The 72,089-nt window shown below is 42.5% G+C and overlaps 2 protein-coding genes across 3 annotated transcripts; both read left to right on the forward strand.

Annotated features, from left to right (window-relative positions):
* The first annotated feature begins 18,429 nt into the window (after nucleotides 1–18,429).
* Nucleotides 18,430–33,040, forward strand: LOC143788331 (defense protein l(2)34Fc-like). Of its 2 annotated transcripts, none has more exons than XM_077277921.1 (6): nucleotides 18,430–18,527; nucleotides 25,418–25,626; nucleotides 26,281–26,414; nucleotides 27,199–27,299; nucleotides 29,099–29,186; nucleotides 32,802–33,040. In XM_077277921.1, the coding sequence occupies exons 1-6, from the start codon at nucleotides 18,502–18,504 to the stop codon at nucleotides 32,865–32,867; spliced, it is 624 nt and encodes a 207-aa protein (XP_077134036.1). In that variant the 5' UTR covers nucleotides 18,430–18,501; the 3' UTR covers nucleotides 32,868–33,040. The 2 variants fall into 2 exon arrangements, with proteins under 2 accessions (XP_077134036.1, XP_077134038.1); XM_077277923.1 differs by lacking the exon at nucleotides 18,430–18,527 and adding an exon at nucleotides 20,770–20,812.
* Nucleotides 33,041–52,090: 19,050 nt separating this feature from the next.
* On the forward strand, nucleotides 52,091–68,930 carry LOC143788474 (putative ferric-chelate reductase 1). Its single transcript, XM_077278168.1, has 6 exons — nucleotides 52,091–52,216; nucleotides 56,393–56,588; nucleotides 58,067–58,206; nucleotides 64,565–64,656; nucleotides 64,744–64,834; nucleotides 67,294–68,930. Exons 2-6 carry the CDS (start codon nucleotides 56,393–56,395, stop codon nucleotides 67,360–67,362), a joined length of 588 nt encoding a protein of 195 aa, XP_077134283.1. The 5' UTR covers nucleotides 52,091–52,216; the 3' UTR covers nucleotides 67,363–68,930.
* Nucleotides 68,931–72,089: the final 3,159 nt, after the last annotated feature.

A 72,089-nucleotide genomic window follows, 5' to 3' on the forward strand; every position in this document is an offset into this window, starting at 1 on the left:
AGTTCTGAACTTTATTCAACGACCAGCGATATCACAGCAGGATCCAGATCGCTGCTGCGTGTCAAACACAACGATATCGCTATCCAGGACGCTGCAACGTCACGGATCGTTGTCGTTCTCGTTGTAAAGTCGTTTCGTGTGAAGGTACCTTAAGGGTTTCTGCATCCTGACATGAAACCTGTGCCACTGCTTTACTAAGAAGAAAACGCTTAACAATTGTTGATTCACTTGGACTGGACCTGTTGGATCCACTTCTGGCTCTAGGTCTCTAGATCAAAATGCATAATTTGTGAAAAAGAAAAAAGTGGCACTCGCCGTCTCTTAAAATGTCATTTTATTCAAAAAAAGGTTAAAACATAGTGGCAGAAATGAATGGAACTTGGTGTGGACCATGGCCGTTTCGCACTACATTTCTCTTCAATGGGTCTTGTATTAACAGGATCCATTGAATCGCAGTGTAGCACAAAACGGCCGTCGTCCACACTGAGTTCCACTGCCACTGTGTTTTAACCTTTTTTTTAAATATAAGGACATTTTAAGGGGTTGTGGAGTGACACTTTTTGCCCTCTCACAAATTATGCATTTTTACTATTTTGAGTGGCACTTGAGATCCCCGTTGATTCAAAGTTTTCTCCCATTGAATATAGCTGGGAAATCAAGGCAAGCACATGGCACCGTATCTCCTCACCTGGATCTTCTAGATCCAAAACTGCATAGTTTCCAGTCTAAGGATATGTGCACACAGTGTCTTTTTCAGGCAGAATCCGTTTTGAAAACCCCCTGAAAAGTGCTCAAAACTCTCCACATGCATCTCTATGTAAAAATGACTTGCTGATCATATGTTCTGGCTTTTGAGCATCTTTTAGCCGCTTCTGGTTTCCAAAGATGCTAAGCAGTGAAAAGAAGTGAGCAGAGAATTCTTCATGCTTTTTCTGCTCTGAAGATGCTCCATGCTTGCAATACTAGTAAATGGGAAGGCTTAGAAGACGTCCATGTGTCCTTTTGAGTGATTTGTCTGTGTTTTTGCTTGAAAAACCACTAATGGTTTCTACATTGTTGAACGGGGTTATAAAAACTTTCAGAAAATGCTGGCAAAAAGACACTGGAAAAATGTTGGAAAAACAATTTTTAAAAAATGTCTGCAGTTCAAAATGTAACAAATAGCACTCAGGAAGTAACCAAAAATGCTAAAAAAAAGATGCTTCATTAAAAAAAGAATTTCTTAAAGTATTTTTTGTTTTTCTTACCTGAAAAAGACGTCATGTGTACATTTTCATTAGTTTTTTTACCTTGAGTAAGGTGCCGGTTTAGCGCTGAAATGTGTTGGTACTGATAAAAACCTTTCATCTTTTATATAATGTACTCAAAATATTTTTTTATAACTTTTCTTTATTTCCTTTTAGTCCACATAGAGACTTGAACCTGTGATTGTAAGACCATTTGTATTAGATCTTGCAATATCGCAGTACATAGTGGAAATCGTGGTCACATATGAAGCCCAGGTTCAGCAAGTGCCTAGCTTCTATGGACATTATTGCAGGAAGGTGTCCAGGATAGGGGGACAGTATTACAGGACAGGGGTTATTATTACAGGAGGGGGTCAGTATGGGGGACATTGTGACCAGATAGGAACAGGATTGGGGACATTATTAGAGGAAGGAGCGAGGACAAGGGGCATTATTACAAATAGGGGCCAGGTTTAGGGATACTATTATTACAAGATAGTAGACAGGACAAAGGAAATCATTATAGAAAGGGAAAAGGTGAGAGAAATTATTACAGGAAGGGGCCAGGACAGGGGACATTATTACAGGAAGGGGCCCAAGATGCAAACATGCCAAGTAGGGGACACAGCTAGCATGTGGAAGAAGGTGTTATGATCAGATGAGGCCAAAGTAGAACTTTTTGGGCTAAATAAAAAATGCTATCATCAGCCTGAAAACACCATCCCCACCATCAAACATGGTGGTGACAACATCATTCTGTTGAGATGTTTTTCTTTAGCAGGGACAGGGAAGCTGGTCAGAGTTGATAAGAAGATGGATGAAGCTAAATACAGGGCAATCCCAGTGGAAAACCCACTGAAGGCTGCAAATGACTTGAGGCTGCAGTGCATGTTCACCTTCCAGCAGGACAATGACCCTAAACATGCTGCCAAAGCTACAATGAATGGTTTAGATCAAAATCTATTCATGTGTGTCAATGGCCCAATCACAGTCCAGACCTAAATCCCATTGAGAATCTGTGGCAAGACTAGAAAATTGCTGTTTACAGAGGCCTCGGTCCAATCTCACTGAGCTTAGAGCAAGTGTGCAAAGAAAAATGGCCAAAAATTTCAGTCTTTAAGTGTGTAAAGCCCCAAAAGATGTGTAGCTGTAACTGCAGCAAAAAGTGGTCCTACAAAGTATTGACTCGGGGGGGCTGAATAAAAATATAGATCACAATTTTCAGATTTATATATTTTTTTGAAAATAGAAAACCAAGTATCATTTCCTTTACACTTCACAAATATTTGCTACTTAGTGTTGGTAAATCACATAAAATCCCAATAAAATACAAGTTCGTGGGTGTAACTTGAAAAAATGTGGAAGAGTTCATGGAGTATGAATGCAAGGAAGTGTATTCAGCAATAGAGTGACACAGAACAAAATGGAAAAGTACAGCAGAATCGGGGGAGCTTAGAGATTTTTGCAAGGTATTTAACTGACTTTTTCGAGGAAGCCACAGGTCCTTTTTAAATCATTGCAGTTATTGAGACCAAGTGTTCCCAATGCCTCTGTTAACAGTATGAATTCTGCCTCCTTCTTAAGTAATGCATGACTTTTGGATATAGGACGGACCCCACACCATCTTAAAACAACCATAACTACAGTAAACCTAGACCCTGGAATAAATACACAAAACACATTATTTTGGTTGTCAAAATGACCACAGCTTTATTTAAATCACAGGAATAAAACGATCCCAGTAGGAGTCAGTTGAAGTGCTAGTACATTGGGATTCTAGTGATGAGCAAATTTATTAGGAACACAATCGCCAAATATAAATTCGGCATGAATAAGGCACATTCAGATTCATGATCGGAAAGACGCGCAAAATTTTATAAAATTGGAAAAATTGTTAACATTCGGTAAAAAGCGCGGGAAAATATTTGCGTTGACACAAAAGTATTTTCAGCACTTTAGCAATGATAATGGTGGTGTATCTTGAGCGTTTGCCACATGTTTGATGAGGGGAGGGGGTTTTCAGAGCTCAGATGCGCGGAGTTTTTGTAAACAGTAATTTCTTTTCCCTAGCTTTATGTGTGCGCATTGCTGCTAGCCAATCAGGGCGCAGGAAACATCCACAATGTCCTGACACAATGGCTTGTGTCATTGGCTGCTGAAATCACATGTCCCTCTCCACATAAAGAGCGGACATCTTGTTTTACCGTCATTTTGACACTGTAACAGCGCACAAAGGCTGCTCCTGATGCTGGCACTGTTAGCAGCAAGATTTTAGCTAGTTAGGTTGTATATCAGTCAGAAACAGCTAGATAGTGTCCAGTGTGGCTGTTAAATTTACCTTCCAGAATTTTTTTTTTTGTCATCACTGAGGTCCACAGTCAAAGCCGACAGGGCACATGTCCTACAAGTGTGTTGTCCACTGCTTCTATTGTGCTCCATGCACGAGTATAGCATTCTAAATAATATTTTTTCACTAGCTAAATGTGAAAAAGCCTGCTGTATCCCACGTTGTCATTTTGTGGCGGTGATATGAAACTGTCTGCAGACCTAAGGCACATTAACCCCTTCAAGACCTTGCCCTTTTTCGGTTTTGCGTTTTTCGCTCCCCTCCTTCCCAGAGCCATAACTTTTTTAATTTTTCAGTCAATATGGCCATGTGAGGGCTTGTTTTTTTGCAGGACAAGTTGTACTTTTGAACGACATCATTGGTTTTAGCATGTCGTGTACTAGAAACCGCGAAAAAATTCCAAGTGCGGTGAAATTTTTAAAAAAGTGCAATCCCACGCTTGTTTTTTGTTTGGCTTTTTTGCTAGGTTCACTAAATGCTAAAACTGACCTGTCATTTTGATTCTCCAGGTCATTATGAGTTCATAGACACCAAACACGTCTAGGTTATGTTTTATCTAAGTGGTGAGGGCTTATTTTTTGCATGCCGAGCTGACGTTTTTAATGATACCATTTTGGTGCAGATACGTTCTTTTGATCGCCCGTTATTACATTTTAATGCAATGTCATGGCGACCAAAAAACCATAATTCTGGCTTTTCAAATTTTTTTCTCACTACGCTGTTTAGCGATCAGGTTAACCCTTTTTTTTATTGATAGATCGGGCGATTCTGAACGTGGCGATACCAAATATGTGTAGGTTTGATTTTTTAAATTGTTTTATTTTGAATGGGGTGAATGGAGGGTGATTTAAACTTTTATATATATACAGTTATATGAAAAAGTTTGGGCACCCCTATTAAACTTAAGCTTAATGTTTTATAAATATTGTTTTTTTTTGCAACAGCTATTTCAGTTTCATATATCTAATAACTGTTGGACACAGTAATGTTTCTGCCTTGAAATGAGGTTTATTGTACTAACAGAAAATGTGCAATCTGCATTCAAACAAAATTTGACAGGTGCATAAGTATGGGCACCCTTATCATTTTCTTGTTTTAAATACTCCTACCTACTTTTTACTGACTTACTAAAGCACTTTTTGGGGTTTTTTAACCTCATTGAGCTTTGAACTTCATAGCCAGGTGTATGCAATCATGAGAAAAGCTACTTAAAGTGGCCACTTGCAAGTTGTTCTCCTGTTTGAATCTCCTCTGAAGAGTGGCATCATGGGCTCCTCAAAACAACTGTCAAATGATCTGAAAACAATGATTATTCACCATAGGTGTTCAGGGGAAGGATACAAAAAGCTGTCTCAGAGATTTAACCTGTAAATTTCCACTGTGAGGAACATAGTAAGGAAATGGAAGAACACAGGTACAGTTCTTGTTAAGGCCAGAAGTGGCAGGCCAAGAAAAACATCAGAAAGGCAGAGAAGAATGGCGAGATCAGTCAAGGTCAATCCTCAGACCACCTCCAGAGAGCTGCAGCATCAACTTGCTGCAGATGGTGTCACTGTGCATCGGTCAACTATACAACGCACTTTGCACAAGGAGAGGCTGTATGGGAGAGTGATGCGAAAGAAGCCGTTTCTGCAAGCACGCCACAAACAGAGTCGGCTGAGGTATGCAAAAGCACATTTGGAGAAGCCAATTTCTTTTTGGAAAAAGGTCCTGTGGACTGATGAAACCAAGATTGAATTGTTTGGTCATACAAAAAGGCGTTATGCATGGCGGCAAAAAAACACAGCATTCCAAGAAAAACACTTGCTACCCACAGTAAAATTTGGTGGAGGTTCCATCATGCTTTGGGGCTGTGTGGCCAATGCCGGCACCGGGAATCTTGTTAAAGTTGAGGGACGCATGGATTCCTCTCAGTATCAGCAGATTCTTGACAATAATGTTCATGAATCAGTGACAAAGTTGAAGTTACGCAGGGGATGGATCTTTCAACAAGACAATGATCCAAAACACCGCTCCAAATCTACTCAGGCATTCATGCAGAGGAACAATTACACTGTTCTGGAATGGCCTTCCCAGTCCCCAGACCTGAATATCATTGAACATCTGTGGGATCATTTGAAGAGGGCTGTCCATGCTCGGCGACCATCAAACTTAACTGAACTGGAATTGTTTTGTAAAGAGGAATGGTCAAAAATACCTTCATCCAGCATCCAGGAACTCATTAAAAGCTACAGGAAGCGACTAGAGGCTGTTATTTTTGCAAAAGGAGGATCTACTAAATATTAATGTCACTTTTTTGGTGAGGTGCCCATACTTATGCACCTGTCAAATTTTGTTTGAATGCAGATTGCACATTTTCTATTAGTACAATAAACCTCATTTCAAGGCAGAAACATTACTGTGTCCAACAGTTATTAGATATATAAATCTGAAATAGCTGTTGCAAAAAAAACAATTTTTATAAAACAATAAGCTTAATAATAATAATAATCATCTTCAAGCTTAAGGTTAATAGGGGTGCCCAAACTTTTTCATATAACTGTATATATATATATTTATTTTTTTTTCATATTTTTTAAAACATATTTTTTTTACTTTTGCCATGCTTCAATAGCCTCCATGGCTAGAGGCTAGAAGCTGGCACAACTCGATCGGCTCTGCTACATAGGAGCGATCCCCAGATCGCTCCTATGTAGTAGATTTACTGCATTGCTATGAGCGCTGACCACAGGGTGGCTCTCATAGCAATCCGGCACCAACAACCATAGAGGTGTCAAGGAGACCTCTGGTTGTTATGCCGACACATCGCTGACCCCGATCATGTGACGGGGGTCGGCGATGTGCTCATTTCCGGCCCGATGGCCGGAAGCGGTAGTTAAATGCCGCTGTCAGCGTTTGACAGCGGCATTTAACTAGTTAATAGCGGCGGGTGAATAGCGATTCCACCCGCCGCTATTGCGGGCACATGTCAGCTGTTCAAAAATGTTACTGCTTCTGAAAGCACTAGTGAACCACTAACGTGACGTCCTATCCAAGATCAACTGACAACGTCTGTTACTGGATGTTGTAGTTTTTAGTGTGCTGTATTGTTCTCGCGTAATTGCAGTCTCTGATATCTTTAGTGGGGCTTATGTGCCTGCTGTTGCAGCTGCTGCTGGACATGTTAACACTAATTTGTGGAAATGTTAACAGTCCTGCTTGGGTGTTGATCTGCTGGGTTGGTGTAGTGGAAGACCTGTGGGTCCCTTTTATAATATTTGTACTGTGTTAAAATTGATGCCATTTTGTTGGCGTCTGCCACTATTTCTGGTTCGGTGTTCATCTGCTGGGTTGGGTGTAGTGGAAGACCTGTCGGTCCCTATTAGACTATTTCTACTGTGGTAAAATTGATGTTACTTTGTTGGTGTGTGCAAATAAATTTTTTAAATGTGTAGATTCCGCGTTTGGTCTCCTTCATGTGTCTTACCTGTAGCAGTAGGTCTCCAACACTGGCACTCCTCCACTGTCTTTGAGTCAACTAGCCGTGTTACTATCATTACATTTTTCTGACAATAGTAATCTACAAAACTGATATGTGTGCCACATGAGTGTGGCTGAGCATCACTTTCAATTTTTCAGGGGGTTTTATCACTTATAAAGCGCCAATAATTCAACATTCCCTTTACAGACATTTACAGACATTACTGGCACTGTCACCATTGGGACTCACAATCTAAATTTACTATCTGTATGTCTTTGTAGCGTGGGTAGAAAAATAATAACTGGGAGTAAACCCTCACACACACGGGTAGAACATACAAACTCTGCAAAGGCTGCTGTTTTTGTATTGACAACTGAACGTTTCTGTGGTTGGAAGGTTAACACTGCAATGCAAAATGTGTGCCTCACAGCTGAGTTGGGGAAAACCACTGTCAAGATTGTCTTCCGGCATGTTTTGATACTGCAGCATGGACGTGTCCCTTTACAGGGGGTAAGCAATTGGCAAAATTTACTTTTGTATTGTGGATAGAACACACTGGCAACCCAATAGTCAGCACTATTTGGAATCATAACTATACGGGTAACAATCATGTTGCAGATAGTGCTGCAAGCAGGAGCTCATGGGTCGGTCTCTTTCATGAGGTCCAACTCCACAGTGTGTTGGTGGTAGTATAACACTCAAGCTTTCTTCCCCATCCCCTCCTGACAATGGACAACATAGAGGGAATCATTATCGTCTTAATCTCCTAACTGTTGCACGTCCATAATGCAAGTGTGAATTGCACCACATCCATACTTCGTTGTGCCAGGCTATGAAAAATGTCATACTGCACCAGATCTCGTGACTGCTCCCAGAGTCGCTGCCTCATGTGCAGAGTTTAATTCCATGGTGTGGTCATATCGCATATCAACTGGTTAGCCGGTAGTCCGAAAGATCTCTATACCAACTGAAGTGGAATGGTGGAAATCAGCATGACAGTGGTTCCTGCTGAAGTGCATCCAGGCTGGGACAGTGGGGGAGGAATTGCTGTACCATCAAGTTGAGGATGTGAGCCATGCAAGGCACTTGTGTAAGGTTGGCCCGCTGTAGGACTGCCACCAGGTTTGCACCATTATCATACACGGCCTTCCCTGGCTCCAGGTTGAGTGTAGACAGCCATTTCTCATTCTCGGCATGGATAGCTGTCCACAACTGTTGATCTGTATGACTGTGATCTCCAAGGAATATTAATGTAAACACTGCCTGATTTTGGTGAGCCCTGGCTGCGCAGTATGGAGGGGTGGGAGGGATTCTCTCTGCAGTGTTGGAACGTGTGTTTAATTAAGGCAGAGTTTGAGGGTGCAGGTGGAGGCTCTAGAGGAGGTGGAGGAGGCAGAAGCATTGCAGGAACTGTTACATACAGAGGTTTGTTCCGCAGGCCCTGGGCATTCCAAGACTTGGTGTCTAGTTCTCCATCCCCTGGTGTGTACTAGTTTAGTTCTCCAACCCAAGCAGTTTAGTAGATTAGTTCTCCAATCCCTGTTGTCTATTAATTTAGTTCTCCTTATTCTGATGTCAATTTGTTTAGATCTTCAATCATAGCTGTTTAGTAGTTTAGTTGTCCAACCCTTGTTGTCTATTAGTTTAGTTATCCATCGTATGGTGTGTAGTAGTTTAGCTCTACAACTCTAGCCGTTTAATAGTTTAGTTCTCCAACCCCTGCTGTCTAGTAGTTTAGTTATCCAACTTATGGTGTGTAGTGGTTTATTTCTCCATCCACAAGCGCCCTGCAAGCCTTGGGGATTGCAAGACTTGTGGAGCAGCCCCTTCCCCAACTACCCCTACAGCCCCGAGAGTCACCCAGTTCCCAGTCATCTAGATGTAACTTCCCAGTCCATGCTTGCTTGTCCAGGTGTTATTGTTGAAATGCACCCTGTCAGACATAGAATTTTTCAGGAAACGGGTGATGTTGTCTGCAACTTGTTGCTGTAGCGCAGACACATCTTTCTTAGATAAGTAATGGTGACTGGGCAACTGGTACTGGGGGGACTGCGACGGCCATCAGCTTTCGGAAACCATCTGTATCCATAAGATGGAAAGGCTGCATTTCCGTGGCCAACAGATAGCAGTGGCCATGCAATAATCAGAGAGATCACAGGCCATGAGTCATACAGAAACAAGCGCTGTGATCTTTGTAGCGAATAGCTCTCAGCTGGACCCTATCATCCAGACAATGGCAGGATTGGGCGATGAATCATCCAAGGAGGCCAAAGGCTGTTCACAATAATTAGTTCTCAGAATAGTAATAGTGAGCGTACGGCTTATCCATGTCCAGATTAGGCTAGGTTCACATTGCGTTAGGGCAATCCGTTTAGCGCTAGCGCTAGCGGATTGCGCTAACGCAATGTATTTTTATGGATCGCGTTTGGGGGTCGCGTTAACGTCCCCACTCTCGCAGATCCCCGATCTGCGAGAGCGGGGAACGGACCTCGGGCGCGCCGCGGACGATGCAAGCAGCGTCCGAGGCGCGTCACAGAAGAACGGCACATCACTAGCGCGAGCCGAAAAAGGCACGCGCTAGTGATGCGCTGCTGGCGAAATTAACATTGCTGTCAATGGGTGCGCTAACGGACCCGTTGCATGGCGTTAATTGCGACATTTTCGCCGTGCAACGCTGTCCGCTAGCGATCACCCATTAACGCAATGTGAACCCAGCCTTAGAACACATGGAATATGTGTACTGTATATCCCGCCGTACGATCACTGCTAACGCCACGATAACCCTACACTGGGTTAAAAACAATCTGTGTCTTTAACCCAATACATAAATACAGGCCAATTGGACGCCATTCTTCTTTTGATATCAATAAATCTGACCGTCACATCCAAACATAAATCAGGTCTGAAGAAGTGCATACCTAGAGTCATTCTTCTTTTGAGGTTCACACCATCTGGGTGTTCCATCCCCTCTCCCTCAGAGTAGCAGTCATATACCGGCCCCCAGGCTCACCCACCTACTTCCTTGACCACTTTTATGCGTTGCTGCCACACTTCATGTCCTCAAAATTGACAACCCTTATCCCGGGACACTTCAACAGCTCCACCTCCCCAACTGCATCCCAGCTTCTATCTCTAGCCAATTCTCATGGCCTCTCACAACTTTCAAAATCTGAGACACACAAAGACGGTAACACCCCTGATCTGGACTTTGTCCAGCTCAGTTTAATCTCCTACCTAGATGACTCACCTCTTACCCTTTGTCCCCAATTAAATTAGGAGTATCACCACAACTTAGACATTTTTAGGTGCTCCCTAAAAATACATCTGTTTATGGTGGACTATCACGTTCCCTAATCAAAGTCCTTTTCATTTATATAGCTTATTTTCTACTTCTCTGAACATAATTCGCCATCAAACTCAACCGTACCCAAAAGACTCATGCAGCTGCCTTTATCTACCGCCCATTTCCTCAAGATGGTTGTACCATCATTGTAAATAATCATCTGTAATTTGTGTTACCCACATTTCATTGTAGATTGTAAGCTCTGAAGAGCAGGGTCGTCATTTTTTTTGCTTTAATTGTTTGATTATCTTAAACTTGGCAACTTTTGACTGTTTGTGATATAGAAATAAAGGTTATTATTAGTAGATTGAAGATGGTGAAGTTCAAGCTGTTAGCTTTGCCATGTGTGGGGGAAAGAACCTTTTACGTGAGCACTAGTGTTGAGCGATACCGTCCGATACTTGAAAGTATCGGTATCGGAAAGTATCGGCCGATACCGGCAAAGTATCGGATCTAATCCGATACCGATACCCGATACCAATACAAGTCAATGGGACTCAAGTATCGGACGGTATCCCTGATGGTTCCCAGGGTCTGAAGGAGAGGAAACTCTCCTTCAGGCCCTGGGATCCATATTAATGTGTAAAAGAAAGAATTAAAATAAAAAATATTGCTATACTCACCTCTCCGACGCAGCCTGGACCTCACAGAGGGAACCGGCAGCGTTCTTTGCTTAAAATGCGCGCGTTTACTTCCTTCCGTGACGTCACGGCTTGTGATTGGTCGCGTGCCGCCCATGTGGCCGCGATGCGACCAATCACAGCAAGCCGTGACGTAATTTTCAGGTCCTCAATGCCTAATTCTAGGCATTCAGGATTTTAAAATTACGTTCCGGCTTGTGATTGGTCGCGTCGCGGTCACATGGGCGACGCGACCAATCACAAGCCGTGACGTCACGGGAGGCAGGAGACGCGCGCATTTTAAAATTACGTCACGGCTTGTGATTGGTTGCGTGCCGCCCATGTGACCGCGACGCGACCAATCACAGCAAGCCGTGACGTAATTCAGGTCCTGAATGCCTAATTCTGCATTCAGGACCTGAAATTACGTCACGGAAAGTATCGGATCTCGGTATCGGAATTCCGATACCCGCAAGTATCGGCCGATACCCGATACTTGCGGTATCGGAATGCTCAACACTAGTGAGCACAACTGCACAATGTTTGCTGCTGTGCTGACACAGGGTGGAGTAGAGTGAACACGACAAGCTACTGAGCTGTGAGAGAGTTGCAGGCAGAAATGTTACAGTGGATTGAGAAAGATGGGGTGTATACTTGGCATGTATGATCAGTCAAAAACAGCAGGCATGTCCAATTCTGTATGAGCTGACAGGCTCTCAGTCACCCCACCTGTGTGACAACACTTGCCATGGTGAGGGATGAGGAAGAATCAGAAGATGAGGTTGATGGGGTGACGTTGGTTGGCGATGCCTGCTAGTCTGCATTTTAGCACACTGACATTCCCAGATTAACTCATGTTGATCGCACATGTGCCAGTTCATGCATGTAGTACTGAAATTATTTCATTTTTTAATCTAGTAGGTCTTTTTTTAAAAAGTTGAGAGCTAACGTGATTTTTTAGATTTTTGCCTATATGAAAAAAAAGACCCAATATAGGCAACTGCAGAACCGCGAACGCTGCTGTTCACTGCCAAAGTTGGGGCTCAGGATGCATTGGTTGTCGTGGTTGCATAACTCTGTGTCTATGTAACCTCCTCGTCTTCCTCCTCCACTTCCTCTACTGAGGTACTCAGCTGCATGCCTCTGGGTTTACACCAAGTGTGTTCTACTACTTCATCGTCTGTTGACGAGGGTTTGGTTTATGCTCGGACCTAACTTCAGTACTTTCAATTCTCTCCTGCATCCACCAGCTCCCCCTCCCTCTCATCTCAGCTGAATACTTTGCCTCACCACCTGTGAACTTGACACAATAATGTTCCACCTCATTCCAAACTTTACCACAGTCTTCATCACAATCCTAACCCACCTCTTCTACCTGTCACTAACAACTGGTGTCTTCCATCCTGATTGAAACATACCTCAATCACATTTATCCTCAAAAGCCCACCCTTGACCTATCCTTTGTGTCTACCCATCGCCCCATATCATTTCTCCCCTATGCCTTCAAACTACTGAACATCACGTCCATTTTGATCTGTCCTCCCACCTTTCCTCTTGCTCCCTCTTTGACCGCTTACAATCTGGCGTCAGACTGCACCATTCCACTGAAACTGCCCTAACTAAAGTCACCAACGACCTGCTAACCGCCAAATGAAAGCGACGCAAGTTTGTCCTCCTTCTCCTGGACCTGGCATCTGTCTTTGACACAGTGGACCATTCCCTCTGACTACAGACTTTCTGATCTGTTGACATTACAGACTGGGCCCTCTGTTGGATCTCCTCGTACCTGACAGGAGATTCAGTGTCTCCCATTCACACACCATCTCCTCATCTCGCCCCCTATGTGTCGGTGTCCACCAAGTTTAAGTTATAGGACTGGGAACTATGCTTAGAGGGCGCCCTCCCTCCCTCTTAAAGGGACCGCTTACATCAACCTAAGGTATTTCCAGCCTATAGCTGGGCGACACCTTCTATTTAAGGCTTCTCCTCCAATATGGAGGTGTGTAAGCTGCATTATTAGTTTGCCTTGCATGCTTGCTAGTTGTCAGGTTCCACAGGTCCCCTGCCTGTGCTCTTCTGTCCATCAGCTGGTCCAGATCGCACCAGCCAGTGCCCATCTGTATAACACCCAGTCCAGCCCGCACCTGCCAGTGCTTCTCTGTACCTCAGCTGGTTCCATCTACACCTGTGGTTCCAGAGTCCCTATAGTGCCTGTCTGCATTTTTCATCCCTCCTTCGGGCCGTAGTAGCTTACCCGCTGTAGGAGGTCAGCTGCCACCTTCTGTAGGTCAGCCATAGAGTAACACCTGGTGTCACCTCTTTGTCCCTCTTTGGGTCCCAGTTTTCGCCTGCTGCCACTTGTCCGAGTAGGGATTTGGTAGGCCACCTAGTTACGCCCCCTTTCTGGCTTTCAGGGGATACGGAACAGTGATTCCACCACCTTGCCCATTACAATCTCCATCTGCTGCGTTGGTTGTAGTGGAAGAGGTGTCAGTCCCCGCTATACTAGTTCTACTCTATTGCAATTGATGCCACTTTGTTGGTGTCTGCCACTAATCTTTGCAAATGTGTAGACTCCTGGTTGGGTATCCTTCATGCATGTTGCCTTTAGCAGTAGGCCTCCAAGACCGTCAGGCCTTCACTTCCTTTGAGTCAACTACCTGTGTTACTATCCTTAGATTTTTCAGACAACTGTAGTCTACGAAATTTATATGATACAGTATTTGTGCCACCTGAGTGTGGCTGAGTATGAAAGCAGATTGAGCTGTTGCATGTGGTATCAGGGCTCCCAGCACAGGAGACCTACACCTATCTCTAACCAACCTCATCTTACTGTGACGTTCATTTGAAAGCTGTAAATGTTGTCCCAGACCCCGATACCTCATGCCTGGCTGATTGCCACAGTGCCATGCAACAATTAGTACTGTGGGTGAATTAAGGCCACTTTCCTGGTGTCTGCCCCTAATTTGATGTGTTTTGGCAGCATTTGGGACCATTACAAGGTGTTGTGCATACGTTTGTGTTTGCCTCCCATTGACATGAATGGCGTTTGGCTATGTTTGGTGAATATTCTACGAATTAACAATGCAAATTCGACGATCGCAATCTGAACCGAACATTGAAATATTCGTTCATCTCTTTTCATAAGTACTGTGATATCTCTAGCTGTCTGACAAACAGCACCAGGACAGACAGCCATAAAGGAGAGGCACGCTCTGGCTTGCCATTCAAGCAGAGCCAGTAAACTTTCAGGGCACCAATGACCTTATTATCCCCCTGTGCTTAACTACTGTGCCTGCCCCTTATTGATGTTACCATTACAATGTCCTTGAGGCTGGCCACCGAAGTTGAGTCTGTTCGCCACCATTAAGTTTTACATCCTCTATCAGTTAAACTTGTCTGCAACTTCCACCTGTCTCCTAAACTGCAAAGCTGTGACATGTTATAAATTCCAAGCCACATATGACACTTTTAGCCATTTTTTTCTTTTTTTTTTAGTAAATGAAACACTATTTCACTTTGGTAAACTTATAAAGTAGAAATCCCTGCAAAAGCATTAAGGGGACTAAACTTGGAAAAACCCCAACTCGCAAAGAGTCATCCTACAGTGCTGAGGAGAGGAAAAAATCCCTGTGGAGAAAACCTCTAGGAAACCATGGCTGGAGGATTGCCCTTACCTTGGGCTTAACAGGTTAATGTTAACTTTTTATGGCCGTGATAAAATTGAACCTAGTACAAGATATATAATGGCTAATTAAACAAATGCAATAAAGGATTCATCATTAAATAATTAATGGTTATGTAAAGCATTGTAGAACAGTGATTATAACAGAACGGGAGAACGGGTGATGTTTCCTCCAGTTCTTCTGATGATAGAAAGTAATAAGACAGAGTTAACTCCTCTATTTAAGCCCCAACCTCCTCACAGTAACACACAAGGCACAGACATACTGTGCTCCTTCCTCTTAACCCTTTTCCGACATTGGGTGTAATAATAGGCCCACGTCGGAATCCCTCCCTTTAGGTATGGGCTCCGGTGCTGAGCCCACATGTTTCCCTGCCCATGTCAGCTGTTTTGAACAACTGACATGTGCCTCTAACAGCCGCTGGTGGAATTGTGATCCACACACGGCTCTTAACCTGTTAAATGCCGCTGACAATCTCTGACAACAGCATTAAATGCGCACTTCTGGTAAGTGCACCAGAAATTCCACCCATAGGTGACCCCGTTACATGATCACGGGTCACTGATGGGTTGGCATGACAACCGGAGGTCTCCAGCAGACCTCTATGGTTGTCATAGCCGGATTGCTATGAGCGCTGCCCGGCAGTCGGCGCTCACAGCAATTGAGCATTTCTACTACACACAGGCGATCTGATCATCGCCTGTGTGTAGCAGAGGCGATCAGACAACTGCAGCTTCTAGAATCCCATGGAGACTATTGAAGCATACATATAAGCCCTCACCCAGCCCCAGATCACGAAAAATTTAGACTCTACAGGTCTCGGAAAATAGCTCCTTTTTTTTTTTTACCAAAGTTTGGAAGTTTTTTTACCACTTAAATAAAAAGACACAACACATGTTTGGTATCTTTGAAATCGTAATGACCTGGAGAATCATAATGGCAGGTCAATTTCAGCATTTAGTGAACATGGTAAAAAAAAAAAAACAACTGTGGAATTGCACTTTTTTTTTGCAATTTCAGCGCACTTGAAATATTTTTCCCGTTTTTCAGTTTGCAATATATTCATACCAATTGTATCGTTCAAAAATACAACTCATCCCCCAAAAAACAAGCCGTCACATGGCCATTTTGACTGAAAAATAAAAAATGTATGGCTCTGGGAAGAAGAGGAGCAAAAAACAAAAATGCAAAAACAAAAATACCTCCAGTCATGAAGAGGTTAAAGCAGAATCTCTCTTGCTTAAAGTCTACACAGCTATACAAACAAAGCTGCAGGAGGTCCAACCCTCCCAAAGTCATGTCCCTTTCTGCTTAGTGCTCCAGTTTCTTTATGTTTGTTATTGCTTCTTGGCCATATGCTAACTTGAAAAATATCGGATAAACACACCTCCCGTGTACTTTAATGTACATCCTATATAAGATGTAATAGTAATAGTAGTAGTATAAGTCTTGGTGATAATTTCCCTGTTTTTATTGGTCTTATATGCTCACAATTTCTGCATTCGCCATGTCATTTTTCATAAGTAGTACTGGTCACATTTACATTTACACGTATGTACCACTATCCCCATTCTGCATTAAAAAAATGATTTGTAGGTTGAAGCGGGGTGAAATTCTGACGATAATAATTATTTTTAAAATGACTTAATAATCTTCATCCTCAACAGCCTTATTCGCTACTCTTTAAATCCTATATGCAAATTGCCTCTTCTGAGAAAAAGAGGACTTAACTCTATAGCGCCACCTGTTGGAAGTAGCGATCCAACAAGTCACAATCAACCCTTTAACGAGTTGTGCAATATGACTTAGGATAAAAGCCAAATCAGTATCCCAATTCGCAGACACGGTGTTTCGGGCTGTTGGCCCTCGTCAGTGCGAAGCATGAGAACTGATTTGGCTATGTGAGAGGCTCTGGAGTGGTGTCTAAGGGGTAACGTTTTTCCTCATGGAGAGTGACATACCAGCTGGCTTGTCAAGGTAAGGAGGCTTATTTGCCCTGCCTATGCAGCATCAATAGTAAAACGATATAATGTTAAAAATAATAAAAATATAAAAAATCGTGATATCACCTTCCGGCGTCCCCTGCAGCCTTCCCACTCCTCGCGATGCTCCCTGCAGTTTCCGTTCCCAGTAATGCCTCACAGCAATGACCCCAGATGACGTAGCGGTCTCGCGAGACCGCTACGTCATCACAGGTCATTGCCGCAAACCATCCCTGGGAACGAGAGCATCGCGAGGAGCGGGAAGGCTGTCAGGGACGCCGGAAGGTGTGAATATCATGATTTATTTTTTTACAAGTATATGGTTCCCAGGGCCTGGAGGAGAGTCTCCTCTCCTCCACCCTGGGTACCAACCGCACATGATCCGCTTACTTAGGCTGTGTGCACACGTTCAGGATTTTTTGCATTTTTTCGCGTTTTTTGCTCTAAATTTTTGTGCACATGTTGCGTTTTTTCTGCAGCGGAATCGCATTCTGGAAAAAAAACGCAGCATGTTCATTCTTTGTGCGGAATCGCGGGGATTCCACACACATAGGAGTGCAATGATCCGCTTACTTCCCACATGGGGCTGTGCACACCATGCGGGAAGTAAGCGGATTATGTGCAGTTGGTACCCAGGGTGGAGGAGAGGAGACTCTCCACCAGACCCTGGGAACCATATACCTGTAAAAAAAAGAATTAAAATAAAAAATCGTGATATTCTCCCTTCCAGCGTCCCTGGCAGCCTTCCCGCTCCTCTCGATGCTCTCGTTCCCAGGGATGCTTTGCGCCAATGACCTGTGATGACGTAGCGGTCTCGCGAGACCGCTACGTCATCTGAGGTCATTGCCGCGAGGCATTATTGGGAACGGAAGCTGCCAGGAGCATCGCGAGGAGTGGGAAGGCTGCAGGGGATGCCAGAAGGGGAGAATATCATGATTTTTTATTTTTTTTATTATTTTTAACATTATATCTTTTTACCATTGATGCTGCATAGGCAGCATACTACAGATACTACAGATCGCTTGTAAAACGCTAGCATTCTGCAAGCTAATTACGCTTGTAAAACGCTAGTGTTTAGTGGGAAAATGCATGCCAATTCCGCATGCGTTTTACCTGCGACACAGTTGCGCAATTGCCACGACAATTTCGGACATGTGCATATAGCCTTACAGTTTCCTGTTACAAGATTACAATATATCTGTAAAAATGTATGCGTTACTGCATGGCATCTGATTTATTTGACTGGGTGAGTCCCATCCGACTTACAGAAGAAATTAGTGCAGGCTACGGTTTTTCACACGAAGATTCGGTCATTGAAAAAAATCACTCATCTACACTGCCTCATTGAATAAAATTGGTCCTAGTTCAGTCCATGTTTTAATGGACAGCACTTGAATTGAAAATACAGTAGTGCGAACAAGCCCTTATCGGCAGCACATAGCTTTGCATAACCAGCAGATGTGCTGTTGATAACATGATAATCTCTGCACACACAATGATCAGATTGATGAATGTTTGTCAGACAGTCTGAACAGGCCAGTAAACAACTGCCAATCAGCTTGTACATAGCTGATAGGCATTCATTTAATGGCCTGGACCATTACTTTACATATTTTTACACATCAGTTCACAGGTTAAATATTTATTCGTTATGACAAGTCCGTACTCGGTGATTAATGTTGGGGTGTGAGGTTTATTGTTTTCTGCTTTGTACTTTCCACGTGTTTGGATTTCACAATGTTAGGAAGTTACCAAAAAGTTTCTTGTGAAAGATCTAGAGGGTGGAGAAGAGCAGAAGGGAAATTGCCAAAACTGAATGTACAATCAGTGCAAGTAAATGATTTATACTCTGAGCTCCGGGAGGTGAGTAACTTCCATCAATGGTTAAGTATTAGGCTATGAATGTGATACTATTGTTAAGGAATGATAGTGAACATGTATGCTTATGTGTGGATAAGATGTGGAACCAGCTCACAAGGTAAAGGGGTCTGTTACTGCTAGTGCCGGACTGGGGTGCCAAGGGCCCACCAGTAACATTGGCTCTGGTGGCCCACTGTTCAGATAAATGCAAGTATCACATTACCATCATTCACAAATTTGCCTATGTTCCAATATAATTATAAGTGGGGTAGTAGGTTAAATGAATGTGGAGATGATGCCATTTTCTATACATAGTGAAACAAATGTATAGTGCCAACTACTGATCAAATAGGTGGAGTGGAGAGCCCATTCCTACAAGGGGGCCCACCAGAGGATTTTCCTATTCTCCTGTGCGCCAGTCAAAACTTGGTTACTGCCATAAAACAGCTTTTTACTGTCTCACATTGCACGTTACATATAGTTACATAGTATAACTGAAAACGGTGACATGTTCATCAAGTTCCACCAACGGATGGGAAAGTATGAAGGAAATGGGGTTTAGTTACATCCATAATGCGTGTTCCAATTTGCCCTAACAAGTTAGCTTTACGCTCCTGATCCCAAGTGTCGATCAACATTCAGAACAAGAATTTTACATACATACATAAAATTTGAGTTTTCTTTGTCTAAAAAGATCTAAGCCTTTTTTAAACCATCAGCTGTTCCCATTGTGATCTGCTCCTGCAGTAGACTATTCTGATTAACAGTTTTAAAAGTAATGGAGCCATGTCTTCTCTGGAGATTGAACCTTTCTTTCAATCTTTGTTTCTTTCACAAAAATTGCAGAATGCATTCTAAATGATAGGATGCATAATGTATGCATTTGTAATGAGTTTTTATAGCGTTTTTATCGCGAAAAAACCTGAACGTGTGCACATACCCTAAAGTGACCTTTTAGTATTAAGACTTTAAAATCTGTTATACTGTGTCCAGGTCCAGAGAAATGTTTTCCCACAGGCGTGTCCATTTCATTCCTGATTATGTATCTGTGTAGATTCATCCTAGTTTGTAGTCTTTGCATGGTCTCCCCAATATAGATACTTTCAGGGCACCTCGTACATTGTATCATGTACACCACGTTGGAGTATGTACAGGAGCCTGTGACCTTATACTCATGATTTGTGTTTGGTGCGTGGACTATATTTGTTGGTAATATGTGGGTACAAGTTTTGCATTTTTTATTGTTATAGGGGTGTCATGATCCGTTTATTAGTGTCTGCCCTTTTTGGATGGATCAGTCAAGGGTTAACTTTGATCTGCCTCGTTCTGGGTTCAGGTTGGCTATTTAGCTCCCAGGAATCTTGCTGGTAGTGTCAGCTATAGTTCTGTCTTCGGCTTGTAAACCTGACTCTGGAAACCCTTGGTTTGTCCTGCTGTGAACCCTGACTTGTCCTGTGTTTGTTATCTCCCTCTGTCTGCCCTTTCCCTGCGTTTGTCTGTTCTGCTTGATTCCCCGATTCTGATCTCCTGGCTTGGCTATTGACTCTGTTTGGATTTGTCCCTTTTGTACTGTATTTTGCTTGTCCCGGTTTACTGATCTCTTGCTATGTCCTGACTATCCTTTCTGTTTTACTCCTTTTTGTACTGACGTGTTATCTTGTGCCCTGACTCGGCTTTTTCTGACTACTCTCTTGCCACTAGGTGGCATCTGTTCAGCTGCTCAGTGTGTGCAGTCTCGCTTCCCGATAAAGCTCCCCCTGGTGAAGGTTGTGCTGTACTGCACAGCAGCTGCATGACAGGGGAATGTGCCAGTCACTGATGGTGATGAGAGGACACTTCTGACCAGGAGATTCCTTAAGTTAGGGGGCTGTTTGTAGGCGAGAAGTGTTAGTTCTGGGAATATGTCTTTCAATTTGTGGTCTCTGTGGAATATGGGTTGGAGGTCAGCACCAATTTTCCTTAGGATGCTCATGTGGGGGTTGTATGTGACCACAAGAGGTACCCTGTTGTTATCCTCTCTCAGTTTGTAATCCAGGAGGCTGCTTCTTGGGATCCTTGTAGCCCTGTGGATCTGTTCATCTATTACCAGTGGATGGTATCCTTATTGTAGGAATGTATTCCTCAGTGATCGCAGCTGTAGTTCCCTGTTAAATAATTATTTCATGCAATAAAATGCTAATTAATTATGTAAAATTTATACAATGTGATTTTCTGGATTTTCATTCTTAGATTCTGTCTCTCACAGTTGAAGTGTACCTGCGATAAAAATTACAGACTATTCTTTGCAGGTGGGAAAACTCGTGAAATTGTCAGTGTATCAAATAGTTATTTTTCCCACTGTAGCTAGAAAACCAAAACAGGCGAATCCGATGTAAGGTCAATTGATGGTGTACACAAATACAGATAAGACAAAAATCTATAGTGAAAACATAAGTTGGAGTGCAGCTAAATGATGGAGAATAGGCACATACACAATAAATAAGCATAAAAACAACATAAAAAAAGTTGGATGTACAAAGGAAACCTGTTAGGTACATATATATATGTCTGGGTCAGCCTCCACCGAGCTGGGGCGTAATAGCAGCCAACTATCACAATGGTCTCACCGGCCAGTGAGTCATCCTCAGCAGAATAAAAAGGGGAAAGTTGGGAGCGACTTGGGGAAACCTCTATCACCCGAGGCGAGGTCAAAGGAGAGGAGAGCTATAAGGTCTTGTCAAGGTGGTATAGATGCCCCTCTGCTGTTCTCTCCATGTTTCCAACAACTCCAGATACTTGTTGGAGATGTCTAAAAGAAGAAGGCCACATACGCCCTTATGTGGTGGGCTTGTCCACCCATAAAGAAATTATGGTCTGCAGTTTTTGATCTCTATAACAGATTATCTATCCTCAAGATCCGACCTTCAATGGAGTTAGCTTTATTATCCTTAAGTGATATGACAATATCCAAGTTTAAGAAGGGACTTATTAGACATTTCCTTACTGCTGCCAGGAACTTGATTCCTTGGCTGTGGAAATCACCCTCACGTTCCGAATTCGTTGTGGAATTTAATGACATCTATAGAATGGAACAAATGATAGATCAAGCAATGGGAACCCTGGATAAAATGTACAATACTTGGGCTCCTTGGATCGCATTTAGGGAATCTCTGGAATTAGATACGTGGCTATCTGGACCTTAATTTTCACCGTGACTATAATACACGCCTTCATAGCGCAGCTAAACTAATTTTGATTTGACCTGTCTACATAGAACCAATCAATTAAGATCTTGCTTCCTTTTCTTGCCTGTAGGGAGGTCTGGGTTCTGCTCGATGGAGAGATTCAAATCCTGTTTACCACCCCAGATAATTCCTTCCCTCTTCCCGCCCTTTCTTTTTTTTCTTCTTTTCTCTCTTCTCCCTTTCTTTTTGTCTTACTTCTCTCTCCTTTCCCACCTGAATCTGTATTTTATATATTTTTTCATCCCTGAGTAAGCACAGTTGGGATTGCTGTTGATGTTTCATAAACTTTTTTATTGATTGTAACGACATTAGCAACCAGCTTAGACGGTGTTACAAATCTTGCGGTAATTCTTGTTACTAAACATAAGCTTACTATAAATGGCATGTTATTAGTAATTACATGTACACAATGAAGTTATATTCTTGTCTATTCTTAAGAATGTATTTCTGTATTGTTCTTTCAATAAAGTCGATTTATCCATAAAGGGGAAAGTTGTGGAAGGGATGCAGGATCAGTCCCTCTCGATAAGCAATGTCCAGACCACAGGTGCAACAGAAAGAAAAACTTGCTTTTACTGGAGCAGTTGATGATGATGATTACAGCTATCCACAGTTCCTCTATACGTGGAGCCAACAGCCCCTCACGGTGTGATGAATCCAGCTCTTTTCCGGAAATGTGCATCAGCTCTCTTCACTCCCACTGCTATACATGCACTAAAACGTCTCCTCTCAGTCTGAATTTTGGCATACACGGCATCTCAGGCTTACAGAAAAGTACCTCAGCTCTCTTCCCACCGCTGGCAACAAAGGATTGTATCAAGACATCCCTCATCCCTAACTGATGTCGTCTGGCAGTTGGGGACTTCTTGAACCATGCAGAACACTGTGTCCCATGCGGCTGGACAGATTTCACTGTAGGCTCGACAGCGACCACAGCATAGGCATTGGCTGGCCTCCTTGATCTCTAACATCACACAATCTTAGGAGCTGAGTTTAGTAGTTCTCCTATGGAGGGCTGCTACCCACCAGAGTGCACAATAGCTCTTAAACTAATTACATGTGTGTGTAAAAATGACTGAAGAGCAGGCTTCTAACATCATCATCAGAGCTCACAGACATTTGTGACACCTGACTTTGCAGGATTTCGCATACATACAAGTGTTTCTCACTAAATAAGAATATCATCAAAAAGTTAATTTATTTCAGTTCTTCAATACGAAAAGTGAAACTCATATATTATATAGAGTCACTACAATTATTGATCTATTTCAAGTATTTATTTCTGTTAATGTTGATGATTATGGCTTACAGCTAATGAAAACCCAAAAGTCATTATCTCAATAAATTAGAATAATTAACAAAAAACACCTGCAAAGGCTTCCTAAGCATTTAAAATGGTCCCTTAGTCTGTTTCATTAGGTTCCACAGTCATCGGGAAAACTGAGTTTACAGATGTCTAGAAGGCAGTCAATGACACACTCCACAAGGAGGGTAAGCCACATTGCTAAAGAAGCTGGCTGTTCACAGAGTTCTGTATCCAAGCATATTAATGGAAAGTTGAGTGGAAGGAAAAAGTGTGGCTGAAAAAGGTGCACAAGCAATCGGGATAACTGCAGCCTTGAAAGAATTGTTAAGAAAAGGCCATTAAAAAATTTGGGGAAAATTCACAAAGAGTGGACTGCTGCTGGAGTTATTGCTTCAAGAGCCACCACACACAGACGTATCCAGGACATGGGCTACAACTGTCGCATTCCTTGTGTCAAGCCACTCATAGCCAATAGACAACACCAGAGAGTCTTACCTGGGCCAAGGAGAAAAAGAACTGGACTGTTGCTCGGTGGTCCAAGGTGTTGTTTTCCGATGAAAGTAAATTTTGCATTTTATTTGGAAATCAAGGTCCCCGAGTCTGGAGGAAGAGTGGAGAGGCCACAATCCAAGTTGCTTGAGGTGTAGTGTTAAGTTTCCACAGTCAGTGATGGTTTGGAGAGCCATGTCATCTGCTGGTGTAGGTCCTCTGTGTTTTATCAAGACCAAAATCAGCACAGCTGTCTACCAGGAAATTTTAGAGCACTTCATGCATCCCTCTACCGACAAAAAGCTGTCTCAGAGATTTAACCTGTCAATTTCCACTGTGAGGAACATCGTAAGGAAATGGAAGAACACAGGTACAGTTCTTGTTAAGGCCAGAAGTGGCAAGCCAAGAAAAACATCAGAAAGGCAGAGAAAAAGAATGGTGAGATCAGTCAAGGACAATCCTCAGACCATCTCCAGAGAGCTGCAGCATCAACTTGCTGCAGATGGTGTCACTGTGCATCAGTCAACTATGGTAAGAAAAAACAAAGTCCAGCTCACCACAATCGACATCCTTGAAGACTCGGAGCACGGAACCGCTGTGTCAGGGCGTGAACGAACAGGAAAAGAAGGAAATCCAGCTCAACGATGTAGTGAAAAAAATCCGTAACTTTATTCACTTCAATACATGTGGAGGATAAGACATCAGCAAACAATAGGATAAAAACAAGATCCAAGATCTGTAATTTCGCTAAGGAATTTTCCTCATATTGTATTATTAAGGCAATTAATTTCAAGGAGCAGTCAGATAGAATTGTATTCCATTCCTGGACAAAGGTGTCTGAAAACACAGTACTAGGAATTTTCTTCACTCTCAGCCCTCTTGGAATGACGTTTTTCTCCTTATAATTTTTCAGTGAACTAAGATCCCACCAAAGACGATTTTCTTAAAGCATTAACGATAATGAGTTATCAAGTGATACATCCTTGTTGCTAATCGTTGGCTCGACAGCGACCATAGCATAGGCATTGGCTGGCCTCCTTGATCTCTAACATCACACAATCTTAGGAGCTGAGTTTAGTAGTTCTCGTATGGAGGGCTGCTACCCCCCAAAGTGCACAATAGCTCTTAAACTAATTACATGTGTGTGTAAAAATGGCTGAAGAGCAGGCTTCTAACATCATCAGAGCTCACAGACATTTGTGACACCTGACTTTGCAGGATTTCGCATACATACAAGTGTTTCTCACTAAATAAGAATATCATCAAAAAGTTAATTTATTTCAGTTCTTCAATACGAAAAGTGAAACTCCTTGAGAAAGGCATCTGCCGAAACGCGCGTCGGGGTGGGCGCGGCAGCGTGTGCACAACGACTCATATATTTTTCATCCACGGGTATGTACCATCGCTATATTTATGACTGATTCTGAGATATATGTGACTTATATTATTTGATAGATATGTTTCATCATATGTATGGCACATTGCCCTTAATGTATGTCACTCTGATGTACGCTTGCTGTTGCCCTGTCTATGCGTGGTGAGGCTGGCATGGGGGATCCATTCCTTACCATTTGTTCACCTGTTATTTATAATAAAGATTACTTATTTATTCACACATAATTGGACGTTTCGACTGCTTCTTTTTCTTGTTTGTGTTGCTATTATATTGCAGTTTGTCCATTATAGTCCAGTTCAGTGCTGACATTATACTATTTAGTGTTTACATTTATGATTTTTTGTTATATTTACTGGAATGCTTTCTTTTTGTTGGTTAATATTTGTTACATGAGAGTACATATCAGTTATATGAGAGTACATATTGAAGAACCTGCTTTTTATATGTAGAGTAATATAATTTAAATTTCTATCCACAGGATGGCTGAGATGGGACTTCACGTGAGAATCTTTACCCTACTGTCACTTGTGTTTCTTCCCATGTATTCTGATGGGTTTCCAAGTGGAAAAGTCCAAGCATCTTGCTCATCAATGGTGCCAGTCCATGGTGCCGATCCTCAGACTACCTTCCCTCCATATAGTCTCAACTTTGCTAGTGTCAACTACACAGGAATATTAGGATTCAGAGGTAATGGATCAACATATTTAGGAATGAGCTAGAAGATTTGAGGCATGAGATCAATATTTGACAGTAATGGATTTGTAAACTAATTTATTATCTAATTGTTGACTTCACAATCGATAAGTTACTCCCGGCTATCAGACACTAATTCTGGTGGTGTGGACCCATCATGCTCCAGTGCTGCTCATTTCTATAATCACCAGATGAGCAAACTCATAGAGGAAGATGAAGATCAGAAATTTCAGGAAATGACTGTATTAAATATATAGGTTCCTTGATGTTGTGCACAAAGATCCAGAGGTCAGGAACCTTAAAATACCTTTTGACAGACATTGCTTCAGCTTCAGAGCTAATGTAAAGCAACTAATGATGAAATGCGGAAACACAAACAGGGAACTGCGACGTTCATTTTTCTTACATGTTTCAACGTCTCTGTCTGCTCTCTTTTCCTGGATCTGAACTCAACTAATTAAACATTGTGTTCTTTGTGCACCCGTGCAGCATCCACCACAAACGGGGAGGTGTTGCATACAAGGATTCAGTCCAGGAATTATTTTATGATTCTGATTCCATTCCTGCACCATTGTCCTTACTCAAGTGTTCCTTTGATGGATAATTCCTGAATTTTACTGTATTTACATTTTGTTTCTTATTTTGTAGTCAATCTTATTAAAGCACCTGGTGGGACCGACTTCAAAGGTTTTATGATCCAGGCTCGCTCACCTAGTGGGGATAACCCCCAGGGTACATTCATCAATGGCACGGATTCACAGACCCTGTGTTCTACACCTGAAGTAAGTTCAGTCTAGGTATGCCAAGTCTCTTCTCCATTGTAGGTGCACAGAATTCCTTATTCCTATGAAGACGGCAACAAAAATGTTATAATTCAGCCGTTTCCTTTGGGCATTGCAAGGGTCTTTTTAGTCCCAGAGCAGTTCTATGGATGTCATAAAGCGGCAATATATTAATTGCCACTAATAAATGCCAACATAACTACTAATAAATGCCAATACGGAGGTGCAACAATGTGTCACTAAATTAGTGGCACTAAAGTTTAATGTATATATTTTTTTCAAATAGCATAGCATTTCAGAGAATATTGTACTTGTCGGCGGCCAGACTGTGATTCATGCTGCACGTAATTTGGGCAACGTGAAGCGCCTGATAATTCCCCTTTAAGTTTGAGCTTCATCCTTAGCAAGTAACCAAAGATTATGTGCCCCATTAGTTGTAGATTGTTTTTTCTTTGTACTATATTTATTTTCTATTCCACTCTATAAACACTGAACATAAAGTAAAAATCCATTTCACATTTTTAACTTGGTGGTGATGTTTTCCCATGCCATATCTTTTGTTGGGTGATAACCATTGAACTGCTCATCTTACCCTTGGTTCGGTCGATTTGTATGCCCATAACCATTCCACTCAATGTCTAGCAGTACACGAAGAGCCAATGCACCAGGACAATGGGACAGTGCCGATAGAATATAAAGCATGTTCACATTTTAATGGATTTATATGTTAGAATTATTATCTGATTAATCTTAATTATATTTTATTTGCTTGTATTTCATGAAGTCCCAAAACACAGCAGTAACTCACATAAACGCCGCTATGAAATCAAATATATCAGTAATTTGGCTTCCTCCAAAGAAAGCTTCTACAAATATACAATTCAGGTAATGTTGGGTATGTTTTATGATATTACGGATGTGTCCTATAAATTTTAGATCCAGAGTATCCAATTGTGCATTCTGCTTTAGTAAGATTTACATGCCCACACACATATACACTGCTCAAAAAAATAAAGGGAACACTTAAACAACACAATGTAACTACAACTTAATCACACTTGTGTGAAATACACCTGTCCAGTTATGAAGCAGCACTGATTGTGAATCAATTTCTCCTGCTATTGTGCAAATAGAACAGACAACAGGTAGAAATGATAGGCAAGTAGCTAGACAACCCCTCTAAAGGAGTGGTTCTGCAGGAGGTGACCACAGACCATTTCTCTTTTCTCATTCTTTTTGGCTGTTCTTGTTGTTGGTCACTTTTCATTTTGTCATTGTTCTCATCCCTAGAGGTTCAATAGCATGAGGTGGTGTCTACAGTACAACCCACAGAAATTGCTCAGGTAGTACAGCACATCCAGGATGGCACATCAATGCAAGCTTTGGCAAGAAAGGTAGCTGTGTCTGTCAGTACAGTGTCCAGAGCAAGGAGCAGATACCAGGAGACAGGTCAACACATCAGGAAGCGTGGAGGTGGCCATAGGAGGGCAACGACCCTGCTGCTGAACTGCTACCTTCTCCTCTGTGCAAGGAGGGACAGGAGGAGCAGTGCCAGTGCCTTGCAAAGTGACCTCCAGCATGCCACTAACATCCTTGTGTCTACTCAAACTATCAGAAACAGATTCCATGAGGGTGGTATGAGGTCCCGTCCTCCACAAGTGGATGTTGTGCTTACAGCCCAACACAGCGCAGAGTGATTGACATTTGCCAGAGAACACCAAGATTGGCAGAATTGACATTGGCGCCCTATGAACTTCACGGATGAGAGTAGGTTCACAGTGTGCACATGTCACAGACGTGACAGAGTCTGGAGACACCGTGGAGAATGCTCTGCTGCCTGTAACATCCTTCAGCATGACTGGAGTGGCAGTAGGTCAGTAGTGGTCTGGGGAAGCATTTCTTTGGAGGGCCACACAGCCCTCTATATGCTAGCCAAAGGTACCCTGACTGCCATTAGGTACCGAGATGAGATCCTTAGACCCATTGTAAGACCATATGCAGGTCCAGTGGGCCCTGGGTTCTTTCTGATGCATGAGCATGCTAGGCCTCATATGGCTTAAATGTGTCAGCAGTTCCTGTATGATGAAGGCATTGATGCTTTGGACTGGCCTGACCGTTCCCCAGACCTGAATCCAATTGAGCACATCTGGGACATCATGTCTCTTTCCATCCACCAATGCCACGTTGCACCACAGACTGTCCAGGAGTTGACTGCTGCTTTAATCCAGGTCTGGGAGGAGATGTCTCAGGAGAACATCCACCACCTCATCAGGAGAATGCCCAGACATCGTAGGGAGGTTGTACCGACACGTGGAGGCCACACAAACTACTGAGCCGCAATTCCTTGCCTTGAAGCATTTCCACTGAAGTTGGATCAGCCTGTAATTTGATGTAACACTTTGATTTTGAGTACCATTGCAAATCCAGACCAACATGGGATAGTAATTATGATTTGCATTCATCATTTTTATGTTTTACTGTTCTCAATGCATTCCACTATGTAATGAATAAAGATCTGCAATTGGAATATTTCATTCAGTGATATCTAGGATGTGGTATTTTAGTGTTCCCTTTATTTTTGAGCAGTGTTTTAATCATTGTGGCCATCTAAGTTGATGGTAAGTTTATTGAAGCACATTGTAACAATGCAAGCTGGTAAACATGATTTTTCTTATGTTTTAAAGGGCTACAGTCGTGGAAATGAAGACCAAATTTTGGACAAATGTGCTTAGTGACACCATCCCACTTGCTGGTGAAGGATCTCAACTTTTGGTAATAGAACTGTAAAATATGTTTGTGCTTAACCACTTCCCGACATGTGCCATTTATGTACGTCACTGCGGTAGCTGCATTCCCGCAAATAGCCGTACATATACAGCGCGGCGATCACGGGGGCTCACGCTCTATGTTTGAACTGACAACCTGCAGCAACGCCCACGAACAGTACCGATCACAGGCACTTAGCCCCTCTGATGCCGCTGTCAATAGTGACAGCGACATCGAGGAGACCGCGCAGGGAGTGGGCTCCCTGTGCACTTCCATTAGGACAATGTGATGCAATCACTTTGTCCTGATGGTCCAGAGTAATGAAAAAAAAAAAATAGAGAGTGTGACTTAGGATGAGTTGGAAGTCATGTCAGCTATCATTATCGAATCCGGCATCTTGAATGTCCATGCTACCTCCTGATGAACGTGATAACGGGGAAACCCATCGGGGTGTCTCCAACTCATGCTAAGTCACACTCTCTACTTTTTTTTTTTATTGTGTATCTGTTTACAGGGAAGTTTGGCCAAGTTTATATTTCTACAGGCAAACTATGTTGTGTACTTTGGAAGACTTTGGACATGTTGTTGGTTAACATTTGATATTATTTATGTTGGCTCTACAAACATTCCTGCAGGTAATTTGTACAATATAACTTATCTTTTTTTCATCTCTGCTCTCTTTATTATATTGTTTTCCCACCTATGTTGGTAGGGTCATTATAGGGGAGTGAGGGATAGTCCACGGTGAGTGGGGGTGCCACAAAATCGTTTCTTAGGGTGCCAACCTCCACAGCCAAACAGGGGTGATAATAGGCCTTGTAGGATCTTGGTAGGCAACTATAAGGTCATATATATTTCTGGTATTTTACCAATGATTTCACTGGGCTGGTGTTTTTTAGAATTTGAATATTAAAGGCTATTTTTATAGGGAATTTATGTTCACATATGATTTAGGATTTCTTTTACCTATCTGATTTGGTACAACTGCTTGCTTATATTCCCAAGGGGTTATAATTTCCAAAATGGGTTCACTTGAGTTGGGATTCTGCTTTTTTAACTCTTTATATGGAATCCGCAAACTATTCTTAGAAAATCTGCGCTCCAGGAGGCAAATAGCACTCCATCCCTCCGGAGTCTCTCCGTATGGCTAAGCAGTATCTTACAACCACATGTAGGGTGTTTCTACATTCAGCAGAAATTGTGGGTCAAGTTTTGGTGCCATTTTTATTTTAAAACTTTGGGCTAACACACAATCTTGGTAGTAAAAATGTAAATTATTTTTCATCACTGCCCAATGGTATAAAATTCTGGGGTCTCAAAATAATCACTGCACCCCTAGATGACTTCATCCAGAGGACTAGTTTGTAAAATGGGGTCACTTATGGTTATTCTGCTGTTCTGGCACCTCAGTGGCTCTGCCAATGTAACATGGCACCCTCAAACAAGTGGAGCAAAATCTGCACTATAATATGGCGTTTCTTCCCTTCTGGGCTTTGCCCTGTGCCTCAAAAGTAGAAGAAATGCTAGCACAGGCTTCCAGTATCCATTGTTTCAGATGCTGCACATCTCGTATCTTCACAGCATAGACAATTGCCTTCAGATGACCCCAAAGATAAAAGTCTAAGGGGGTCAGATCGGGAGACCTTGGTGGCCATTCAACTGGCCCACGACAACCAATCCACTTTCCAGGAAACTGTTCATGTAGGAATGCTCGGACCTGACACCCATAATGTGGTGGTTCACCATCTTGCTGGAAAAACTCAGGGAACGTGTCATCTTCAGTGTATACAGTAAAGAGGGCAACACATCATCATGTAGCAATTTCAGATATCCAGTGGCATTGAGGTTTCCATTGATGAAGAATGGCCCCACTATCTTTGTACCACATATACCACACCATACCATGTGCAGCATCTGAAACAACGAATACTGAAAGCCTGTGCTAGCATTTCTACTGCAGTGTTGCTATCAGTGTGCCCAAAGTGGGAGAAGAGGGTTGCATTGACAATCCAACACAATGGGCAGCACTTTGAACACATTTTATAAGTGTTCATAAACTTGTAAATAACTCATGAAAGAATAAAGTTACGTTGAAACCAAGCACACCATTGTTTTTGTTGTGAAATTCTCAATAAGTTTGATGTGTCACATGACCCTCTTCCCATTGGAAAAAATAATGTTGGATCCAAAATGGCCGACTTCAAAATGGCCGCCATGGTCACCACCCATCTTGAAAAGTTTCCCCCCTCCCATATACTAATGTGCCACAAGGAAGTTGATATCACCAACCATTCCCATTTTACTAACGTGTATCCATAAAATGACCCACCCTGTATTTAAAGATTAAATAAATCTATAGGCGAAGAGAAAAACAAGGAATTAAGTGTTTCCTATCTCACCCTTGAAAGTGTCCTCAAATATGTCCCTTTTGTTTTGAACCCCATCTAGGTCATCTTACAACCAGGGTTTTTCGTAAACCCACTGCTACCAATTCCCTTCTTAGTTGGGACAGTTATCATCCTGTCCCACTGAGTAGGGTTTTCCCAAAGGGCAGTACTTGAGAGTGAGGAGGACCTGCTCGGAGGTAAAACCTTCAGAGCGCAGGCTTTTGAGCTTAGAGAGCGGTTTAGACAGAGGGCTAGCCAAACGCGACTCTACATGTGGCATATAGGCATGCACTGAGCAGGGACAGGAAAGATCTTCAACCCCAGAAAGAGAGGCAACAATTTCATCAGACGAGAAAGAAAGAGGATGAAAGAGATACCATCAGAATCATAGGAACATATGATAATCAGGTAAACCAGATTTTTAGTATTCTGAATAGATACTGAGGTATTCTCCAAACCAATAGTGACCTTTCAGGAATTATTGGAGGAAACCCCAGTGTAACATTCAGAAAAGGACAATCTTTAAAAGACTGGGCATGGGCAGCATGCATCAGGTACTGGCTGTATGATTTCAGCCATGTATGTTGTACCCTGAAACGCTGCAACATTTTAGAGAAAAACAAACTTTAAAAGCCAACGGGGTCCAAGCCGCAATGGAGATTATTTGGAAAGGTGGATCTCGGATCTCCAGCGGCTTCTTCCTGTCTGCCCCCAATGGCTGACAGGTCTCTCCCTATACATGCAGGGAGAGACCGGTCACTCAAGGAGAGTGGGTGGGGAGAATCCACCAGGGACCGGTTCTCTCAACTAGTCACCTATGTGTCTCGGCAGCTTTCAAAGTATGTTTTTCTCTGAAACGCTGCGGCATTTCAGCGTCAAATATACCTGGATGAGATCATACAGTCAGTACTTGGAATGGGCAGCATTTATCAGTTGTCAGATTCCCTTTAAATGGATGTAATGTGATAACAGTGATACAGCTCCATGTGAATAATGTCCTATGTACCCAACTTTATCAAAATGTGCAAGTAAATTAAATACTGGAATATATTAAACAAATTGTAATATGACGAAATCATATTATTATTATTATTATTAACTGTTTTGCCAACCCAAATATTGACCGGAACCTCTATAATAAGATATAGTAGTGGAATAAGAGGTTCTGATATGTAAAATGGAAATATGTTAGAAAGTTGTGCCGTTTTGTTACATTCCTTGTTTTGTCTTTCAGGCTCCTGCATTAGGCCAGCTTGTCCTCTGCAGCACTATACTGCTCTGTGCTCTGTTCAGCATCTGACCGGTGGAAACCTAAACTAATGGACAGTATGGAGGGCTTGCCATCAGATGCTATAAGGATGTTCCACTTGCCCTGTGAAGTATGAAAACCTCAAGTATTATTTTCTGCATTTCTATTATGCATTTGTATGTTTACTTTAAGTGTCTTATGAATAAACAAATTTTAAGGTCTAATTTTAGATTCTGTCCAGTTATTATTTCTGTTTTAAAGTGTTTCTCCACTTTCAGAAGAAAAGTGATTATAGTTCAGGACTTTGCAGTATGATCATTTTTCAAATTCACTCTGTAAGAGGATTCTGCTGTGAAACCACATACAAAACTAAACAGTGTCCTGCTTCTGCTGCTAAGCTAGTGTCTTAGGCTGGTTTCACACTTGCGTTTTTTAGCATGCGTTTTGACGCGTTTTCGGCAACGCATGCGTTTTTTGACGCGTGCGTTTAGTAGCAGAAATGCAACCTGTAGTAATTTCTAGCGGCGTTTTTTTGCCGCAAAAAAACGCATGCGTTTATTCGCGGCAAAAAAATGCATTGCTGTCTATGTAAACGCATGCGTTTTTAAGCACATGCGTTTACATGCGTTTTTAAACGCATGCGTTTCTATAGAAAAACACAAGAAAACACAAAAAAAAAACAAGAAAACTCTAACCCTAACCCTTGGGTTACTAGGGATCCTAACCCTAACCCTAACCCTAGGGATCCTAACCCTAACCCTTAGGGTTAGGATCCTAACCCTTAGGGTTAGGATCCTAACCCTTAGGGTTAGGGTTAGGATCCATAGGGTTAGGGTTAGGGTTAGGATCCCTAGTAACCCTAGCCCTAACCCTAACCCTAGGGATCCTAACCCTAACCCTTAGGGTTAGGATCCCTAGGGTTATGGTTAGGGTTAGAGGTAGGGTTAGGGTTAGGATCCCAAGGGTTATGGTTAGGGTTAGGGGTAGGGTTAGGATCCCAAGGGTTATGGTTAGGGGTAGGGTTAGGGGTAGGGTTACAGTTAGAATCCCAAGGGTTATGGTTAGGGTTAGGGGTAGGGTTAGGGTTTGGATCCCTTTATCACCTTGATGGTGGGGGGTGGCTTATCAGTGACCTGGTGACCAGGACATTCTTCTAATAAAAAGCTACCCCTAACCCTAACCCTAGGGATCCTAACCCTAACCCTAACCCTAGCTAATTCTATTAATAGTGGGTTTTCTAGTTGATTTTGATGATTGGCAGCTGTCACACACTTCTCAGCATGCGTTTCAAAAACGCAAATGCAGGAAAAAACGCATGTAAACGCGTCAAAACGCAGCATTTTTTTTCTGCATGCAAAAACGCATGCGTCTAAAAAATGCAGCGTTTGCATGCGTTTACATGCGTTTTTTCAACACCTGCGGTTTTTTTTAAAACGCTGCAGATCAAAACGCAAGTGTGAAACCAGCCTTAATGGGGGTTTCCACATGAAGAAAAGTTCATTTTCATCAATACATCTTGGAATAATAATAATTTACACAATTGGATGTATGTAAATAAAATGTTCCTGTGCTGAGATAATCTTATAAATGTGCCTCTGCTTTGTACTGTGTAATGGCTGTGTCTGACCGTATAAGAGCATGGTCTGATCATACCACATCTCCTGTGCAGGGGAGGAAGGAACAGAAAATACAGACAGGACAGCAGGGGATTGCAGATGGTTTGACCGATGTAATCCTGTTCTGAGAAGATGGAGATCATCAGCGTAGCTTCTTGTTATCTGCAATGTCCTACGCAAGTAATTTCCCACCATCAGCAACTGAAATCTTTATGCCTCGGTCATGTAATGCAGATGAAGAATTCAAGTGTTTCACCTACTACCTATTGAACAAAACCAAGTAAACAAGAGTTTATTTTTCAAATATCTGGCTCATTCTTCATTACAACTAAGGGTACCAACTTGCCCCAAGATATGGCAGCATGCAGTCTAAGAGTGCCTGCAATTCCGACCAACATATGCGCCCACACCCAGAGACACATGTATACGGTGCCTAGGTTTCCCGAAGTACACCTCAGCCAGGAAGTACCCTTACACTACGAAGCCCTAGGAATACAAAGTTGGCCAACAAGGAGGCCTCAGCTAACAATTAAACTGTCTCAATTGGAACTAGTTTTGATCACTTCAGACACAAGTGAATGTCAGCTGTATCACATAACTGGCAATGACCATTGATGGAGCAGGCTCAGCTAATGAGCCTGCTTTATTCACTCGCATATGAGATGTTATGTACATGTCAGAGGGTTAGTATTTGCTTTCAGTAACTAAATCTTGGCAATTGGTGTCACCCCAATGAACCAGTTAGGGTCAAAGAGATCCATAAACAACTGTTTATATTGGAGTGTTACGATACTGGTGGAGCACAGTTGAAATCCAATGGCCGGAGGAGCACGAGGGGTGGACGGCAAATGGTAACATAAGTTCTTGGAAGTAGCACTAAGAAAAGTAGGAACAATCTTGAGAGGAGTCTGGTTAAAAAATTCTCAGGAGCTGGAGACTGGACCTAGACAAAACACTAAACACAATACTCAAGCAATGTTTAAAAGTTCTATGTGACTTTAAGTAGGCCCAAAAAGAGAACAAGATGGCTTCCATAGGTTCAACAGCAGCCATCTTACTAAAGGGTGATTGTAGAAACAAAATAGCAGCCTCTAGCGGTAAGGAGCAGAAATGCATCACAATCTGTCAAAGTGAATAATAGCAGCCAAAAGTGGTGCTCTGTCGGACATTATTTTCTGCTGTATATGTTTATTTGAGGTGGATTCCAAGAAGCAATTGATCACATTTTGGTGCTCGCCTAAAATAGGAATATTTTGATGGAAATAATGTCCAACAGAGCACATTGTGAATTTGTATCATTACAGTTAATGGCCTTGTCAGCGCATGTGCCCCAATCCCATTTTCCAGATGTAAGTCTTGATTCAAATCCCACCAAGGACAATATCTGCAAGCAGTTTGTATGTTCTCCCAATGTTTGCGTGGGTTTCCTCTGGGTTCTTCGGTTTTGGCCGGGGTCACACTTGCGAGTTCAATGTGAGAAACTTGCACGAATCTCTCACATCAAGCCCCGGCACTGGGCTTACATGGAAATACATGCAGCTGCAAACTCTGGTCCCGAGTGCTGGCGGCAGTGCCGGGGCTTGATGCTAGAGATTCGCGCAAGTTTCTCACATTGAACTCGCGAGTAGGGTTGAGCGAAACGGGTCGTTCATTTTCAAAAGTCGCCGACTTTTGGCTAAGTCGGCGTCTCATGAAACCCGATCCGACCCCTGTGCTTGTCGGCCATGCGGTACGCGACTTTCGCGCCAAAGTCGCGTTTCAATGACGCGAAAAGCGCCATTTCTCAGCCAATGAAGGTGAACGCAGAGTGTGGGCAGCGTGATGACATAGGTCCTGGTCCCCACCATCTTAGAGAAGGGCATTGCAGTGATTGGCTTGCTGTCTGCGGCGTCACAGGGGCTATAAAGGGGCGTTCCCGCCGACCGCCATCTCACTGCTGCTGATCTGAGCTTAGGGAGAGGTTGCTGCCGCTTCGTCAGAAGCAGGGATAGCGTTAGGCAGGGTCCACTAACCACCAAACCGCTTGTGCTGCAGCGATTTCCACTGTCCAACACCACCTTCGGTGTGCAGGGACACTGGAAGCTACATTTTTTTTTTTTCCCTCAGCGCTGTAGCTCATTGGGCTGCCCTAGAAGGCTCCGTGATAGCTGTATTGCTGTGTGTACGCCACTGTGCAAACCAACTGCTTTTTTCAAAGCACATATCCTCTTGTTCCTTCCTTTCTGCACAGCTATCTTTTTTGTTTGTCCACACTTTTTATTTAATTTGTGCATCAGTCCACTCCTATTGCTGCCTGCCATACCTGGCTTACATTACTGCAGGGAGATAGTAATTGTAGGACAGTCCCTGTTTTTTTTTTTTTTTTTTTTGTGGAAGATTAAGATTGGCATTTCTGCTACAGTGCCATCCCTGTGTGTGCCATCTCTCACTGAGTGGGCCATAGAAAGCCTATTTATTTTTTTCCTTGATTTGTGTTCTAAAATCTACCTCAACACAAAAACACTACATCAATCAGTGGGAGAAAAATATTGGCCTCAGTCAGGGCTTGTGTGCCACTCCTGTGTGTGCCATCTCTCATTCAGTGGGCCATACAAAGCCTATTTATTTTTTTGTTTTTTTTAATATTATTGGGTTTCTAAAGTCTCCGTGAAAAAAAAAAAAATACATAAAAAAACAGTGGGAGAGTAATATTGCCCTTTCAGCTTGTGTGCCAGTCTTGACTCCTGGGTGTGCCACCTCTCTCTCTCTAATTGTGGGCCATAGGAAGCCTATTTATTTTTTTGCTTTTTTAATATTATTTGGTTTCTAAAGTCTCCCTGAAAAAAAAAAAAAATACATAAAAAAACAGTGGGAGCGTAATATTGCCCTTTCAGCTTGTGTGCCAGTCTTGACTCCTGGGTGTGCCACCTCTCTCTCTCTAATTGTGGGCCATAGAAAGCCTATTTATTTTTTTGCTTTGTTTAATATTATTTGGTTTCTAAAGTCTCCCTGAAAAAAAAAAAATACATAAAAAAACAGTGGGAGAGTAATATTGCCCTTTCAGCTTGTGTGCCAGTCTTGACTCCTGGGTGTGCCACCTCTCTCTCTCTAATTGTGGGCCATAGAAAGCCTATTTATTTTTTTGCTTTTTTTAATATTATTTGGTTTCTAAAGTCTCCCTGAAAAAAAAAAAAACATAAAAAAACAGTGGGAGAGTAATATTGCCCTTTCAGCTTGTGTGCCAGTCTTGACTCCTGGGTGTGCCACCTCTCTCTCTCTAATTGTGGGCCATAGAAAGCCTATTTATTTTTTTGCTTTTTTTAATATTATTTGGTTTCTAAAGTCTCCCTGAAAAAAAAAAATACATAAAAAAACAGTGGGAGAGTAATATTGCCCTTTCAGCTTGTGTGCCAGTCTTGACTCCTGGGTGTGCCACCTCTCTCTCTCTAATTGTGGGCCATAGAAAGCCTATTTATTTTTTTGCTTTTTTTAATATTATTTGGTTTCTAAAGTCTCCCTGAAAAAAAAAATACATAAAAAAACAGTGGGAGAGTAATATTGCCCTTTCAGCTTGTGTGCCAGTCTTGACTCCTGGGTGTGCCACCTCTCTCTCTCTAATTGTGGGCCATAGAAAGCCTATTTATTTTTTTTGCTTTGTTTAATATTATTTGGTTTCTAAAGTCTCCCTGAAAAAAAAAATACATAAAAAAACAGTGGGAGAGTAATATTGCCCTTTCAGCTTGTGTGCCAGTCTTGACTCCTGGGTGTGCCACCTCTCTCTCTCTAATTGTGGGCCATAGAAAGCCTATTTATTTTTTTGCTTTTTTTAATATTATTTGGTTTCTAAAGTCTCCCTGAAAAAAAAAAATACATAAAAAAACAGTGGGAGAGTAATATTGCCCTTTCAGCTTGTGTGCCAGTCTTGACTCCTGGGTGTGCCACCTCTCTCTCTCTAATTGTGGGCCATAGAAAGCCTATTTATTTTTTTGCTTTGTTTAATATTATTTGGTTTCTAAAGTCTCCCTGAAAAAAAAAAAAAATACATAAAAAAACAGTGGGAGAGTAATATTGCCCTTTCAGCTTGTGTGCCAGTCTTGACTCCTGGGTGTGCCACCTCTCTCTCTCTAATTGTGGGCCATAGAAAGGCTATTTTATTTATTTATTTTTTTTATTAGTATTTGGTTTCTAAATTGTCCCTGAAAAAAACATTTTATCTTATTTGGTTTCTAAAGTCTCCCTAAGGGGAAAAAAAAAAAAAAATTAGGTGGGAGAATAATATTGACATTAGTGCTTGAGTGACAGTCCTGCATGTGTGTCATCTCTGTGATTTTGTGCCACAGAAAACAGAGTGTGTAACATTGTGCCTGATTTTCCTTGTGGTCTCACCAACCTGTTAAGGGATATAGAAATCATACTGAAGTTATAGCTCACCGTGTAAGTTGTTTGACAGCAACAAATAAAGTTACTTTGGTTAATTTTTTAAAACAATGAGGAAGTCTGGTGCAAGAGGTCGTGGCCGTGGGCATTCATTGTCAGCTGGTAATGATGGTAGTGGTAGTGGAGCATCAGGTGGTCGTGGGGATAAACATATTCCACCTAAGTCTGGAGCTGTGGAGCCAGTTTCGTCGTCAGGCTACACAAGGCCTCGAACGCTCTCTTTTCTGGGAGTAGGAAAAACGCTTTTAAAGCCGGAGCAGCAACAGCAAGTTTTGGCTTACATTGCAGACTCAGCCTCTAGCTCTTTTGCCTCCTCTTCTGAAACTGGTAAATGTAAAAGCAGCGCGTCGCTTGTGGATGTTCACGGTCAGGGACAAGTCGCTTCCTTGTCCTCCTCAGCAAAAACTACAACAAGAGAGAAGGATGCAGCAGGCGACACAACGGGTCACTCCATGGAGCTCTTTACACATACCGTCCCTGGCTTAGAAAGTGAAACACTTAACAGGCCATGCCCATTACAAGTAGATTCTGACATGGAGTGCACTGATGCACAGCCACAGCCAGAGTACTATGCTGCTCCTTTGACTCAGACCACCACATTGCCCTCTCAGGGTACAGATCCACAATCAGACCCTGATGAGACTATGTTGCCCCGCCACGAACGCTATACCACAGACCGACACAGTGACACAGACGAAGTTGCACACGAGCTCGAAGAGGAGGTAATAGATGACCCGGTTGTTGACCCCGATTGGCAGCCATTGGGGGAACAGGGTGCAGGCAGCAGTAGTTCAGAAGCGGAGGTGGAGGAGGGGCCGCAGCAGGCATCAACATCGCAACAGGTTCCATCTGCCGGGCCCCTATCTGGCCCAAAACGCGTGTCAAAGCCAAAACCTGTTGGAGCACAGCGTTGCCATCCGGTTAAAGCTCAGTCTGCAATCCCTGAAAAGGGATCCGATGCTAGGAAGAGTGCAGTCTGGCATTTTTTTAAACAACATCCAATTGATCAGCGCAAAGTCATCTGTCAAAAATGTTCTACTAGCTTAAGCAGAGGTCAGAATCTGAAAAGTCTCAATACTAGTTGCATGCATAGACACTTAACCACCATGCATTTTCAAGCCTGGACTAACTACCAAACGTCCCTTAAGGTTGTAGCACCCTCGGCCAATGAAGCTAGTCATCAACGCAACATCCCTTCCGTCACTGTAAGGCCACCATTTTCCGCACCACCGGCAGTATCTGTGCAGGTTTCTTTGCCAGCCAAAAGCAGTCAGGGTCAGGGAATCACCAGTTTTGTAGGCGGAAATATTGCATCTAGGGCACCGGCGGAAACAATACCGTCTCCAACCGTCTCTCAGTCTGCCATGTCCACCGGCACACCCGCAAGTTCCACGATCTCCATCTCTCCAGTTCAGCTCACACTACATGAGACTCTGGTTAGAAAAAGGAAGTACTTATCCTCGCATCCGCGTACACAGGGTTTTAATGCCCACATAGCTAGACTAATCTCGTTAGAGATGATGCCCTACCGGTTAGTTGAAAGCGAAGCTTTCAAAGCCCTGATGGAGTACGCTGAACCACGATACGAGCTACCCAGTCGACACTTTTTTTCCAGAAAAGCCATCCCAGCCCTGCACCAGCATGTTAAACAGCGCATCGTCCATGCACTCAGGCAATCTGTGAGTACAAAGGTGCACCTGACTACAGATGCATGGACCAGTAGGCATGGCCAGGGACGTTATGTGTCCATCACGGCACACTGGGTGAATGTGGTGGATGCAGGGTCCACAGGGGACATCAATTTCGGGACAGTTGTGCCTAGCCCACGGTCTAGGAAACAGTTGGCTGTAGGCGTTCGCACCCCCTCCTCCTCCTCCTCCTCGTCCTCCTGCAGAAGCTACAGCTCTTCCACAGACCGCAGTCGGCCAACCACTCCATCGGCAGATGACACTGTTGCACACCAGTTGTCCCATTATGGGCCAGCTACTGGCAAGCGTCAGCAGGCTGTATTGGCTATGAAGTGTTTGGGCGACAACAGACACACCGCGGAAGTTCTGTCCGAGTTCTTGCAACAAGAAACGCAGTCGTGGCTGGGCACAGTAGATCTTGAGGCAGGCAAGGTAGTGAGTGATAACGGAAGGAATTTCATGGCTGCCATCTCCCTTTCCCAACTGAAACACATTCCTTGCCTGGCTCACACCTTAAACCTGGTGGTGCAGTGCTTATTGAAAACTTATCCTGGGTTCTCCGACCTGCTCCTCAAAGTGCGTGGACTTTGCTCACATATCCGACGTTCGCCTGTACACGCCAGCCGTATGCAGACCTATCAGCGGTCTTTGAACCTTCCCCAGCATCGCCTAATCATAGACGTTGCAACAAGGTGGAACTCAACACTGCACATGCTTCAGAGACTGTGCCAACAGAGGCGGGCTGTTATGTTTTTGTAGGAGGATACACATACACGGGCAGGCAGTAGGATGGCAGACATGGAGTTGTCAGGTGTGCAGTGGTCGAAGATACAAGACATGTGTCAAGTCCTTCAGTGTTTTGAGGAATGCACACGGCTGGTTAGTGCAGACAACGCCGTAATAAGCATGAGCATCCCCCTAATGCGTCTGCTGATGCAAAGTTTGACGCACATAAAGGAGCAGGCGTCTGCACCAGAGGAAGAGGAAAGCCTTGATGACAGTCAGCCATTGTCTGGTCAGGGCAGTGTACAGGACGAGGTAGTGGGCGAAGAGGAGGTGGAGGACGAGGAGGATGATGGGGATGAGTATATTTTTAATGCGGAACCTTTCCCGGGGGCACTGGAAATTGGTGGCGTGTCAAGGCCGGGTTCTGGTTTTTTGAGGGACACAAGTGACGTAGATTTGCCTGCAACTGCCCCTCACCCAATCACAACCGGAGATTTGACAACTGGAACTTTGGCCCACATGGCGGATTATGCCTTACGTATCCTAAAAAGGGACACACGCATAACGAAAATGATGAACGATGACGATTACTGGTTGGCCTGCCTCCTTGATCCACGCTATAAAGGCAAATTGCAAAATATTATGCCACATGAGAACTTGGAACTAATATTAGCAACCAAACAATCAACTCTTGTTGACCATTTGCTTCAGGCATTCCCAGCACACAGCGCACGTGATCGTTCTCACACGAGCTCAAGGGGGCAACAGACTAGGAGTGTTAGGGGTGCACACATCAGAAGTGGCGTTGGACAGAGGGGTTTTCTGACCAGGTTGTGGAGTGATTTTGCTATGACCGCAGACAGGACAGGTACTGCTGCATCAATTGAAAGTGACAGGAGACAACATTTGTCCAGTATGGTTACTAACTATTTTTCATCCCTTATCGATGTTCTCCCTCAACCGTCATTCCCATTTGATTACTGGGCATCAAAATTAGACACCTGGCCAGAATTGGCAGAATATGCATTGCAGGAGCTTGCTTGCCCGGCAGCAAGTGTCCTATCAGAAAGAGTATTCAGTGCTGCAGGTTCAATATTAACCGAAAAAAGGACTCGTCTGGCTACCCAAAATGTTGACGATCTAACATTCATTAAAATGAACCACAACTGGATTTCGAAATCTTTTGCCCCACCTTGCCCGGCCGACACCTAGCTTTCCTATGAAAAGCTCTTGCCTGTGGACTACTGTGAATTACTTTTCTAATGTCTAATTTGCTGCAGCTGATTGTCCAGCATACGACATGTTTACACCTCCCTAAATGGCCAAACTCCCCACACGGGGCCGTGGTATCGCGACTTGGCGCAAGCACCCGTGAGACTGCTGTTTGTCTGAAGAGGTGGGTGTACTCGCTTTTGGTCGACGGCATTGCTACTGGGTTCCTCATAGTACAATAAAGTGTCTCTGGCGGTGGTGGTGCGCACCCAACGTCAGACACACTGTTGTAACATGAGGGGCCTTGGGCCTGTAACGCCGGCCACAAGAGAGTTCACCCACCCCCAGGTCAAACATTGCTCTACCACTTCCACAGTTATCTCTCACACTTCCACCAATGTTAAGTCTATGCGCTGACATCCTTCCATACCTGCCACTGACAATACCATTGTGTTGACATGTATGATGGTACTTAACATAGTCAGGGGCAGTGTCCTCTATTTACCACAGTAAATACTTTGCGCAAAATTAGTAGGTCTGAAACAACGCAGAGGATCCCACCCCTGAACCTAATGATTGCACCCTTTAGTGTTTTTGTTTTGTTTTAATGCGAGACATTCACATTTAGTTGTTGTTTTGGACTACTAACTGGCAGACACTCATTACAATCGGCCTCCGTTGACCAGACCACTGCTGCCCGTGTACCCCTTTAACTAATAATAAAGTGCCTACAGCCAGCCCAATTTAATTATGTTAGGCCTTCGAAGCCTGTCTGCGGTCCCTCCTTCCACTAGGCCTCCACTGACCAGACCACTGCTGCCCATGTACCCCTGGAACCAATTATAAAGTGCATAGAGCCTATTTTTTAATTTAATTTAATATTAATAAAGCCAGGATGAACTACGATATACCACGCTATGAGCTACCCAGTTGACAATTCTTTTGCGAGAAAAGCCATCCCACCCCTCCACCTGCATGTTAAAGACCGCATTGTCCTTGCATTCTGTCAATTTGTCAGTCCAAAGGTATACCTGACAACAGACACATGGACCTGTAGGCCTGGCCACGGAAGGTTACGTGTCCTTGGTGGCTCAATGGGTTAATGTATTGGATGCATGGTCCACACAGGGGACAGCCTGCAAAGTCTGTCTGCAGTCCCTAATTCAAGTTGGCCTCAACTGAATAAAGCTGAGCTTCTACCTTCTGGCTCAGATTAACTGCTGTTTTTAAAAAAATTGGCTTTTCCGTCCTTCTAAAGGTGTCTGCCCCTGCCTGGTGTTGTCCTCAACTGAATAAAGCTGAGCTTCAACCTTCAGTTCCAAACATACAACAAAAAACTGGTACAATACAAAAAGTGGCCTCCAGCTACAAAAACTTTCTCCTACAAGTAGTTAACTGACAGTTTTTTTTCCAGTGAAAACACAGATATGGCATCCAACGAGTGTTGTCCTGTCTCGTCTTCTTTATATTATTGCCAAGAAGCTGCAACTGAATAAAGCTGTGCTTCAACCTTCAGTTCCAAATTACCATTTTTAAAAATGCAATTGGCTGTTCCGGCCTACTAAAGGTGTCTGTCTGCCCCTGCCTGGTGTTGTCCTCAACTGAATAAAGCTGAGCTTCAACCTTCAGTTCCAAACATACAACCAAAAACTGGTACAATACAAAAAGTGGCCTCCAGCTACAAAAACTTTCTCCTACAAGTAGTTAAATGACATTTTTTTTTCCAGTGAAAACACAGATATGGCATCCAACGAGTGTTGTCCTGTCTCGTCTTCTTTATATTATTGCCAAGAAGCTGCAACTGAATAAAGCTGTGCTTCAACCTTCAGTTCCAAATTACCATTTTTAAAAATGCAATTGGCTGTTCCGGCCTACTAAAGGTGTCTGTCTGCCCCTGCCTGGTGTTATCCTCAACTGAATAAAGCTGAGCTTCAACCTTCAGTTCCAAATTACCATTTTTAAAAATGCAATTGGCTGTCCCGGCCTACTAAAGGTGTCTGTCTGCCCCTGCCTGGTGTTGTCCTCAACTGAATAAAGCTGAGCTTCAACCTTCAGTTCCAAACATACAACCAAAAACTGGTACAATACAAAAAGTGGCCTCCAGCTACAAAAACTTTCTCCTACAAGTAGTTAAATGACAGTTTTTTTTTCCAGTGAAAACACAGATATGGCATCCAACGAGTGTTGTCCTGTCTCGTCTTCTTTATATTATTGCCAAGAAGCTGCAACTGAATAAAGCTGTGCTTCAACCTTCTGTTCCAAATTACCATTTTTAAAAATGCAATTGGCTGTTCTGGCCTACTAAAGGGGTCTGCCCCTGCCTGGTGTTGTCCTCAACTGAATAAAGCTGAGCTTCAACCTTCAGTTCCAAATTACCATTTTTAAAAATGCAATTGGCTGTTCCGTCCTACTAAAGGTGTCTGTCTGCCCCTGCCTGGTGTTGTCCTCAACTGAATAAAGCTGAGCTTCAACCTTCAGTTCCAAACATACAACCAAAAACTGGTACAATACAAAAAGTGGCCTCCAGCTACAAAAACTTTCTCCTACAAGTAGTTAAATGACATTTTTTTTTCCAGTGAAAACACAGATATGGCATCCAACGAGTGTTGTCCTGTCTCGTCTTCTTTATATTATTGCCAAGAAGCTGCAACTGAATAAAGCTGTGCTTCAACCTTCAGTTCCAAATTACCATTTTTAAAAATGCAATTGGCTGTTCCGGCCTACTAAAGGTGTCTGTCTGCCCCTGCCTGGTGTTGTCCTCAACTGAATAAAGCTGAGCTTCAACCTTCAGTTCCAAATTACCATTTTTAAAAATGCAATTGGCTGTTCCGGCCTACTAAAGGTGAATGTCTGCCCCTGCCTGGTGTTGTCCTCAACTGAATAAAGCTGAGCTTCTACCTTCTGTTCCAAATTACCATTTTTAAAAATGCCATTGGCTGTTCCGGCCTACTAAAGGTGTCTGTCTGCCCCTGCCTGGTGTTGTCCTCAACTGAATAAAGCTGAGCTTCAACCTTCAGTTCCAAATTACCATTTTTAAAAATGCAATTGGCTGTTCCGGCCTACTAAAGGTGTCTGTCTGCCCCTGCCTGGTGTTGTCCTCAACTGAATAAAGCTGAGCTTCAACCTTCAGTTCCAAATTACCATTTTTAAAAATGCAATTGGCTGTTCCGGCCTACTAAAGGTGTCTGCCCCTGCCTGGTGTTGTCCTCAACTTAATAAAGCTGAGCTTCTACCTTCTGCCTCTTACTAACTGCTGTTTTTTAAAAAAAATTGGCTGTTCCGGCCTACTAAAGGTGTCTGTCTGCCCCTGCCTGGTGTTGTCCTCAACTGAATAAAGCTGAGCTTCAACCTTCAGTTCCAAATTACCATTTTTAAAAATGCAATTGGCTGTTCCGGCCTACTAAAGGGGTCTGCCCCTGCCTGGTGTTGTCCTCAACTGAATAAAGCTGAGCTTCTACCTTCTGCCTCTTACTAACTGCTGTTTTTTAAAAAAATTGGCTGTTCCGGCCTACTAAAGGTGTCTGTCTGCCTCTGCCTGGTGTTGTCCTCAACTGAACAAAGCTGAGCTTCCACATTCTGGCTTTCGCTCTATACTATCAGATATTAAACTGCATTTGGCCTACTAGTGTGGTTAGGCCCTTGAAACAGTGTCTGCTGCTCTTGGGTTTGCTACTCCACTGAACAAAGCAATGCCGCCTGTTTAGTCCTGTTACCAATTTTGAACTGCATTTAGCCTACTTTATTCTTTGGCCCTATATCTGTTTCCTCCTCATCCTGCCCATTGCCCAGCCACTGCTAGATGAGTCTGCTGGTACATTGACCTAGACCACTACATTCCCCTTATACTCTACACAGCCAGAATCTGACCCTGCTGAAAGTAAGGTTCCCCTTCCTGCATGTTATACCACCTTACACAGGGACAGAGAGGAAGGTGCAGATGAAAGTGCAGGTTCCTTCATCAGGTGGGGGGGCATACTCGTTGGCGACGTCACTGGCACAGGGCCCCTCAGAGTACGCAAAAGTGTCGCTGCTGGTGGGAGGCGCCCCCGCCATGCAAACACACCGCTGTACTTTGAGGGGCCCTGTGCCAGTGCCAATGCGAACGAGTGGGCCCCCCCTGCTTGCTCAGGATCACAGCACTTGCAACGTTGAAATACTTACCTTTCCCTGCAACACCGCCGTGACGTAGTCCGCATTTCCTGGGCCCACGAAAAACTTGAGCCAGCCCTACTCCCCCCACAACTTTTGCCAAATGACCCCCAATTCCCTATGCCCAACTATTATTATAAAGTTAATTAAGATTGGCAAGCTTCAGAAACAAGAATGGATGTTTTTGGCATTAAAATGGGCACTGTAGGTGTTTTCCTGGCCTCCACTCACTGCCGACTATGCTTCCCCATTGACTTGCATTGGGTTTCGTGTTTCGGCCGATCCCCGACTTTTAGCGATAATCGGCCGACTGCACTCGACTCGACTCTGGACAAAATCGGGTTTCACAAAACCCGACTCGATCTTAAAAAAATGAAAGTCGCTCAACTCTACTCGCGAGTGTGACCCAGGCCTTTCTCTCACACTCCAAAGACATACTGATAGGAAATCTACATTGTGAACACCAATTGGAACTTTGAAAACAATGTCTCTAAAGTGCTGTGGAATTTGATGGAGCTATTTAAGTAATTAAAATAAAATAAAAATATTAGGTTTGATCTGCAGGTGTTGTTGCTCCCATCTTCTACATTTTTACATGTACTGTATATAGGCTTAAACTGGTCAACTTCCTAAGAAGATATACCATGATTAATGTGCAGTTGCCATTCTCTACCCTACAAATATACCAAGTGTCACATCAGTTTTTTTTATTTCCTTCTGTGTGGACTCATTTGCATGTTTTTAATATATGCCTATATACTTTATTATGAAGTATTTGCAGCGCCCCAGAGTCCTGGTCGTTGCAGTAATGTCGCTCTACCACTAAGGGGAGTGATGTTACGTCTGATTGCACTAAAGGAGTTCACCTGACCAGGTATCACACACACACTACACTTCACACTCCGGCCACCAGGGGGAGTGGTTCTATCTAGTAGGCCACTCCTCACGCTCTGGTAAAACTGGGGGTTGGACAGGAAGTGAGAGAGAAAGCAGCCCGGGAGAGTTCGGGAGAGGACCTGTCAGGGGTGGGACCCTGACAGCGGCCTAGCGAAAAGGACAGATCGTTACGGAGCCGTGCTTGAGTGATATAGCGGCAGGCTTCTTAGAAAGGACACGAAGCGAGGTTTATTGTGGAGAAGTGAGAAGCGAGATCACAGTACAAAGGAGAATAGAACCAGTAGGAGTCGTGCCTTAAGATCGTGGCAATATCCTACTGAGGCGCGTAGCCGGTGGCCGGAATGCCGAGGAAGTATTGGGCTCCAAGCATTACTTCAAACAGCGGCAGGGCAGTTGACTTTAGGTTGGCTGTCTCACCTAAATCACCTAAGCAGACATAGGAGGCAATTGTGGGAGAGGGGCGACTCTAGGGTCCCGGAAGAACTCCAGGCCTACCCATCATACGGATGCGTCCTAGCCATATCATCTGGGGGACGGAGAAGAACATCAGAACAGAAACGAGAGTTGTGAGAAAGAACATCAGAAACAGACACAACAGTTGTGAGGACTATCCCGTGGTGCTCAGCAGGGAGGTACTACAACACACAGGCGCTAGAAGGTAGGCACTGATTTCCACCTGCAAAGGGAACTCTGGATGTGCCTTCGGACCGGCCGGTCTCAGCCAGCCCTGTTAGCAGTGCTCTGGATTGCGGACCCTGAAGCCTTCAGTAAAGAGGTAAAGAGACTGCAACCCTGTGTCCTTGTTATTCATTGCGACTTGCACCACCATCACACCTTTCATTGGATGCCCCTTAGCAGGGTCACAGACCGGGTCTAGCCACCGTGACAACCCCAGGACCGAGACAGAGAGGCCCGGTACCGAGTACCCCGCGGCCCTGCGTCTGGGGGCGCTCCATATTAAAGATACACGACATATTTAAAATGCTTTTTTTGCATGGTAAGGTGTTAATCTTTATGGTTCCATGCTCATGGGCATAATGATCACGGTCGCAGGAGGTACAGGAGGTGGGCCTGCCGATACCAGCACCTATTTCAGCTGGATGTGCATTGCGTCTCAGGAACCTACCGGCTCCCTGCACTGCAATGGCCAATCAGAGGTTTCCAGCTGACATTAGCATGCCCTGTAGAGGAATCACCAGGACGTCTGATGGAGGTCTTACAGAAATTGGAGAGGATAGGACATTATTACGATAAGGTGCCAGGATGAGGACATTACTACCTGGAGGGTGATAACGTATACTGTATCTTTATAGGATCAAGATAAGAAAGCAAATAAGGCCCATACATCTGAACAACATGGATGTGGGGGCCCAGGTCCAAATTTTTGCAACGAAGCAGATAGGACTCTAGTCACGCCACTGTTCATGTGTTATGGTCCATTAGTGATGGGAAAATGAATTGGTATAGCATTATATTCAGACATATTCTAATATTATGCTATATACGGTACATCATATTTTCTTACATATGGCTATGACACATTAAATACTTAGGCTGTGTGCACACACAGCAGATTTTTCGCTTTTTTTGCCATAAAAACATGAAAAAAACGCATACATTATGCATCCCATCATTTAGAATGCATTCCGCAATTTTTGTGCACATGATGCGTTTTTTTTCGGCAAAAAAAACCCATCGCGGTAAAAAACGAAGCATGTTCATTAATTTTGTGGATTTTTTGTGGATTTCCCACTATATTATTGCATTGGGAACATCCCAAAAAATCCGCCAAAAAAACGCATCAAAAACGCGGTGAAAAAACACGAGAAAAACGCATGCAGATTTCTTGCAGAAAATTTCCAGTTTTGCTCAGGAAATTTCTGCAAGAAATCCTGAACGTGTGCACATAGCCTTACAAACCAAATATTTTAAATTTTTCAGGAAATTCTTTTAAATTCCATTTAACCAGTTTTCCTTTTTCCTTTGGATGGGAAAGTCCTCAATGTCGAATTCTTCTTATTCTTCATTACATGTGCATTCCGCATACTATTCATCATAGGTATAGAGCATTGCATTTTACTGTGTGATTATAATGTTGATGTGATTTTTAGAAAACCGGTAGCATGAAGAAATCAGTAACCTTTGTAAATAAAGCTGTGTAAACCCAATACAGTGAATAATGGACTGTCGCAGATGCATTCACTTTCTGATCTTTTATGTATATTTGGATAGTGATGTATCATTCCTTTGTGATGGGGCATCTATAAAAGAGAAGGAACATCAAAAACAACATTACAATGGAACCACCTTTATGGTGCACACATTGGCCACCGAAGACCAAAGAACCCGGTGTCACCTGTCACGGTTCACGGGGAGGATACCTTTATCATCCCCGCCACTCGTACTAATATGTCATGAACCGGGGTTGTTTGGTTGCCCAGTTCTTTTCTGAAGGGGATTTATCTATATCCCACTTCCCAGTTCCGGTTTGGAACTTGCAGCTCTCTGGCACCCCCTTACCCTCAGGTCAGACAGGGTACTGCACCTAGGATAATTAGTCGCCAGAAAGGCTGCCTTACTTTGTGCTGGCTAATGGGCACACTGCAGCGAGGGCGATATAACTACTCAGGCGGGAACAATAATTATCAACGCCATCCGTCGCTACAAAGTCTTCCAAACACACAGGACAAATCTGCTGCCACCAGCTCCGATTTCTTTATTAATAATGAGTCCAGAGCCAACCCAAATTAGTAGTGTAATTCACTTCAGAGGACGTGACAATATAGCTCTATCCCTGATCAGTGCCATTATCTATAACTTTTCAAGAACAAAAGAGTCCCATGTGGTTGGAAAGTTGCTGTACCAGTTATAGCTGGTATCAGGCGGGAGAGGGATGAGGGGATAAGACAGGAGACTGGCTTTCACAGCGAAAATCCATAAAAATTCCTCAGTGAGTGTTGCTGGCTGGTCTCACATTACAGCGATATAGCAAGGGGGAGGGAGGAAGAGTGGCTTAGAATTCCAGCCTGTATTGGCAGGCAGAGGAAACTGTATCTGAGAGCTCAGTATGTGTAATTGAAGTAATCAGAACTTCTTCCTATTTCCTGACACCCCGTCAACTTTTTACATTATGCTTGGGCTACCCGACAGTTTTGTAATAAGAGAGGGGTCCTGCAAAGGTGATCCATACTAAAGGGCAGGGGGTGAAACAATCAGAGCTAGGCCCCTCATTCCTACGTCCCCTTGGCCATCATATTTGATGCTTACATATGCCATTGCCTAAAAAGAAACAACTTCTATTTCAAAATGTGTGAAATCAAGTGAAGTGCGGTAAAAATGATCAATCCATGTAGCCAAAGTAAATCAATGAGTAAATACATCTAACTTCCTAAATGACCATTAACATTAAAGAGAATGTCCACAACTTTTATTTTTCACTTTAATTATACCAGAATGGTGGTTAGATTAAAAAAAAGTTACTTACATAGTCAGACTTTTTTTTAGTGGTAGAGACATGTGACAGCTGCGGCCAGTAAGTGATGCTTTGAATATGTTAGTGTCGTAAATTCCCTATCAGTATATCTTTGGAGTGTGGGAGAAAACAAACATGGGGTGAATATACAAATTCCTGGCCGATGTCCTTGGTGAGATTTGAATCCAGGACCCCAACTCTGTAAGACTACAGTGATAACCACTGAGCCACTGTGGTATCTTTTGATGGTCATCGATATGAAGGGGAGGCGACACCTGTCAAAACTGTAGCGGCTGAGGCCAAGTCTTACAAATCCATCCTCTATATACGAATAGTGGTGTATCTGTAGTACCCAGTGATGGCCGCTACGAAATTGATGGAACAGTTGAACTTCCGGTAACCGTAGGCACTGTTAACACTTCATCGGTCAGAAATTGATGGTCTATATCAAGGATGGGTAATCATCAATAAAACAGTAGTGGCCAACCCTTTTAATATGTATCAATCAGATTTTTAAGCAGAAGTAACTGGTTAGGTTAATAGTACACAAGCAGTAACAGGAATCTCAGATGAGTTAAGTTACATTTATTTTTTGTACTATTACTGCCAGGGCTGGGTTACCATACATCAGCAGTTTGATAACGTATAGAATATGGACCCATACTGGTGATGGTGGCAGGCTGTGCTTGCAGTCAGTTGGTGGTATAGTAGTCATTTGTCCTTGTATGACACGCCATGGTCTACAAAGCACTGCAGGACTTTGGTTTTGGTGACAAAAAAGTTGGCAGACTATTTAGACAGTAAATATTACGTTTCATTTTTTTTTTTATATTCTGTATGTGGCACCATGTCCATAATTTCTAGGGACTGGACAACCCATCTTATACATGTATTTCTACCTTCAGATTTTATGTCAACCTAATATTTTCTTCTAATTCTTCTTCCCTTTTTCATCAACTCCAGTGTTGAGAATATAATTTGTCTTCTAGGTTTCACCTTTCCTCCTCCTGCTCACCAGGTGGTCCTTGACATGGATTTATCTTTACACAGATCACAATGATGCTTACAAAGTAACATTACATAGCACATACGTCTAGACATTATAGACAGGTGACCACTCCCCGAGCTCCATACCTGCATCATTTATAAGACTGTCTCTGTGTTAACGAATAGCAGAACCTGACCTTGGATATTTGTGAACAGACCAACTCTGTAAAAGACAAGGTAAGAATATATATCATCCTTCTCTGATTTTCTTCCTTAATTGAATCTTTCAATGGTATATTCATTACAGAACATTATATATTCCATGTATATGATATGAGCTAAAAACAATAGACTGACCTAGATATATAGTATGTTAATAGCTGCCGCGGGGAACAGATATTTTTTGGGCAGAAACTTGTTGCATTGTACAGACAGTAAACAAATGTTTATTTTTGCTCTGTTATGGCACCCTAATTCTACTCAAGCTGTGTAAGTATGCTGAGAGCCCATATTAACCTCATTTATTTTTTTCCCATTGCATTTTAATAAATATATCTAAAGTTTTTCATAATAATGTTATCCTCTTCATGCCGCAGTTTTTTTATTTTGTTTTTTATTCCTGCCTTTCAGTAGCTCTACCTTTTTCATTTTTCGGTAAACGTAGGCAATCTTGTTTTTTGTTGGATGAGTTGTAGTTTTTAATGGCACCATTTCATTTACCTTATATGATGTATTGGAAAGCAGAAATATAAATCTAGATAGAGTGGGATTGAGAAAACAAAGCACAATTTATGCCAATAATTTCATGATCCTCTCTTACTTATCTTCATGACTGAGTTCTTCTTTCATGGATTACATGTCCTCCCAGATATGCCACATTATTGAAAGTACTGGCTTGAAGTCTATAGCGACTTTGACTTGTTCCTTGTGTCTGGGGTGTTGGAATCAGATATGTCATTATATTCCTTTCCTCTTGGCTTGAGATACAGTTGCAATTAAAGTTATTCAACTCCAATAAAAAAGTTCAAGGAGGGTCTGGCTGACATTTTTTAATAAATAGTATATTACATGCTATGGGTAGTAGACTCTGATGGTACATTGATTCAGAGGACTAATCTGATTGTCATATTTGGGGTCAGGAATGCATTTTTCCCCTGGTATGGGAAAAGTAGTACCTGACAAATTGAGTTTTTGCTTTACTATGTATCAACATGTGGTTTAATTCCATGGACTTTTTTTCAACTTTAAAACTATAAAATTAGATGTATTACCAAAATGTAATTTTTCTCTGATGTTTTCAATAAACCAAGGAATCAAGCATAAATTAATAACTTAACAACTAATATAAGTGGTTTCTCCAAATTCTACACAAAATGACACTTTTATTACTGCAGTTTCATAATTAAGCAATCCTTTCCTGAAAAGAGCTTTAGTACTTAGTAGAGCATCTCTTGTTGATGTGACTTGCTGCAAATGTGATGCATAGGCAGACATGACCTTCACGAGGCAGTCCTGAGAAATCTCTTATTGGCAATGGTGTCCAGTTCACTAATATTTTTGGGTTTGGATGCTGCAGCCGCCTTCTGCAACTGCCATCAAAGATTTTCTATGGGATACAAGACATGAGACTGTGATGGCCACTCCAGAATCTTCTACGACTTCTTCTGAAACCATGTCTTAGTGGACTTTGATGTATGCTTTAGATTATTGTCCTGTAGGAAGATTCAATAATGTCCAAACTTCAGCTTCCTCATGTAATGGATTTATTTTCTCCTATGATATCCCTATACTTCATTGAACCAATCTTGACCTCCTCACGCTGCCGATTTCCAGTCCCAGAGTTAGGAAAGCCACCCCAGATTATCACTGAGCCATCGGCAAAACCCCACCTGTAGGCAAGGTGCTCTTTTCATGGTTCACTGATCCATAGACCATAAAAATCCAGTTTTGTCTCATCGCTCCACAGAACAGAATACCAGAACTTTTGTGGCTTATTAATATGATTTTGAGCATACTAAAACTGTTTTTGGATCTGTAGAGGTGTACATCTTGCTGTTCAGGCAAATACACCTTCAGAGTCTAGAATTCTCATTATTGTGAAAACTAAAATTTCAGTGCCTACTCTCACCAAATCTTCCTGCAGTTCTTTTGCAGATATTTAAGGGTTTGTAACCACCTGACTCCTGAGGAATCTGGTGATAGTTGGTGGTAGCTTCCGCTTTCTGCCATGTCCTGTTAGTGTAGCCAGTTCTCCTCCGTTAACTTTGAACTTGCAGACTATGCTTCCAACTGTATCTCTACAAACATTCAATTCCTTTGCCCTGTTATTGTATCGTTTTCCTTGGTGTGCAAGGCAATATTCTCTTCTTTTAACTTTTTGGACCAATCTCTCAACATATTTAACATGCAAATGTCACAATCAATAAAGCCCTAGCCAGTCCGGGTATTTGATATGTTTTATCTCAAGCATACCTGATACAAGTGATGATAAATTGTTCTTGCTTGATTTTTTTTTCTTTGAAAATGGCAGAAAGATTGTACATCTTGCTAATAAACCTAATTTACAATGAAGGTTAAATAATTTTGATTGCAGCTCTATCTTGAGATGTATAATTTGGAATATAGAAGTATATGAAAGGACTCTGTATTTGAGTGACTGTCGATTTTAGAAAATGGTTGAGATAAAGAGTTTCACTGATTCATATTAATTAAATTGAATAACACTGTTCATTAAAAAACATTAAGCATAGTCCTCTTTCACTAAATGGGTATCTGCATTAATGCATTATGGGATTATTTTTGGGCAGTTTACTTACATGCGTTATTTAGCTGGTGGCCTCATTATGTTGCAGGAATAAATAGCTGGAAGTAAAAGGAGAAGTGTCAGCTTTGTGTAAAGTTATGTTTATCAGACAAAGCTCAACCTCTAGTAAAACTGGTTTTATGTAATTGAGTAACCACCCATGTACAGGTCTTTTCATAAACCCGGAATTGCATTATTTTTATTGTTGTGTATTTGAGTTCTTGGTCAACATATCCATGGTCAGCGATATACAATTTATGACACTATCTATATACTTTATACAATTATTCCACCAAAATGTAATTGGTAAATTCTACTCTTTAATTAAAAATTACTCATTTCAAGTCTGACTTCCTAGATATAAAGTGTTACATGGAGAAAATGTTAGCAAGATTGTGAATGTATTATTGACTTAAGCCTCATATTAAAGCATCAATATGATGGGGTAATACTACTACTATAACTATATATATAATATCTATTACTGCTACCTTGCACCAACACCAGTACAGCAGTTGAGCTGCAGAGAACTACTAATGCAGACTTTGTAGAAATCATACAGTTGTGACCCCCGCCCCTTTCTTAAGGAAAATCCCTCAACGGATAGACTTGTAAATGCCGAAAAAGTATATGACCAGTGGTGGTTGTAAACACTCACGTTTTGTTAAATCTTTATGTGCTAAGACACAAGGATTCCTTCTTTCAAAATCTGACATTATTTTGCAGAATTATACTGAGCAGATTGTCCATCAATAGAGAGGCTGTGATAAATCTGGTCAGTCCTTCCTGTCTCCTGATCCGAAGGTCGTATTCAGATGTCCACATAAGGTCAGACCTCAATGCATGGACTGTGTGACAACTTCCTAGAAATATATGAAGCTGTCAAGCTCTGGTTGAGAGACCTAAGGCCAGTCCGTGCATTGCGGTGCAATCTCGGATTGATTTGCAGACATCTGAATGCTAAACTTCCAGCCAATTTCATTACAGAACAGAAAGGTGTTAATTCTTAAGTGAATTCAATAACACCAGCAATTCAACATCTCAACCACCAGGGTCTGTGTTAAAAACCTCACTATCCTAGATCAATTGATTAATTTATATTTAACTCTATCAGCGCCATAGACAACCAAGGATGTGTTACGCAACCCTTCTACAAGCCCTAAAGAAATTTTTGGACCATTAAGAAGGATTTGTCACTTGGTTTCACAGTACACAGTGTATACAATGTTGAATAGACCATCAGCCACACATCCAATGGTGCAGTTTTTCAGTTGATTGCTGCAGCCAATCAGAAGCTTTAGTGGTCAGGTGACTGAAAAACAGGATGTCACTACTGCTTCTGATCTCAGCACCCACCAGTGTGACTTGTGCTCACTCCACCGGGATTAGAGCAGGTCAGGATATGAGTTAGTTTGCTATTTTTAAAAACATCCAACCCATTTAAGATTTTTGTATATATTGGACAACCCTTTAATGACCTCTCACAGCAGCCTTTTTATTAGACCCATTAAATAACCAATTCCCTAGAGCCTTCTCCACGCTCTCCACTCCGGCATACACCATATTAGTAGCTGTATGTAATGTTGCTAAGATTGTTATTTCTATTCCAGATGAATCCCTTGCTTCAGTGCACGGTGGTCGCCCTTGTTCTGCTCCCTCTCGAAGTTACTGCTTATGCAAATGGTTCAGTTACAGCCGCTTGTGTGGATATGTTGCCTCAGCATGGGTACTCCGCTCAGACCAGCAGTGCCCCCTATACTCTAACCGCATCCAAAACCAGTTACAAGGCTGGGGATGAAATCACAGGTACCTCTTATTAATAAACATATCATCAGGTAGTCAAGATCCATTGAGGTCAATTAATTGCATCATTTCCACCATTTTTTGCCTATAAAATTGCTAATTGTGCATCAGTGAAAAAGTTTTGCTCTTTTTGCACCTGCTCCGCCAAAATGGCAGAGGCTTAAGGATGGCACCAAGAACAGCACAACAGATTAACTGTAAATTTTAATGACTGGTGTATTAAATACACAGATACTCAGTATACAGAAGCAGCATATACCAGAAACATGGACTGCCTACGTGCTGATTAGAGCAACTGTAGTATACAGACAAGAGGATATAAGCTAAAGCGCCAAGGTAAAATAAAAAATGCTGCAATCAGACCTGAAGGTATGAGTCCAAAGAGTCCAGCTCCAATTTATGAGTGAAATATTTCTATGTTAGGAGACATCCTCAGAGTACGTCAGTCGATTACCATAGATTTCTCTGCTTTCTCCAGGGTGGCTCCCTGCAGGTTTAAATAGCGAAATAGAGCTATTTGCATTCCCTAACAAATAAAAGTATCAACCATAATATTAAGAACTATTGGATACAGCCCAACCAATGCCCATAATCACCTATAAAAGACCTATCAACGGTAATCCCTGAGGAAGGAGGACGTTATCCTGCGAAACGCGTAGGTTAGAGGCATACCTATGTTTTTTTTCCTGCATAGGAGTCCGTAGCTGGTGACGTCACTACATCATAGGGCTGCGGGTTTTGTTTATTGTGGGAGGCTTCATCCAGCTTGACCGGCCAGAACGCTGAGTACTGAGAGCACCACAGATTTTGGATCCACCCAATAGAGCACAGAAAAATCCATGGCTTTCCACTGACCTTATCCACTGACATTTATTCCAAGGATTTCTCCTCATAAATTGGAGCTGGACTCTTTGGACTCATACCTTCAGGTTTGATTGCAGCATTTTTTTATTTTACTTTGGCACTTTAGCACATATCTTCTTATCTATATACTTCAGCAACTGTAAATTTTGCCAGACAGTGGTGTAAATTAGATGTAGATTGTCAGAGTACCTGTAAATTTGCCTAATTTATTAGAAATGGGCAGCACAGTGGCACAGTGGTTAGCACTATTGCTTTGCAGCTCTGGGGTCCTGGGTTAAAATTTCACCGAAGACATCTGCAAGGAGTTTGCATGTGCTCCCAATGTTTGCGTGGGTTTCCTCCAGGTTTCCATGGTTTCCTCTGACATATGAAAGGCATACTGATAGGGGAATAATATTGCTGGTACATTGATGATGTCTTTGAAAGCTCTGCAAAATTAATGGTACCAAATAAGTGAGTAAAATAAATAACTGTACACCTCTTAATGAATTCGGAGCACCACAGGTTAATTGTCAAGTCAGCCTCTTGGAGCATTATAAACTGTATATGACTTCAGGCATTTTATTTAGTTTCACATGGAGTAATTTAAGCCTTTATTTCTTGTTATTATTTAACAGTGACGCTGAAAAACACTACACAAGACTATCCTATCGAAGGGTTTCTGATCCAAGCCCGACAGCCGAACAGTGACACTCCTCTGGGCTCATTCCAAGTCACTGGTTCAGCTATACAGACCCTAAACTGTACCACTACTGCGGTGAGTCCTTAGGGTACATTCCCATGGAACAGACTGGATTTTGCTTGGAAATTTCAGTGTCTGTGCAAGCTACCAATTCATGTGAAAAGGACTGCAAATATTCATGTAAGTTCTGCAGAAGTATCCCCATTCGGATGGAAAGAACAAACTTTTTAATCCAAAAAATTTCTGCAGTGAATTGGCCACTTGTGAATTTACCTTTGGGCATTTGTTACAATATGTGGTAATTATGAATATAACTACAGATAGGAGCTTTAACCCTTAACGTCCTATGACGTGCTGTGTTTATCATAGACCACCTCCCCCTCTCTGGTGCGGGCTCCGGTGCTGAGCCTGCACCTTTTCCAGCACATGATAGTTGATCTGATCATCTGTCATGTGCCCCTAACAGCTGCGGGTGGAATCGCGATCCACCTGCGGCTGTTAACTGCTTAAATGAGTCTGTCAAACTCTGACAGCGGCATTTAAGTCATGCAAACTGGATGCGCATCTTAGCTCCATCCATCGGCGCCCATGTCACATGAGGGTCAGCGATAGGAGGGCATGACAACCCGTGGTCTGCAGTCACTGCCCGGTGGTCAGCACTCATAGCAGATGAGCAGATGATCGCAGCTTCTAGTCTCCCATGGAGACTATTGAAGCAAGTAAAAAGTAAAAAAATAAAATAAAAAAAATATATAAGAAAAATATAAAAGTTAAAATCACCCCCCTTTTGCCTCATTCAAAATAAAACAATAAAAAAATACACATATTTGGTATCGAAGTGTTCAGAATCACCCGATCTATCAAGATTAAAAAAAAATAATCCAATCGATAAAAGACGTTAAAAAAAAAATCAAAATGCCAGAATTACGTTGTTTTGTTCAATGCAAAATCGCAATAAAATGCAATAACGTAATGTAATGTAAATGTCAGCTTGGCATGCAAAAAATAAGCCCTCACTCAGCCCCAAATCCTGAAAAATGGAGACGATATGGGTCTTGGAAAATTATGCCATTTATTTTTTTTTTGTATACGTTGGATTTTTTTTCACCACTTAAATAAAAAAACAACCTATACATGTTTGGTGCCTAAAAACTAGTAATGACCTGGAGAACCATAATGGCAGGTCAGTTTTAGCATTTAGTGAACATGGTAAAAAAAACAAACAATTGTGGAGTTGCACTTTTTTTTGCAATTTCACCGCACTTAGATTTTTTCCCCATTTTCCAGTGCACTGTATGGTAAAATCAATGGTGTCGTTCAAAAGTAAAACTTGTACCACAATAAACAAGCCCTCACATGACCATATTGACGGAAAAATAACAAAGTTATGGCTCTGGGAAGAAGGGAAGCAAAAAATGAAAACACAAAAATGGAAATACCCCTGGTCCTTATGGGTTTAAGACAATAATATAATGTACATAGCACCAATGATATAATGTAACCTGCAGTGTAAAGGACCTTCATGGAGCATGTAGCCATCCTTGACCACAATCCACGGCAGAGTGATAAATGCACTTTGCAGTCCCAGGAGAATAAATGTGGTGGGATGAGATACCAACACTGATAATCTGTGGGTGGTCCATTGGGGAGTTCATGTGACACAGGGCTCATTGCTGATTTAGGTTTAGTTTAGCAGAACTGCATAAAGTCTGGGTATTACAACAGTAAGGCTGGAGACACACTAGCGAATTAAAAATCGGTCCGATTTTGATGCAGGAGAGTCGGACGAGTATAATGTAATTGTTATGAGAGTGTCAGGCATTTTTTGTGCGAGTACAATCCAATTTTTCACACCTAGCATCCGGTTTACATCCAAGTGCAGTTCCATTGCTATCCGATTGCAATGCTATTTTAGCATGAGCTTTTACATACGGCAGTTCTCTATGTCATTTACACATCATTTTTAAATGAAATATTCTTGAAAACACACACATATATATATATGATAGATAGATACTAATGCGACGTCCCGGCTGCAAACTACTGGTGAATGAATGAAATGCTGCCAGCGCAGACTCAGTGACTAGCGGTGCCATCACTGAAGCTGCGCTCCCTCACAGCCTGAACTCAGATGAACTCTTGAGCATGGGAAAATGCCAGCTGATTTTCCCACACTCAAGAGTTCGGTGCGGGTCAGGCTGTGAGGGAGCGCAGCTTCAGTGACATCACCTCTATTCACTGAAGCTGTTCTCACAGCTGGCATGAATTGCTGTGACCTCATCCCTGACATTTTCCCATGGTCCTGAAGTCACAGCAGTTCGTGCCGGCTGCGAGAACAGCTTCAGTGAATAGAGGTGATGTCACTGAAGCTGCGCTCCCTCACAGCCTGACCCGCACTGAACTCTTGAGCGTGGGAAAATCAGCTGGTATTTCCCCACGCTCAAGAGTTCATCTGAGCTCAGGCTGTGAGGCAGCGCAGCTTCAGTGATGGCACCGCTAGTCACTGAGTCTGTGCTGGCAGCTTCTCATTTATTCCCCAGTAGTTTACAGTCGGGACAGTCACATTAGCACCATCCTGGTTGCAAACTGTTTATCACCCAGATATGGATTATGGCGTGGGACACACCGATGGACAGGTATGGTATATTGTTGTTTTTTTATTTTATGTATATTACAGGAGATCGAGGGCTTCAGGGAATTAGCAGATGTTGTAAGTATGGTTTAATTAAGAACAATAAAGGAGTCTGTGTGTTTATTTCAAATAAAGGATTTTTTAATGGGTGTCTGTGTTTTATTAACTATTTCACTATATGAGGTTAGTAATGGGTGCATCTAATTTACGCATCTTCATTACTAACCTCAGAGCTTGATGTCATTTGTGACATCAACACCCCAACTATTACCCCACTTGCCACCGCCACAGGGCAAGTGGGAAGAGCGAGTGCCGGAATTGGCACATCTTACAGATGCACCTTTTCTGGGGTGGCTGAGTGCTGATGTTTTTAGCTGGGGGGCAATATCCATGGTCCCTTTCTAGGCTATTAATATCTGCCCACAGCTGTCTGCATAGCCTTGCTGATTATTAATTATGGGGGAACCCCACATCATTTTTTTGGGGTCTCCAATTTTAGTAGCCAGTGAAGGCTAAGTATACTGCTGTGAGCTGATATTAATAGCCTGGGAAGCTCTATGAGTATTACCCCCTTCCCAGGCTATAAACATCTGCCCCCAGTCGCTGGCTTTCCCTCTGCTGGTTTTGAAAATTGCGCGGGAGCCCACGCCATTTTTTCCCCAGAAAAGATTCTGTTATTAAATACACACATGTCCCATAATTTGCACACACACTATACTAGTTTTATTGGTCTCTGACATCTACGGTATATGTCTAACTATTCTGCATGGATTTAATTTATGTAAACCATGTCTTCTAACCTGTTGGCTTCTGCATTGATTTTACAGAAGCCGACAAATGAATTAACGGTTATTCTTCTATCTATATCTCTATGCAATATAAAGATATATATGTGTGTCACTGACATATATATATATATATATATATATATATATATATATACACCTATTCTATGTGTATATATGTAATCTATCTTTTCTATTGTAACCTGTCAGTGTGTTTTTACATTAGCCGCATATGAATTGCCGGCTTTTCAAAGAAGAACCTCATGGTGCGAGTGCTGTGCGATTTTTTTTTTTCGCACCCATTGACTTCAATTGCGGGATGAGATCCGTTTTCTGATTATAATCATAGCATGCTGCGATTTTTTTCCAGCCAGATCGTGATCGGATCCGAGCTGGAAAAAAAAACGCAGATGAACACACAATCATAGATTAACATTGGTCCGAGTTCAATCCGATTTTTTTATCGGATTGAATTCGTCCGATTTCACCGCAAGTGGGCATGAGCCCTAAGACTATGTGCACACATTAAGTATTGGTGTAGAAATTTCTCCCCCATTTCTGTAGTTCTTTCATGCACGTTTTTGCTTCATTTTCTACTTTAGTTTTTGGTGCACATTTTCCCCCACTCATTAGTAAGAGTGAAATCTGCAGCAAAAAACGCAGAAAGTCTGGGCATAATGCAGATTTGAATCTGCACGAAATCTGAAAGCCACAAATAAGCAACATGTGCATGAGGCTTTAGGATTCTTGTTCACTTTGCTGGCATCAGGAAACCTTTCAGGTTTTGTGACAAATCTGCACTGAAAACACAGATAAAATGCAATGTGCGCACACAGCCTTATAGTACGGCCACGTGCTGCAGCTAGACACAGCCCCGAAATTTGACTGTCCATCTACAGTGACTTTAAATCGAGCTACGAGGGGAGCGAGGGCCGAGCCTGTATAAAGAGGTTGCTTTCCCTGCTCCTTACCTCGAACCACTTAGTCAGACAGCTGGGTTGTCGGGGGAAAGACTTTCCGTCCTGGACAGAAGGGACCATGTGACGGCTGAGGACAGAGAGGAAGAGAGAGGGGTGTGGTCAGAAAAGAGCAGGAGAGCAGAGCGCGCGAGACAGGGGGACAGCGCGCCAGAGAGAAAGAAGGCTGCAGCGCCGCGCTCCCCGAGAGAGAGTGCTCCCCGTGAGGGCACTGAGGCTGAGATACCAGCCGTAGTGAAGGCTGGATGTGAGAGTGTGGACTTGGAAGCCTCCGTAATCAGAGAAGGCGTATCCCCTGACAGTGACCTGAGCGCGCAGCCCCGGTGACCGCACTGACAAGCCAGTGTAGCATTGCTACTGCAGAGAGAGAGACTGCCAGCCTAATATACAGAGACTCGCAGCAGAGTGGCTGTGTGACTTCCTGCTTCACTGGGAGAAAAGGCTGCAAAGACTTAACCCCGGAGTCTCCAGTTCCCTGGAGACAGAGGAGAGACTTCAGGATCTTCAAGCGCTGCTGGTCACTGTACCCACGTTGGAATAAGGACCCTCCAGTCAGGACCGCCCAGGGCTAATAAGTTACAAGAACATTCGTTAACCATTGCGATTCTGCTTAACTGTTTACTGTTTGCTTTATCTCTATTAACCCCCTGTTTACTCCCTGAGAGGAGAACCTTACTCCTGTTAATAAATTCCCCTCAACAGATGGTCTGTCTGTTCTGTGGTGACTAGTGTTGAGCGATACCGTCCGATACTTGAAAGTATCGGTATCGGAAAGTATCGGCCGATACCGGCAAAGTATCGGATCCAATCCGATACCGATACCCGATACCAATACAAGTCAATGGGACTCAGGTATCGGACGGTATTCCTGATGGTTCCCAGGGTCTGAAGGAGAGGAAACTCTCCTTCAGGCCCTGGGAACCATATTAATGTGTAAAAGAAAGAATTAAAATAAAAAATATTGCTATACTCACCTGTCCGACGCAGCCTGAACCTCAGCGAGGGAACCGGCAGCGTTGTTTGTTTAAAATTCGCGCTTTTACTTGGTTACGTGAGGTCCCGGCTTGTGATTGGTCAGGGCGGCCATGTTGCCGGGACGCGGACCAATCACAGCAAGCCGTGACGAAATTACGTCACGGCTTGCTGTGATTGGTCCGCGTCCCGGCAACATGGCCGCCATTAACCAATCACAAGCCGTGACGTCACGGGAGGCTGGACATGCGCGTATTTTGAAAAGCGCGCGTGTCCAGCCTCCAGTGACGTCCCGGCTTGTGATTGGTTAATGGCGGCCATGTTGCCGGGACGTCACTGGAGGCTGGACACGCGCGCTTTTCAAAATACGCGCATGTCCAGCCTCCCGTGACGTCCCGGCTTGTGATTGGTTAATGGCGGCCATGTTGCCGGGACGTCACTGGAGGCTGGACACGCGCGCTTTTCAAAATACGCGCATGTCCAGCCTCCCGTGACGTCACGGCTTGTGATTGGTTAATGGCGGCCATGTTGCCGGGACGCGGACCAATCACAGCAAGCCGTGACGTAATTTCGTCACGGCTTGCTGTGATTGGTCCGCGTCCCGGCAACATGGCCGCCCTGACCAATCACAAGCCGGGACTTCACGTAACCAAGTAAAAGCGCTAAATTTAAACAAACAACGCTGCCGGTTCCCTCGCTGAGGTCCCGGCTGCGTCGGACAGGTGAGTATAGCGATATTTTTTATTTTAATTCTCTTTTTTACACATTATTACATTAATGTTGTTGCGATACCCGATACCCGATACCACAAAAGTATCGGATCTCGGTATCGGAAATTCCGATACAGCAAGTATCGGCCGATACCCGATACTTGCAGTATCGGAATGCTCAACACTGGTGACATACTCAACCCGGCACTCTATTACACCTGCACCAATGATTATCCAGGAGGTGTGTCTAGGACTACTTCCGACCCTCAGATAAATGGATCAGTTGTAGTCACAGATCTCAGCTATCATATTTGAGCTCATGCCTGGACAGTTGATTTCACTTTTTATATGTTACAGAGCGCAGTGAGCCACACATCCGACCAGGCGAAATCTATTGTCGAGGTCACTTGGATTGCCCCAAACGTCACCTTTTCAAAAATCCACTTCAGGTAATAGGTTAAAACAAACATAAAACACTAATGAAAGCACTCGAGTCTTCTTCTTGTATGATCCTCCTTGGATTTTCTTCTTTCTAGGGCAACAGCTGTGAGTAACTTGTCCATTTTTTGGACAAATCTAGTTGGACCAAGTCTTACATATTCCGGCTCTGGACTATCCCACCTAACGGTAAGTGATTTTAAGACTATTTTTCACTAAAGTGTTAAGGGCCTACCAAGTGACAAGCACGCCACCTAAAATGTTTTTAGTAACCAGTTAAAGATCAGGCCATATTCCCCCATTCATTGTTTTTCGTGTTTTCTGGTTTTGGAAGAACCCTGTCCCTTAGCACAACTCTGTGCATTAATCACCCTCCCAGGGTCCAGTGCTGTTTCGCCGATGCTTCTCCAGGTATCTTGTATGTGTTGACATCACAAAGCTGAAGACAATAGCAAAACTCATTGAATCTGCCTGATCTGTGGGTAGGAGACGCTGAACTCACCCATTGGCCGCAGCGCTGTCGATGTGACATCAGCATAATAATAGATACTGGGAACAGTAGCGGAGACTCTGCGATGAACAACAATTTTTTTTTTTTAAAAAACATACTGCAGCTGGGGAATGAGGTTTTTCGGAAACTGGAAAGCTCCTTTGAAAGCTAAGTGTCTATATTTTTTAATTGTTCAGTTAATCAAACAATTTCTGCTGCTTTTCTACTCTATACTTGTGATCTAAATTGCTATATAATTTTATATTCAAATTTTGTATAACTTTCTTTCAATATCAGGGGAAAATGTAAAGAAAAAAAAGGGAAAGTTGCTGCGTTTTACACTTCTTTTTATGACCACAAAAGACATTTTTTTTAAGAAGGGTTTGGCTAGAAACAGCTATTTAGATGGGCTGTCATCTTTGTTGTTCCCTTTCTTTCTTAGGCTACTTTCACATTAGCGTCGTGCACTGCATGTCGCAATGTGACGTTGCGGCGTACCGACGCAAACTGTGAAAGCGCCGCACAACGGGGGCAGCGGATGCAGTTTTACAACGCATCTACTGCCCATTGTGATGTGTGGGGAGGAGGGGGCGGAGTTCCGGCCACGCATGCGCGGTCGGAAAAGACGGTCACGACGCACAAAAAAAGTTACATGTAACTTTTTTTGTGCCGACGGTCCGACGCAACACGATGCAACCGTCGCACGACGGTTGCGACGTGTGGCAATGCGTCGCACTGTGTCGCTAATTCAAGTCTATGGAGAAAAACGCATCCTGCAAGCAATTTTGCAGGATGCGTTTTTTCTACAAAACGACGCATAGCGACGTGCAGTGCATGACGCTAGTGTGAAAGAGGCCTTATTCTTTTACCTGCTGATTTTTTTTATGCAGCGCGAACTTGGTCTGCTAAGACTCTGTTCCCCCCCAACACCAGGCGATCACATGAGAACTAGGATTGCCGTGTAATTGCTAGCAAGAAGCGCTACTTCCTAAAATGTATACACGGTGTACAGCAATCAGGAAGGAAGTCACCTCAGAAATGTCACCTCTCATTTCTGCTTCCTCTATGGGAATTCATGCAGTTTATGGCAGCGGGATCCTTGATCTTGCAGCCGCACAATGTTCTAAAACGTCACTGCAGAGCAATATTAGCACTATTGTCCATAAGCTGTGTATAGTATTGCAGTTCAACACAGGCTTAAAGGGGGTTTCCCTAGAACAAAGTATAATTTAATAAATCTTAAAATAAAAATAAGTTCTACAATTAGATGTGTTAAAAAACAATGTTCCTGTGCTGAGATAATCTTATAAATGTGCCCCTGCTGTGTACTGTGTAATGGCTGTGTCTGACCGTACAGGGACATGGTCTGATCATACCACAGCTCCTGGGCAGGGGAAGAAGCAAAAGAGTATACAGACAGGATAGCACAAGATCACAGATGATTCTTTTTGTGAGTCAAAACATTGTCCTGCCTGTTTTTAAGCAATGTTCTACCTTAAAGTAGGAATCATCTTCGATATCATGCTGTAATGTATGTATACTCTTTCGTGGTCCCCTGTCCAAGACACAGCCATTACACAGTACACTGCAGGGGCACATTTATAAGATTATCTCAGCACAGGGACATTTTTTTTCAACCACATCCAATTGTGGAAGTTATTATTCCAAGATCTATTGATTAAAATGTTGATTAAAATTATCTTTGTTAGTGGGAAAACTCTTTTACATTTTGTGTTCTAATTGCATTCATTTTAATATGTTTGTAAAGTAAATCTCTGGCAATTAAAAGTCAATAATTGTTATAAGAATATGACATGCACCCAAATTTGTAACTTTATGCTGCAAAATGTGACTGAAATTGTTTGATAAATTCACTTCTGTTGTATGAGCCATCCATGATCAGGGGAAGACATAGCACTAATGCAACCTGTGTTATCCATGGCATGTCCTATCCAGTAGGTAAGAATCCGTCCACTTGTAGAGTCAGATCCATGACGAAGTCACATTGTCCTCAGCTCTAGGAATTCCATTGCCTTGGAATATAGGTGTAGAGTATAAAATGAATAGTAATAGACTTCTACTGAAGCTTCTCACCCGATCCCGCCATATTATATTATTTGATTTTCAGAATTCATTGCCTCGTTGCTTTCTCTTTCAGGCTCCTTTGCGCATTACATACTTATCCACGTTATTCAGTATCTTGTTGACATGTTCTTCACAATTCTGAAGCAACTTCCTAAACATCTCAAGATGATCACATCTTTGCCGCAAAACCTTCCCGAAAAGCAGAACCATTATATATCTCAATGCCCAAGATGTAAATACATAGAAGAAATATTCTACCATGTAGTTTATATAACGTCTATTACCTCGTTTGGACCAAATGAGAACTTGTGCAACATTTTATACATCTGATTTCTTTTAAGTTTAATTATAAATAAACAATGTATAATAAAATCCTATTTTTTACATATTTGTATATTAAATATGGTTGAAAAAAAGAGAAATGTCCATGAAGTTCAACCGAGGGATGGGAAAATGGAAAACTATATACATTTCTATTAACCAATTGTTAAAATAGTGCTTAAAATGTGCTTTTAATATAGTAAAAAAATCAAAAGATATTGAAAATTGAATTTCATTGTGGTTTACACTTTCTCATGTAAGCAACTATTCACTGACATCAAGCAGAGACACTGAAGGAACTGAATTACAATGTGTATTAGAAAATTGTATGATTTTTCTTACCCAGGGCCAATCCCTATAAATATTGTAAATGATCCCAACTGTTACTGTAACTATTACTTTATGGTATTTCCCACTGTAAGCCGTGTGTTGAATTGCTGGGATCAGTCTTTGTTTGATGGTGATTGAGACGTCCTGGTAATTCAATATTTGGTCCACGCGCACTATGGCCGCCTGCCATATGGCTGGTGTTGGACACCTAATCTCTACGGTGATACCACCACTGTGTATAATGAGGGACACGAGAAATACGAAGCTGTCGGCCACTTCTGGTTATTCATTGTTTTTCTTTATATGAACGTCCTTGTTGGTGGTAGTCATAATTTTGGTCTTCTTGAAAAATCAGATAAAGTCCATGTATATGTAGCATCTGATATTTTCGGGATGTAAAGAATTCCCATAAACACAAATTATAATGTGATCCTTCTTTCAATAAAATTAGATGGTAATGATTACTATCACATTTATATCCAGCCAGTTCATCTTTGTGGGTTGTGGAGAAATATTACTAACTGTAGTCTGTGATTTCATAGGCTCCTATTTGACATTATGTAGCGGGCTAGCACATCGGTTGCCAATTATTGACAACTTAGAGCCCACTGTCGTCATCGAGTCATACAATGCATAGTCTCTTCAAGCCGTTCATCAAATAAAATCTGCCCCCTTATATCTAGAGCACCTGCACAAGTTACACCAATAGTATGTCTGTCCCTGACCCTACTGATTAGTTTATCGTAATCTTTCACCAGTTTTTTTTGCTATGTAATCTGGGAACAGCATGATATAAGGGCTGAGCGCCTGATTCCAGTGATGTGTCACTTACTGGGTTGTGTGGTGTTGTTTCACTAAAATCAGTGTTTTCTCAGCAGGAGATTATCACTAGATGACTAGGTGTCTCGTGCCTCCTGGTCCAGCCACGCCCCCATCATTGCTTTGCAGCTTGTTGTCAATATACAATGTACACATAAAGCGGCCATTTAGTGGTGTGGGCGGGGTTATACACAGATATTAGAAGAGAAAACAGGGATTTTATCGCAACTGCTGCAACCAGTAAACTAAGAGCTACATCGCTGGAATCAGGGTCTCTGTCCCTACATCAGGCTGCTCTCAGACTAAGAGCTACATCGCTGGAATCAGGGTCTCTGTCCCTACATCAGGCTGCTCTCAGACTAAGAGCTACATCGCTGGAATCAGGGTCTCTGTCCTTACATCAGGCTGCTCTCAGACTAAGAGCTACATCGCTGGAATCAGGGTCTCTGTCCCTACATCAGGCTGCTCTCAGATGAGGTAGAGAAATCCTGGGGACAGATTCCCTAGTGCCGTGTAGCCTAATCATCCACAAGGCCCAGAGGTGCTAACTGCTCATCATACGAATACTCTTCTTTTTCTTGTTCATCTTGTTACTGATGTAATAACAGATAATTGTTTTTGCTTAATTATTATCAAGTTTCTGTTTATTGTAAGATAGTTATAGTAGTTTCTAATTAGTCGCAAATCAATTTAAATACACGTATTGGATAATTATTGGGTTTTTTTCACTCTAATTTCATTAAAATCCCCTTTTTTGACACTTAATGCTACATTAATACCAACCAATAGAATCAGACTGATTTTTTTCTCAGTTGTCATCCTAGTTACATGTTTTTTTCTCATTTGATTTTTTTCACTGTAGCAGGTAGCAGACTGTCTGATCTTTTCTTATGTCCATTGACTCTTAGCAATGAATCAGTTAAAAATGGACAAAATCAAGAAGGAACTGTGAAGTACAAAGTATGTCTCCCTCATTTCATCCATTCTACATGGATCCCCATAGACATTAATAGCCTAGCCTGATCCGCAGAACGGCTGAGAATAGGACACGCTCACGGAGCGGAGACCGGACCTGTTTTAAACTGATGTATGCAATGTATTAATGAATCTCTATGGGTTAGTGTGCTGTCCAGGATAAAAAGGAAACATGCGGCTCTGAATGTAACCTTGGATGGAAAAATAACTACAGGCTAGTCAATGATGTTCCTGGAGATACGTATTATATTAATCATAGGTCAATAGATTTGATGTTATTTTTTATATTCTGCAAAACTACAGTCTGGGTTTTCTATTTTGTATTAGTTACACCTACATACATTCATCTAGATTTTTATATGTTAAACACTAAAAGGCAAGAATGATTGCACACTACTACGTACAGTTATGTACACTGTCTTACCATAGAAATGCTCATCATCCATCCCCTCTGAGCAGAAGCTGCTCATCCGATGACTCCATTGGGCTTCTTCTTGGAAAAGGTTCTTGTTGAAATGCAACCTGTCACCTCAGAAAGTGCTATATACCAACAGATACAAGGTTGATCTGCAGGTAAATAGCGTTACAATGACCGGTTACTTACTGAAGGTGCGGCTACTGGAAGTCGATGAGCTTATTTCCTACCAGGAGTTGCCGGCTTTCAGTTATGGGGGCGTGAATGAAGCGGCCTCAGTCACCATTCAGAACACAGATTCAGCTGTAAGGACGCCCTGGCACCTTGACTGACAGTGTGCTCTGCACAGATGCACAGAACTGTTAATCCAAGTGTGGCAGGGCGTGCTTACAGCCGAATCTCACTGTGTTCTGAATGGTGACTGAAGCCACTTCGCGTACTCCCCCATAACTGAAAGCCGGCAACTCCTGGGAGGAAATAAGTTCAGTTTCTCCCAGTAGCCACAGCTTCAGTAAATTTCCTTGTAGATTGAACTTACATCTGCAGGTGAATAGCATTTCCATTACCTTGGTCTTAGCCTGACACATTTTACAAAAATTATAACTATTTGTTTCACGTGTCTAACATGTTTAGACAGAGGTGTTTGGAGGGACGGCCTCTTCTTTAATCACTGCATTGTCTTGCTGATATATAATTCAGGGCATGGAAACCTGGCCGTATATATCCCACCTGTGTGACACTAAATTATAGATTTGTATACTCTTTATTAACCCTCTAAGGACCCAGCCTGTTTGCATATTAATGATCTTGCCAGTTTTTGTAATTCTTAGTACGTGTGAATATTTCAGGAAATAACTGTCAATCTTTTGTACTTACTTTTGTTGAACTTGTTTTGTGTGTGTTAATGAAAAGCCACGAAAAACTATAAAAATAATAAAATAAAAAAGTCTTACTTTTAATTGCATTGTACTAAATATTTGTGCACACGCTATGCAAATCTCGCAAAATTGCATATGTGCTTTTACCATTTTGAGCATATTTCAAAGCATATGGAAATTGCAGTAATTACGGTAAATACAAAATTGACATTTTTTAATCTTCTATGCCAAAAATACATGGTTTAAGAAGTGGAAAAAATTTTAGAAACCCCAGACAAAGGACCCCAATTTGAAAACTTGCACCCCATCAGGTATTTATCTAGCGGTGTAAAGCTTATTTTAAATGAAAGGGAACATTACCAGTGTGAGTAATGGAAAGACTGGCAGTCTGCTCTTCTGATCTGTATGTCTCACACTGATAACTCCTCTTTTCATTTAATCTCTGGAGGCAGGTTCTCAGGGAGATCTATGTCCAACCCATAGACCTTACCACCTCATGTACATATTTAAACAAATGCATTTCTCTGGAATAAGACATCAGTTCACAGATATCAAGGTATCATTTTATTCAGCTTCCTATGACCTGCGTGCCCATATAGATGGCTTAGGAGGGTTGATCCTACTGACAGATTCCCTTTAAGGAGCCTTGCTACTAATAAGATTGTTACTTACAATAGGTGGCACTAGAGTTCTAGTCTCTTACTGTCATGTCAGACGCTGTTCACACTAGGGCGTCCGACAGACAGCGGTAATTCCTCATTCGTCCACTATATGCTCAGTGGCGCCGGCTAGATTGATCCAGATTGTCCGGGGTTAATCTGGCTGGTACTGGGGTTGGAGGCTTAGTCATACCCATTGCCTTTAAATAGTTTTGCTGGGCTTAGGACGTCTCCGATTATAGCTTGTGTCTTGTGCCTGGTGATCTCGGTCTGGAGTGGTGGTCTAGGAGAGGAAATATTGTATCTGGTGGTGTATTATCCTTCATTATATTTCTCCTTCCTATATTTGTATTGTTTTGCCCTGTGCACTTTATAGTGTTTTCCTGTGTGTCTGCGGTGTGGTGCGTTTTTTAGTTTTCCCTGTCTGTGCTTTCTGTAGAGGTTGGTGAGAGGTCTTATCACTGGGTGGCAG

This window comes from Ranitomeya variabilis, chromosome 8 (assembly GCF_051348905.1).
Source record: "Ranitomeya variabilis isolate aRanVar5 chromosome 8, aRanVar5.hap1, whole genome shotgun sequence".
Lineage (NCBI taxonomy): Eukaryota > Metazoa > Chordata > Amphibia > Anura > Dendrobatidae > Ranitomeya > Ranitomeya variabilis.

Excerpts from the sequence above, each read along its gene's own strand:
- LOC143788474 (XM_077278168.1), top strand. The coding sequence starts at position 56,393 with ATGAATCCCTTGCTTCAGTGCACGGTGGTCGCCCTTGTTCTGCTCCCT. Across the intron at positions 64,657-64,743 it reads TTTTCAAAAATCCACTTCAG|GGCAACAGCTGTGAGTAACT; the intron begins GTAATAGGTTAA and ends TCTTCTTTCTAG. Across the intron at positions 64,835-67,293 it reads CTGGACTATCCCACCTAACG|GCTCCTTTGCGCATTACATA; the intron begins GTAAGTGATTTT and ends TTTCTCTTTCAG.
- LOC143788331 (XM_077277921.1), top strand. The coding sequence starts at position 18,502 with ATGATTTATACTCTGAGCTCCGGGAG. Across the intron at positions 18,528-25,417 it reads TATACTCTGAGCTCCGGGAG|GATGGCTGAGATGGGACTTC; the intron begins GTGAGTAACTTC and ends TTCTATCCACAG. Across the intron at positions 26,415-27,198 it reads CCCTGTGTTCTACACCTGAA|TCCCAAAACACAGCAGTAAC; the intron begins GTAAGTTCAGTC and ends TATTTCATGAAG.